The sequence below is a fragment of the Rutidosis leptorrhynchoides genome, unplaced genomic scaffold (assembly GCF_046630445.1).
Source record: "Rutidosis leptorrhynchoides isolate AG116_Rl617_1_P2 unplaced genomic scaffold, CSIRO_AGI_Rlap_v1 contig248, whole genome shotgun sequence".
Classification (NCBI taxonomy): Eukaryota; Viridiplantae; Streptophyta; class Magnoliopsida; order Asterales; family Asteraceae; genus Rutidosis; species Rutidosis leptorrhynchoides.
The window spans coordinates 17,403-83,254 of record NW_027266497.1 but is presented as its reverse complement, the minus strand read 5'-3'; the positions used below and the strand labels follow the sequence as shown (position 1 = coordinate 83,254).

Here is a 65,852-nt window from a genome sequence, read left to right as displayed (position 1 = left end):
TTTAAGATAGTTTTATCACTTACCAGGATAAAATTTTATAATATATGGATAATTCTTTGAGCTCAAAGTAAAAACTATTTTTTTTCCCATTTAAATAAAAAAAATTTAAATTATCATCCCTCTTAAATCAGTCTTTGGAAGCCACCATCATTGATGTATCTTAATTCTATTTGACAAATTTTTTTTATATAAGTGTATGTATAAAAACAAATATTAGCATTTCACAATGTGTTGGAAATAATTAATTTTAATCTTAAAATAATACATAAAAAATATTTTAAAGCACACATCGGTATTAGGTTGGAAAAACGGGCTTAAAGTTCGGGGTCGGCTCGAAAAATGAGCGATCCCAGATAAAAAAATAAAGATCGTTTAGAAAGCGGGCTTTTTTGGGCTAGGGATCGACGAACCCGAGCTTTTGGCGAGCTCGGCCGAGCCGGTCCCGAGCTGCTCGCGGGTTTTTGTATACAACAACAACAACCAGCCTCAATTCCACCGAGTGGAGTCGGCTATTTGAATCCTCACGTTTAAGTCCAAGGGCAATGTGTAGATCACATGCCATATCATAAATCAAATAATAGTATCATGTATAAAATACGATAATACAAATGCATATAATAAATCATGCTATATAATATAAAAGTATACTTCCTATTCGTATACATAGTTTTTCAATCCCTTATAGAGAAATGATATATCCTATAACTAACTTTTCTAACTATATGACACTATCTATAAGAAGTCATCTACGTGGATACTACGGCGCCACTCTCCTCTCTCGACTACTAAGTTTTCTGAAATATCTAAAATTTTTAAATCCTTTCTAACTACTCTCTCCCACATGAGTCTAGGTCTCCCTCTCCCACTCCTCTCTGTTCCTATATCTATGTTCTCACCTTTTCGAATGGGAGCTTCTCTAGGTCTACGCCTCACATGTCCAAACCACCTAAGTCTATCCTCTCTTATCAAAGTCTATAGGTGCAACGTTTAAATCGCTTTTTATAGTCTCATTTCGGACTTTATTCCTTAGAGTAAGTCCACTCGTCCACCTTAACATCTGCATCTCTGCCACTTTAATCTTGTGCTCTTGTTATTTCTTTATCGGCCAACATTTGCTCCCATATAGAATAGTTGGTCTCACTGATGTTCTATAGAACTTTCCTTTTAGCCGACTCGACATATGTCGATCCACAAGATACCTGTTGCACTTCTCCATTTTGCCCATTCTGCTTGTATACGGTGGGTGACATCCCTGTCAACCTCTCCATCTTCTTGTAGGATAAATCCTCGATATCAGAACCTATCACACCTCGGTACATCCACTCCTCCTAGCTGAATCATACTAGTCTGACTTCTCCCTTCTCCACCGAAGTTACAGTGCATATATTCCATCTTACTACGACTCGACCTGAAACCTTTCGACTCTAAGGTTTCCCTCCATAGCTCTAACTTCTCATTTACTCCCTCTCTGCTCTCATCTATCAAAATGACATCATCTGCAAATAACATACATCACGGTATGCCATCATGGATATGTCGAGTCAGGACATCCATCACTAAGGTGAAAAGATATGGACTTAGAGCCGAGCCTTGATGAACCAATGGTGATTGGGAAATCAGGCGTGTCTCCTCCATTCGTCGGGACACTAGTCCGTATCCCCTCATACATATCTTGGATAAGGTGGATATATTGACTAGATACCCCTTGCTCGACCAAAGCCCACCAAAGGATGTTTCTATGGACTCTATCATACGTCTTTTCTAGATCGATGAACACCATGTGATAGTCTTTTTTGCTGCTTCTATACATCTCCATTAAGTCCCTAACAAGAAAGATTGCCTCCATGGTTGACCGTCCAGACATGAAGCCAAACTGGTTTTCAAATATCGTAATAGTAGCTCTCACTCTATGTTCAATGACCCGCTGCTCGCGGGCTTTTGTATATAATATATATATATATATATGAGTACAGTTGTATGTAGATAACTATGTAATGTAAAGTGAGTATGTAATGTAAGGGTGAGTATGTAGAGAACAATTAAAGAATTTTTACGTTTTAGTTCATAAACATATAACACGCACAAATTTAAAAATACATTAAAAAAAAAACAATAAGAAAACTAAGTACATAAAAATCATACCAACTCTTGTTCTAAAAACCTAATTTTTAGAGATCTTAAAGCTTTAAAAGAACAAAACATGGTTTAAAAGGAAGCCATTATAAATGAAAGGACAATTTTGAAAATTAAATTATCATATAATAATACTAAATATTATAGTATAGATAAGTAACAGATGATTGTGGTGATTAAAATTATATTATGATATTATTAAATTTTATAATGATAATTAATTATATAAAATATAATTTATTTAATTATCGTATAAGTTAAGGTGTGTTTTGAGTCAAAATAGATGAGAGTATATTAAAATGAGACGAAGACCTAAAGTCGTTATTCCTCTCTCCTTCTTGACTTAATTCTATTAAGTCGATGAGTGTGTATTAAAATGAGACGAAGACCTAAAGTCGTTATTCCTCTCTCCTTCTTGACTTAATTATATTAAGTCGTTTGATTTCTTTCTTTGCATTTCCTCCCATTTCACTTATATAAACTCATTTTTTTCATCTTGTTGGGTGTGATTTCACCTGACAGATGAAGCCTGTAATCGTCGTGAATTAAGTTCATTTTCTTTCGTATGTACCTATAGATTTTTCGAAAAAATTAAAATCCTAACATATACATCTTGTTGGATTTGGATTGTTTGGTATTTATATTTGTTGAATTTTGTAATATTTTTTAAAAAAATTTTAAACGAACAGATCGAGATCGGCTCGGGATTGGAACCGAGCTGGACTCAGACCTAAATTTTGAAGATTGAAAAGTTTTGAGGCTCGATTCGGTTCGACTCGTAATCTTGACAAACTCGAACCGAACCGGACCGAACAGCCCGTTTTCCCAACCCTAATGATTACGTCTGAATTACACAATTATTGATCATACATCTTTGGCATGGTGGCTGTATTGCTTTGGTTTTTACAGAACTGACTATGAATTGCATGAAATTTACATCAATCTTTTTTTGCATAAAGTATTGTGTTATCTTATCGATCATATCCATTCTAATTAAGTAGTTTGTACCTCTTTCGCGGTGACGTTAATAAATTGATACGATAATTGCTTTTTGGTAAATAAACAACATACATAATAGAGATGGATTATTTGATTTTCAAAACAATATCCACGATGATCAGTGTTTGAATCTTCTGTCTGATAATAGAGAGATTTTTTCAATTTATTTCAGTTGTAATTTAATTATAAATTTTATTGTCAAATCAACATCCAGCACATGGCGTTTTATTAACGAATAATAATTTGACACATGTATATAAAAACTTTGAGTTTAATTAGGTTTCAAGTTACAATTTTAAGTCAATGATATTATTTTTTTTCCTTTTCTAATTAGAAAATCAAAATACAATAAAAACATAATGATTCCTAATAAAATTCTACCAACTATTTTTTTTTAATATAATAATTTTATTTCTAATCAATTTATTATCAATTATTTTAAAAAAATCCTAATAAAATTATAATACACTATATTTTTTATTTTTTTATTAAATAATTTTTCGTAATAAAATTTCAGTATATTCTTTTTTCCTATTCAAGCGGGCATATTGTTAAAAAAAATATTCCTAATCAAATAATAATATATATTATTTTTTCTAATTTTTTATTAAACTATATTTCTCATTTAGAACTTTGAGTTTAATTACGTTTCAAATTACAATTTTAAGTCTATGATTTTTCCTATTCTAATTAGGAAATCAAAACACAATAAAAACATATTCCTAACAAAATTATAATACACTATATTTTTTCTAATCTTCTTATTTTAAAATTTTTCCTAATTAAAATCCATTATATTCTTTTTTTCTATTCCTAAATAAAACGGGCACATATTCCTTTTTTTCTATTCAAACGGGCATATTGTTAAAAAAAATTATTCTTAATCAAATTAAAATATATATTAATTTTTTTCAAATTTTTTTATTAAATTATTATTCCTAATAAAAATTCGCTATATTTTTTTTCCTATTATTAATTAAAATGGACATATCTTATTTTTAATTTTTTTTTAATTCTAATAGGATTGTAGATTTTGAAATAAAATCAAAATAATTCTAATTGATTTAAAGTTAAAATAATTTTCTTTTGATATAATATTTGACATAAATTTAATAATATTTAATGCAAATAATTATTATATAATTTTTTTAATATATATTTAAACTATTTATTTTTAAAGTACGGACTTTTCGTCCAACGGACGGACTCGCTGACTAGTTTATTACAATTTGACATAAGCTAATTAATAAATCTAACATAGACTCTTATGTCTTATTGATTAAATCTGTTAAATAATAATAATAATAATAATAATAATAATAATAATAATAATAATTTCAATAAAATAAAATAAATAATAATAATAATACTATAATAGCTAAAGATTTGGATCAACAATTGTAAGCACAAACGCAAGAGTAATCTGTCATAGTCGGATTTACGACACATTCGTGATTGGTGTTTTTCAAAACACTTCTTTTCACAATCTTGAAGTGTACATTCACTCTTAGATAATACTATTTCCGTCTTAAAATAGATACAAATTTTTTAATATAATGAGACGGAGGTAGTATTTCAATACATCTTTTCACTTGAGAAGTCTCCTCTCCAACAACTATATTGTAATATATAACAGTAGATTAATGTATATAACTAGGTTATATATCATTCATTCATATACAAAATGTTATATTTGATCGATGTGTTATATATTTGAAGCTACTCAAATTGACTAAATCAAACTAAATTAAAGTATTTTGATCAATTATGTTAATCTAGACCCCTAAACAAATAAAACTAAAAAACAAAAGCCAATTTGTTACAGAGAAATGACTAAATCAAGTGAACCAATCTAGATTGACAACTTTCATGCAATTAATTTCATTTGCAAACTTTTTTTAAGCCATCTTGATCAAGTTTGTCTAGAAGTTGATTCTGAAACTTTTTAACCGATCATAATCAATTCAATTAAGAATAAGTCGACTTTGAATGAAATGATTAAGTATCCACCTCGAGACATTTATGGTCAAAAGAAAAAAAAAAAAAATCACTCATTCGTTCTACACTGATCATACATTTGAAAGAAAACCGCGTGTATTAACCTATACTTTTAGATAAAAGACATAAACAATAAACAAACCTGATGAGAGAAATAAATAAAAGATTAGAATGGCATAAATGAAAGAAGATTTCATTATTTTTATTTTCTTAATTTCTTTCGTAAGTGGAGCTCTAGCTATTAGGGCTGTGTTTCATAGTACAATATTGAATGGCTTATATATATAGCCTTCTGCATGGATAGGTTAATGGAAATATTGTTATGCATTCAAGTTTTTTTTGAAGATGATCATATGCATTCAAGTTACAAATATAATACGCATATAGCTATGGTGAAGTAAATCAAATGTTTTCTTGAACAATTTTCTTATTTTTGAATGAATTATATGTTTCTTTGTTTATTCTTGTTGTATTAGAAATTTAACATCAATGTAACCTATGTATAAGGATATATTTGTGTAATTATTAGTCAAACTCTGAGACATCATTCTTTTCTCATCAACATCAGAAATATATTGCTAATGATATCTTCTAAGTAGTTAACATATGTTATCATAAAAAAAAGTAGTTAAGATATGTATTTTTTTTCTACAATTGTTTTTCCCTTTTCATTTATCATCACGGATTGGAGATCATTGCATCTCAATGGTTCCTAATTTTCAATGAGCATAATAATATAGAGTCTTTCTCATTTTTACAAAATTTCTCGAAGTGTTTTTCCCTATTAAATCAGATTTTGGAAGCCCATGTGGTTAAGGTATCCCCATTAATGAGAACACCCAACTTTTTGTCCCTCACGTTTTATTCATAATACTTTTTTAATCTTTTTCGTTTTTTTGTTAATCTAAGAAACCTTCACGTTTTTGGATAGCGACCGCCGACCAAACAAGTTCCTCACCGTCAATTTTTCATAGGTGGCACATACGTCGCACCGTGTGGCGCCAACTCATGCATGTCAACTAACGAACCCATAAAATTTTGACACGTGGCACATCAACCACACTTAATCCAAATCATCAATATCGAAAACTAGTTTTTTCTCGGATCCGTACATTGCATTGCACGAAATATTTAGTAATGTTTAATAAGTTAATTCATGTAATTTTATTTGTTTTTATGTTAATAATTTTATGTTTCAATATTGTTGATTAATTTTATTTCCTAAATGATATTTCTTTTTATTAAAATTAATTATAAGGATTCATATAAATAATTTATGTATTTTGAAGGACATGTTAATAAATGAATTTTGTATTTTAAGATAATGCTGCATGTGATGTGATGAAAGTAGTCATTCTTAATTGTATATTCAGTATCAATATATTAGTATTAGTATTGATTGAACAATTAAATTTCCACCCGTACTCATTTAATATTAAAAAAATCTATTACACAGCTCTTTCCCTCTCTCGTTAACTTCTCAAGTCAGAAAAGTAAAGTAAGAGCTTCGATTGAGAGGAAAAGAAATCCATTTTCAAAGGCAACAAAATTACAACTCGAGAAACATTTTAACAAGATCACAAGTCGGGATGCTCTACACAATGCTACAAATCGGGATCTTTTAACAAGGTTACAAGTCGAGATAACCTAAACAAGGCTACACCCGAGATAATCTAAACAAGGCTATACCCGGGATCTTTTAGCAAGGCTACAAGTCGAAATATCCTAACTAAGGCTACAACTCAGGATCGTTTAATAAGGCTATAACCTGGCCACAACTCGGAGTTTTTAACAAGGCTAAAACTAGGGATAATATAAACAAGGCTACAACTGGTGATTTTTAACAAGTAGCGATAATTTAATTCAAGGGTACAACTCAGGATTTTTTGACAAGGCTACAAGTAGGGATAATAATTCAAGGCTACAGCCCGGGATCCTTTAACAAGGCTACAAGTCAAAATATTCTAAATAAGACTACAATCGGGATCTTTCAATAAGTGTACAACTCGGGAAACACGACTAAACTTGGGAATTTTAGCAAGGTTACAACTAGGGATAATATAAACAAGTTTACAACTCGGGATTTTCTAAACAAGACTACAAGTCGGGATAGTTAATTCGAGGCCACAACTTAGAATTTTTAACAAGGCTACAAGTCGGAGTAATCTAAACAAGGCTACGACCCGGGATATTTTAACAATAGTACAAGTTGGAATAATCTAAACAAGGCTACTATTGGGGATCTTTTAACAAGGCTACAACTCGGGATAATTTAAACAAGGCTACAACCTCGGTTTTTTACAAGGCTACAATTCGGGATAATCAAAACAAGGCTACAAGTCGGGATAATCTAATTGAAGGCTACAAGGCGAAATTTTTTAACAAGGTTACAAGTCGGTGTAATTTAAACAAGGCTACAACTCGAGATCCTTTAACGATTCTAAAAGTCTACTATTTGGGTTCTTTTTGCAAGTTTACAAGACGGAATATTCAAAACAAGGCTTCAACTTGGGATCTTTTAACAAGTTTACAAGTCGGAATATCCTAAACAAGGTTAGAACTTGGGACCTTTTAACAAGGTTTCAAGTCGGAATATTTTAAACAAGGCTACAGCTCGGGATCTTTTAGAAAAGTTACAAGTCAGAGTATTCTAAACAAGGATACAACTCGGGATCTTTTAACTATACTGCAGCTCCGGATGTTCTAAACAAAATTACAACTCGGAAACTTAACAAGCCTACAACAGTACAACTCGGGTAAGTTACTACTCGGCCCAAGGATTTGCTCAAAGTTATTTTTTGGTTCTTATTGTTTTATTAATTCGAAAAGTTGGTCCCGCTTTTACTGATAATCGGTGACACGGGCACGACCACGACCAACGCGCACTCGCTCTCTCTTTCTTAGACCCAAAATCCATTAGGCTCCACGAAAACCCAAAATCCATAGGGACCATCGTCCCCTGTTCGTCCTTTGTCTCTCTCAGTAGAATCATTCACGAGTCCATGGCAGAAGAGGGGTGAGTGAATGATGTAGCTCACAAGTTCTTCGTAATTGACCGGTATGGTTCAACTCATTTTATTCCTTTATCTGAATGCATTGCTGTTTAGTATAAGTTGATAAAACCTTTGATTGATTTTATTTGTCGGGGAGGACCTACCCACTTTTCTGTTTTTCTTTTAACTTGGGAAGAAGAGATTACTGGTCTTTGAATGTTCATTACCCAATTTGCACGTTTTTCATAGGATTTATTTGATTTCAGAGTTGGGATAAAAGAGGGAATATGATGAACTGCTTGATGCACGTGTCTACGTATGGTGCCGTAATATGTAGAAGAAGTAGCAGCCATTTACTAGTAGCGAATGGTAGTTTGCATACATATTTTTCTTCTGCTTGGAGTAACAGTTACAATCATGAAGCCATTAGAATTAGAAACTTCAACTTAGAGCTTCTGCTGACTCGATTTAGAGCTCAGCGCTTCTCGTCTCAAACCGCTACAACTGATAAGAAAACACGGTCTCGGAAATCAAAAGTCAAGGCAGTGTTAGACCAAGGGAAGGATGCATTTTTTGTCGTGAGGAAAGAGGATGTCATTGGCGTTTACAAGAATTTCAGTGATTGCCAAGCGCAAGTTGGAACTTCAGTAATTCTTTTCGCACTCTTTAATATGCTCTGATTACTTAGCTTTTTGCTAATAAGTAGCTAATGAAGTTATATCCTAAAGATAGCAGACCATGACAATCTCATTCATCACTTTGTATTTGGTAATTGTGACTGTTTGTTTCATATAAATCTGCTGAAACGTGGATGCATACTGAATTTGTTAGAAATTTAGGCATTTGTTTAAATTTTTATGTGTGAGGGCCTTGTTTCCTATCCTAAAGACATTTGATGAGGGATAGAGTAAACTGATCATTCCTTTCACTGGCAGATATGTGATCCTCCTGTCAGTGTGTTCAAAGGTTACTCTTTACCTAAAGACGCTGAGGAATACCTTATCTCTCATGGGCTTAAGGGTGCTCTTTACACAATCGATGCTTCTGATCTGACGAAAAACATTTTCGGTTCACTTTCATCTTGCGCTATACAAGTGAGCATGATCTGAGCAAAATTACTCTGCATTTTTCTGTCTGTGAGAGAGGAAGAAAATAATTTATGTTATAAGTAGTTGGTTTATTAGTAAATGTTCGGTCTTTAAGGTTGGCAATATTTGATTATTATTTTAGCTCTTTTGTTTACTGTTATCTTTCCTATGTGATGATACTTTCCCCGCTTTCTATCAGGTATCGTCAGCCTCTGTTCCGAAATTAAGTACGGACACAACCGAAAAGTGGTCACAATATGTGCTTGAAGTAGAATCTTCAGTAAGTTTGTAGTCTCAATATTCTGAAATGTAGACTAGAATGTCAGTGAAATTAAGATAAAATTGTATGGGTGGTCCATGTCAACCGGTCTCGAACTATTTGTCAAAGGTCATCATTGTCATTGGTGCTCAATGCTAGTGTATGAACTTTTTGTGTCCAGAGATTCTTGATGTTCATGATGAAAAGCAATAACAATTTTTGATCCTAGCAGGGCTCTTGTTGTATTGAGTTTGACGGTGCATCGAAGGGAAATCCCGGTCCAGGTGGCGCCGGAGCAGTTGTCAAATCGCCTGATGGAACTGTGGTATAGACTGCTTGCTCTCTCTTACGTTCAAGCTCAGTGCATTTTGCATGAAAATCACGTTTTTTGGGAATTATGTTTGTTTTTGCTTGATCTGTCGTTTATTCCAACCGATTTTTCTGACAGATCTGTAGATTACGTGAAGGTTTGGGAACGGTCACCAATAATGCTGCTGAATATCGTGCTGTTATCTTGGGATTGAGATACGCTCTTTCGAGAGGCTATGCTAATGTACATGTTCAAGGAGATTCGAAGCTCGTTTGCAAGCAGGTAATTTAATTTAGTCACCAAGTGTAATATGTTCATTGGCTCTGAGTTTGTAGATTATTTTGCTCGAGACCATATTATTGATTATTTTTGTTATGGAGAATACTTTTAGATTGATGGTTCATGGAGGGCCAGAAGTGAAAACTTATCTAATTTGTACAAGGAGGCAAAAGAACTCAAGGAAAAGTTCCCTTCTTTTCATATTAGTCATGTTCTAAGGGTATGCATGTTTCTATTTCGTTATGCTTTTGTTTTTACGTTCTATGCCATTTCCATAAGTTATGTACAATAAGATGCTCTTATTCCTCATTTTTTTTGACATCCTTGTGCATACTTTGTCAAGGAACTGAACTCTGACGCAGATGCTAAAGCAAACTTGGGTATCAAGCTAGCTGGTGCGTTTTTCTTTTTTGAAACATGACTGAATTTCGAGGAACTTCTGGAGTTGTAATCTTATGAGAACTCGATACTTTTTGCAGATGGTGAAATCGAACCCGTCTAAAGATGGCCGGACGATCAAATGCAAACTAAAACCGTGTTTTCTCTTTATTGGCAAAGAATGATAAACATTGACATTGTAGAGGAATGAAACACTGTCTGCACATTGAACTATTAACATTGGTTCTCCTGTAGTTATTTAGCTGCATCTTCATCCTCTGTGTGGAAGTAAAAAAAGCTCGAGTAGAGGAAGGAAAGATGGTTTGTTCGTATGGGTTCTTGAAGTAATTCGCAAATTGAATTGGAGCTTCTATCACAAAACCCACAAATTGACATAAATCGATAATGTTCAAATTGTGGTCGAACGCTATCCAATCGATTCAGTCGTCATCTTCCATGGAATAATGGTGAAAGTGATAATTATAAAAAAAATCAGGGACCAAAGTGGGCGAGTGTTGTAGTTTAGGGAGAAAATTAAGTTTTCGTCGAAACCGCCGATGGGCTAACGTGCGCTGGTTGTTGTAAATCACCCGGATCTGTCGTCAGCGTAATGGGCCAAAGTAAATCGTACGGTCCACAAACAGTAAACAAATACTGAGTGCTGTGTCCTACACAAATATTTTAGTACAATTGTATTGCGAAATTTTAAACTGTGCCGGTGTAAGATTACCAAAGGCGAAAACCGGGACTCTCTCTTTCTCTCCCCCCAGTCTCCTGTTCTTCTCTCCAGGTCCGAAGGCCAACAATTCAATTCTCCTATCAGGTTTTGATTGCTGTTTCTTCAGTTTTGTTTTATGATTTTCTTGTACTATTTTAGCTCTATGAAGTTGACTTTCATCAGGGCAATTGATAAAACACAATCTTCAATTTGAGCAGATTAGGGACTAGGGTTTCTGTGGCTGGACTAAATAAGAGCTTCATGATATGTAATTCGTGGATGTTGCATTGATTATTTGGGAGTTTTCTTTTGATGGGTAATGCTGAGATACCCAATTGGCTTAAAGGGTTACCTCTGGCACCCGAGTTTAGGCCAACAGATACTGAATTCGCTGACCCAATTGCCTATATATCAAAAATAGAGAAGGAAGCTAGTGCATTTGGTATATGTAAAATAATCCCTCCTTTGCCAAAGCCATCAAAGAAGTTTGTGTTTAGTAACTTGAATAAGTCACTCCTGAAGTGCCCTGATTTGGGCAGTGATGTGAATTCGTCGAACCGATGTTCTTCTTCAAAAACAGGCTGTGGCGATAATGGCAGTGATGGAGAGGCCAGGGCTGTCTTTACCACTAGGCAACAGGAGTTAGGACAGAGTGTAAAGAAAGTCAAAGGAGTGTCTAATAATCCAAAATTGGTTGTTCAGAAGCAGGTTTGGCAAAGTGGAGAGGTTTATACATTGGAACAGTTTGAGTCTAAGTCGAAGGCTTTTGCTCGAAGTTTACTGGCCACGGTTAAGGAGGTTTCGCCATTGGTTATAGAGTCATTGTTTTGGAAGGCAGCTTCTGAGAAGCCTATCTATATTGAATATGCAAATGATGTGCCAGGATCTGCTTTTGGAGAACCAGTTGGTCAATTTCGGCGTTTTCATAGACAGAGGAGGAAGAGGATGTCTTATCGTAGGACTGGAGAAGATTCCGATCCCAAGAAAGATGAATTGGAAAGTGTAAGCAACAACCATGACCACAAGAGCACAGGTGTTTATGTTAATAATGATGAAATTAGATGTTCAGAGATTCCTAACTCATCTACTTCTTCCCGAGTTTGTCATCAGATGGAGCTTCTCAACTTTCAAGGCATAAGAGTGTAAATGCAAATAATGATATGGAAGGTACTGCTGGTTGGAAGATTTCAAACAGTCCATGGAACCTGCAATTGATTGCACGTTCTCCAGGATCGCTTACCCGTTTCATGCCAGATGATATCCCAGGTGTTACATCGCCCATGGTGTATATTGGCATGTTGTTTAGTTGGTTTGCTTGGCATGTTGAAGATCACGAGCTTCACAGTATGAATTTTCTTCACTATGGCTCTCCAAAAACCTGGTATTCCGTCCCAGGAGACAGTGCATTTGCTTTTGAGGAACTTATTCGCACTAATATATACGGCGGCAGTATTGACCGTTTAGGTATGTCTTGTATTTTGACTCAATTATTTGACAGTTAATCTTTGTTCTAGGCTAGCTAAGTTTAAACTATAAAGTAGAGTCCATGATGGCTTCTCATAAAAAAGAAAAAGCTTCAGGGTGGATTATTTGGTTTATTTGTTCCACCCCTTAACTTTCTTGCGCTAGGAATTGTGAAATCATCATTATATTTTCCTTATTTGTTCTCCTCTAAGTTCTCTTCCTACTCATCTTCAGAGCTATAGCTAGTAGCTTCTCCCAATAGAAAATTCTGCTCCAGACATGCATCTTTTTCAACATTTCTCATTATGTCCTTGATGGTTGACTGAGTTCCAAATTAGTTGGTGTATGCTTGTATATCTTATCTTCTAAGTTCTAATATAACTATGCATTTTTATTTCAGATTCTCTCAGTCGTCTGGGCGAGAAAACAACTCTTCTATCACCAGATACCATTGTTGCTTCAGGGATCCCTTGTTGTAGGTTGGTTTCTAGTTTTCGTTATCACCTCTTGTGTACTAGTGGATCATTGAGGCTCAGTATTTTCTGACTTTTTATTATCTAAGTCCTACCCATGTACATTGTTATTTGATTTTTAGGTTGGTTCAAAATCCTGGTGAATTTGTTGTGACATTTCCGAGGGCATACCATGTTGGATTCAGCCACGGTAACTTTTTGATTGTCTACTATTTCTGCAATGTTTACGGAATTTCTGTTTTTAAAAAGAGTTGTGTTATGTTAAAGTAACATTAAATGACATCTGTACATGAGGCAATCATATTTTTTGGAGATATTCCTGATCTGTCCTTTGATACAATGCAACGCTACTCCCTGATCTCATATTTTTACTGACTGCTAAAGCATTTTCTTTCCTGTTAGGCTTCAATTGCGGAGAGGCTGCTAACTTTGGAACTCCACAATGGCTGAAAGTAGCAAAGGAAGCTGCCGTTCGTAGAGCTGCTATGAATTATCTTCCTATGCTTTCGCATCAGCAGCTATTGTACCTTTTGACCATGTCTTTTGTTTTGAGGTCAGCTCTCGTGTATTGTTGAAACTCTAGACTTCCAAGTTTGAGCTAGATTCTCAGTGACGTAGTTGCTTCTGAAACTTGTAAAAATGTGGGTTTCAATTGGCAAGTTATGAGTCAAAACTCAAAAGGTTGTAGAAGTTTTTGATTTAATTCCTCGCATGTTTAATGTTTATGGCAGTCTCGATATTCCTTCTAGACTCTTGCAGAGTAGATGTGAGCAAACTTGGGATGGATATTAGTTGTTCAACAATGCCATAACTATTGATTATGAAGTTTTGGTTGTGTCTTAATTACATAAAGGTTGAAACTCTTTTTATTTCATGGCAGGGTGCCAAGGTCTTTACTACCAGGTGCTCGGTGTTCTCGTTTGAGAGATCGTCAAAGGGAAGAAAGAGAAATTTTAGTAAAGAAAGCTTTTATAGAAGATATGGTAACTGAAAATAAGAAACTGTCTGTTCTTCTGGGAAGAGAATCAAATTACTATGCAGTATTGTGGCACCCTGATTTACTGCCACATCGAAATAAGGAGTCTCAATCAACCATCACTGCTATTAAAACGCTGAATGAAGACTCATCCTGCTGTCATCATGAAAATAGCAAGAGTCAGAATAATTTGTATGACGAGATGAGATTGTCCATGGAAACTCTAAATGAACTATGTGTAGATGAGGATGATATATCTAGTGATTTCCAAATTGACTCAGGGACGCTGGCATGTGTGGCCTGTGGGATTCTTGGGTTCCCGTTTATGTCTATTATACAGCCATCTGAGAAAGCATCAAAGAAGCTTGTCGCTACAAGCCAAGTTTCAGTTCAGGCAGGACTGGAAGTCTCAGGAACTGAAAGTACTTATCCCTCTTCAGCACTTACCAGTATTCCATCGCCTCCATATCATCCGCCACCTTTATCAAAAGTTGAATTGGATAAAGCTTGGAGTAGCTGTACTAAAATTTTCAGACCTCGCATTTTCTGTTTGGAGCATGCTTTGCAAATTGACGAGCTATTGCGACCTAAAGGTGGAGCAAACATACTTGTCATTTGTCACTCAGGTGAGACAATCTTGTTATTTTACGATGCTATCTGTAAAACGATTTTTTCAAATTTCTTCTCGACGTTTACCACTCTTTCCCCCCTCGTCGTGTTTTTTTCCCCCCTTCTAAAGAGTAAAGAGCATGCCTAGTTTTACAGATCATTTACAAAAATTATCATCAGAATTCATAATTTTTCCCATTCTCAAGGTTTCTTTTGTATTCAAAATGTTCATATAGTTATTTGTTAATCTCTTTAGTAATATCTCCCTTTTTTTTGTTAGATTATCAGAAAATGAAGGCTCAGTCAATGGCTGTGGCAGATGAAATTGGTTGTCCTTATGATTCCCACGAGGTTACATTGTGTAATGCATCCCCACAAGATCTAAATCTGATAGATTTTGCGATTGATGGAGAAGATCTTAATTGTAAAGGAGATTGGACGTCAGAACTGGGTATTAATTTACGCCATTGCGTGAAGTTCAGAAAGAACTCTTCATCTGTGCGAGTTCAGCAAGCATTAACGTTGGATGGTTTGTTTTCTGACAAAAGTCCCCATTCTAATATTTTGGACGTCGAGTGGAAGTTCAGACGGTCTCGCTCTAAAATGGTGTTAAAAAGTCCTACCCTCAGTAAACCACATAAGAAGGTTGAATTGAAGAACAATAAGGTGTTGGCAAAAAAGTTAAACCAAAACATTGATACTAACATTGCGAAAAGGGAAAATAAAGTAATTCAGTATTCAAGGAAGAGATACAAGTCAAGTTCAGGTCAGAACCTCACCCAACAAGAAGCTCACACGACACCTTCTACTGAGCATAACACAGGGTCATCTGCTGCTAAAAGTATTGGCGGTTCTGAAGTCGACTCTTTATCTGTATCTGTCGGAATTACTAAAAAGTTGTATGAAACGCAGGTGGTTGATTCCAGTGAGGGTATGAGCCTTAATTCTTCACATTCAGAAAATGAAATTGAACTTGCTGCAACTGCTTCAGTGGTTATTAGAGGCAACGAGAGGAAACCTAGCGAAGTGCTAGAAGTTATTGAGTCGTCATGCGCTACTGAAGAATTACCGGTAGAACAGGCTCAGGGAAAGCACATTTTGAATGGAGGTAAGAAGGAAACCGTATCAAGTTCCGGTACACGCCCTGAAGTGGACCAGCCTGTTCTAGTAGCTGTTGAGAAAAGCTCCGAAGCTTCTAGAGGAGCCGACTCTATGACTAACACTGAAATGCAAGAGAATTCCGATGAAACTGGCAGTAATGTGAAAGAACCCGTCCCCAGTTTTGTTACACAACCAGAAGAGGAGCTGCCTATGGCTTTATCAGTGAAAGTATGTCTTGAAGCTCTGGAAGAAACCTCTAGCAGGAAAAATTTGAGTCATGATGTAGCTGGAGATACTCTCGTTCTAGATGAAAAACCCATGGGAAATGCGATTGAGTTTAATACGATAAGCTCCAAGTCAAACAGTGGAAAGAAAAGAAAAAGAAAGACTGAACTTGACCAGATAAGAGCTTCGGAGGATGTCGGTGTAGCAGCTGATTTCATCCGGAGTCCTTGTGAAGGGCTGAGGCCAAGGTCGGGGAAAGATCCAAGAACTTCAGAGGAGGTCAGCGAAGCAGCTGAAGAGAGGTCGGTGATGAAAAAGGTAAAGAAACCTTCAGCTTCTCGCCTGGACAAGGAGCGGAAAAAAACCAAGGAGACTTACAAGTGTGACCTAGAAGGCTGTCGCATGGGTTTCTCAACAAAGGAAGCTTTACGCGTGCACAAAAACAACCGTTGCCCCTATGAAGGCTGTGGGAAGAAATTTAGCAAACACAAGTATGCAATAGTTCATCAACGGGTTCACGACGATGACAGGCCCCTTAAATGCCCGTGGAAAGGCTGCTCAATGTCATTCAAGTGGGCATGGGCGAGGACTGAACATATCAGGCTCCACACAGGAGAACGTCCATACAAATGCATGGTGGAGGGTTGTGGCTTGTCGTTCAGGTTTGTATCAGACTTTAGCAGGCATAGAAGGAAGACGAATCACTTTGTGGATTCTACTGCGTGAAAAATTGTTTTTATTGGTTGTAGCTAGTCATGATGTAACAATACATTGAATTGTTGGGTAATTGGAAAATTCTGCTGCTGAAATTGGCTAGCAGAATAATGTATGATGTAGGGTGTTGGGTGGATTTAAATTTAGGGTAGAATGATGATTTCTGCAGGATAGTTTGCATGTAAACAATTAGTTTGAACATCGAATTTCTTATCCTTCTGCTGTCTGTCTGGACAGCTCCTTCAAAAATTCAAAGTCCTTGTCATCTTTTGGTTTGAATGCCTTGCGTGATGCGTCAATGCTTCTGTATAATTGGAAATGCTTGTCCCTTTTCGTCTTGTAGTTTAGTCTTTAATTTGATCATTGAAGGAGAAAAAGTCATAATCTTTAATGTATCATATCCTGCCTAGCTAGTCGTCAGACTGCTGAAAGGTTGACTTCTGGAGTGATGAAGGAAATCATGATTTCATAGACTCCGGTAAAATGCCGATAAAGTTCATGAGTCTGTAAAACATGAGTCCAAAAGTCAGGCTAGTTTGACTTGGGTTCGTTACGTATTTTGACTAACAAAGCAAGATAAGCTGGCCTAAGTACAGAAACCTTTTCCTATAGTATGAAACTATGAATTTTAGCTGAAATATACAGTTTCCGAACCAAGCGAGTTCCACAATGAGACTCCATTACAAAACTCAATACATCAATAAAGGATCTTTAGAAGAGTATAGCTGTATGCATCTCTAACCCAGCCGCAGAAGAAGTCAGAAATTTGATACATAACATGGGACTTGATCATCTAACAGTAACAAAATCAGAATAATTAAAGAAACACAAACACTGATGATAACAACAAACAGGTGTACATATATTAGTATTTCCCCACCATCTAGAGAACAGTAGAATATATGACTTTAACATCAATTAGCCAAGCCTTTTTTTAAATTTGTAACATAAAACTCAAAACAGAGTCCAACAACAAAAAGTAAACTAGATTTTATCAATATCCTCATCCTCGAACTCAATGTAGTCATCACCAGCCCCATCATCCTCCTCGTCAAGGCCACCGGCAATACCCTCATTGAGACGAGTATTTTCTGGAAGTTCACCATATGCCTTGAGAAGCCTGGCTTCATCTGGCATGTACTTGAGGATGACATCAGCTTTGTCATCCTGGTAGTCTCTCAAACCAACGAGAATAATATCCCCAGCAGCAATCCAAACTTTCTTGTGCATCTTTCCACGGATGTGACAGAGACGTTTAGTGCCATCAATGCACATAGCTTCACACCGACCATTACCTAACATGCGAAGAACTTGAGCATATTCTTGTCCATCTTCCTTGAAGATCAGCTCACGTTTCTCGTCATCAGCTTCGTTCTTTCCTCTCTTCCTGTTCTTTCCTCCCTTTCCCTTGTTCTTCGGCATGATTAATTCCCCTTAAGCTCTGCATTGACCAATTTTAAAAGATATAATAAGAACAAACTAAAACAACAAGGAAACCTTTAATTTATCAAAACCATCTTCAACAGAGTTTCCAAATCATCAGAGCATATATATACCAAATTCCAAACTGAGAAGTGGTGAAAGTTTCATATCCACATAATTACTAACAATTGGACTGTTCTTTGATTGAAAGATTGTGTTATATTACAGTTCTGGTTCGTTATTCAGCTCCAAATCAATATTTACAGCCCAATTAAGCATATCCACAAATAAATTATGATCCATATTCCATAAAATCATCGACAAACTGTAACCTTTGACACCACTCGGAATTAATCATCACAAATTGAAACAATAAAAGCACCAATTCAGGAAAACCAATAACAGATATCACAAATTTAAGATCTTTTTCAACATAGTGAATAATTCGGAAGAAAACATAACAACCAACAACGGATAAAATTATTAAAATCCGACGATCTCACCGAAAACGGGATGATCGAATCAAAAATTTGCAATCAAAATCTGATCATCAGAAAAACGCGAGACCAAAAAAAAAAAAAAAATACCTGAGAGGAGAAGAAAGAAAGGGCACGCAAATAGGTAATAAAATTGATCGTGATTCCACTCACAGCTGGGATAGAGTGAACCCTAGCTTTTTATTGAATTCAAAGAATCTAATCCAGTGGACTTCTTTGTTTTTATTCGGATTTCTTCACAAACAGTTCTGGGCTTTCAAGCCCATTTTCAAATTTTTATTTTTTTTTTGACATGGAAAAATAAGCAGTAAAGCACTAGAGTAGCAATTTAGGTTTAATTAAAATTACTACAATGGCCGTGGTATTAGCATGCTTGCTTAGAAAGGAGTGTTAAATAAAAAGGAAAAGTATAGAATATTCGAATAACTTACTTGTTAAGATCTAGAAGAAGAAGAAGAAAAAAAAAGTTGATAAAAACACAAAACTCAAATTCTTCAGAAAATAACTTGAAAGTCTTTGTACGATTATGAGAAACCTTCGAGCTCTTATTTATATACTTGTAGTCCACAAGTGTTCAACTAGAAAAAAAACTAGCGCCAAAGATTTTGTATATTGTGACTTGGAGCGGAAGATAACGCGTGATAGTCTTGTATTTGAATACAAATAGGAGAGAATGGTTTCAAACTTCAGACACAATATGACGTTATATATATATATAATTAAAGATGTGTTTTAGTTTATTGATTTTTCTTTTTTTATTTTTTCATCAAAAATTTACTAATCCATCTCAAAATATAAAATAATATAATATAAAATAAAAATATATTATATTTTTTATCATACAATATTATATTAAAATTATTATTAAATATATTATAAAATAAAATTAAACACTATCATCAAACAAAAAAAATCAAATCAAATACGTCTTTAACAAAAAATATTAAATAAATAACAATTGCTATATATCGAAATTTGAATGGTGATTGGTTGTGGAGTGACCTCTAATACAAGAGATAAATTTTATCATTTTATGTCTTTATATATATATATATTTATATTTAAGGTGATAGAAAGATTATGTCTTTATATATAAATATATATATATATATATATTTAACTTATCCAATCTTATACTACTACTATAATGCAAAGGAAATAAGGAATACTAAAATTCCATTTCATTTCATAACTTCTTATTTTTTTCTCGAGGACGACCGAATAAAAGGGCCGGGTTCTGTTACTGGAACGAATCAGACCCATTACTCGAAAGAACCCGACCCATTCTTCTCCATCAACAGAAAGGAGTAATTTTAACTTTCTCGCTCGCTCTGCAGCTCCATTCTCTCCTAAGACACAGAGAAATTGTGTGCACCACCATTGATTTACCTGATAGAAAGCTTATTCTTCTTCTAAAAAGTGAAAATGAGCATAGTACCAAAGGAGACGATAGAGTTAATCGCACAGAGCATTGGAATTAGCGACTTGTCTCCAGAAGTCGCTCTTGCTTTAGCACCCGATGTTGAATACCGAATGCGCGAGATTATGCAGGTACTCTACTCTACTCCACTCTCCCTCTTCATAATTTCCATTATATATCTCTATCTGCATCTGGGTGTCTAATGGAAGAAAAGTTCGTATCACCAGGAAGCAATCAAGTGCATGCGTCACTCCAGGAGAACTACATTGACCACCGATGACGTCGATGCTGCTCTTAATTTGACAAATCTCGAGGTAATTTTGGATTATCTGTGCTTTAGGTAAGTGAATATTAGTTTAATTGAGCTGAGCTAAAAGTAAAGTTGGGTTTTTTATTTCTTCACTTGACACAATGCATTCAAATTTATGGGGCAGTGATGATTGATGATGGACAATGTCTATTGTGTTATCTTTCGTTTCATCTAAATTTGCTTTACCATATTCCTCCAGCCGATTTATGGATATGCTTCCAGAGGCCCTTTGCAGTTCAAGAAAGCTATTGGGTACAAGGATTTGTTTTACCTTGACAACAAGGATGTTGATTTTAAAGACGTAAGGGCTACTCACTGTTGTACGGTAGAAACAATTTTTTTTCAGCCAAGTGGCAGCATATTTTGTAATTCCCTTAATTTTTGTTTGTTATTCAGGTGATTGAAGCCCCTTTGCCCAAAGCTCCACTTGACACTGCAGTAGTTTGCCATTGGCTAGCTATTGAGGGCGTACAACCTGCTATTCCAGAAAATGCTCCAGTGAAAGGTCTGCTTACATTTCTAGTCTTTGTCGGTATAAAAGTCATACAACATTTTGGTTGCAGATATGATGATCAATGTGAACTTGTTTTTCCAACTAGAAAGTTAAATGATAGAGAAGAGCTTTTTGATGGTTTTCATATTTATTGTATTTGCTCAGATTTAAGTCAGCAGTGTTAAAATTTTGTTTTCCCTGTTCACATCACCTTAAGTTCCTGCTAACATTTTTCCTCATACTTTCTGGAACTGTATTTACATTATCGAAAAGATATTGAAATGTCCCTTTAGAATTGCTTTTGATGGAAATACCCTTGATAATAAATCTTCTCTTAAATTGATGAGGATGTTGCATTTTATCCTTAATTGATTCCTATCAGTATTAGCTGTTGTTTGGGAACTAATCCAACATCTGGTTATATTATGCTTCTAGTAATTGCTCCTCCCCCTGATAGCAAAATTTATGAACAAAAAGATGGTCCTCCAGTTGATCTCAAATTACCGGTTAAGCATGTTCTTTCAAGGGAACTCCAGGTATGTTATCTGTCTTAATGTTTGAGTTTTTTTTGCATTTTCTATTTAGTTATTTGACTTCTTCGATATTTCTTTACCATTCTCTGCTTGTTTTCGTTGCAGCTGTACTTTGATAAAATTACAGAGCTGATTTCAAGCAGTTCCGACACCGTTCTTTTTAAACAAGCATTAGCTAGTTTGGCTACTGATTCGGGGCTTCATCCTCTAGTTCCTTATTTCACATTCTTTATAGCTGATGAGGTAAAACAATGTAGGTTTTATCGAAACCTTTTTACTGGTGTTCTTAAATCCATGCATCCTTGCTGCTCAAGTTATCTTGCTTTAATGATACAGGTTGTTCGCAACTTGAATGATTACACCAGACTGTTTGCGTTGATGCGAGTTGTTTGGAGTCTACTCCAAAATCCCCATATACACATAGAACCTTATGTAAGTTTCCTTCCTCTTATCAGCCTTCCTGTGGTTTTGAACTTGTGATAAGCTAAATTTATCCCTTTTGAAGAAAATCTAATGGGTTGGGCATAGCAAGAAATTAGTTAGATTAAATGCTTATATTATCGTTAACTTAGTTATTCATGAAATATTTTACTGACAATGGGTAGTTGCAGTATTCAAAAACCATAATGATAGTATTGCATGTTTTTCAGTGTAAAAAAGGGGGTTTGGAAAACCAATGCACACACATTAACCAGTCCATAAAAGGGGGCAAAACAGTTCGGTCATTTGATTTGGCCGCGTCCATCTTTCTTGTGTGATGGTTACTAAAATCAATCTGTGTACTTGGGAGTCTTGAAGTTTCTTTGCTTTCATTTCATTGTGACCAATGGTTGGTCATTTTACGGCCTTCAGTTTGAATTAGACACTTTTATGAGCCCTCGCAGTCTCATATATTACACTTGGTAAAAGATGCAGGTGTTTTCTAATCATTAGATATATGGATATGATCTGCAGTTTATGTGAAGCATGAGTTTGAGAGGACATTGTTTTTCTTGTCAGCTTCACCAATTGATGCCATCTGTGGTTACCTGCCTTGTTGCAAAGAGGTTAGGAAACAAACTTGCAGACAATCACTGGGAACTAAGAGACTTCACTGCGAAGCTAGTTTCTGCAATATGCAAGAGGTCTGACTTCCTTATGTTCATAAGTAGTGTAAAAATACATGATCAAGAAGTTAATACTTAATATCCAACTTCTATTTATGTGGTTCCTTTCTGTTATATCGAGTATGCCTCTCTCTAAAGCAGATTGACTTCAATTTTCTGGATATTTTATACATTACTGCTTTATTTGGCATGTTCAACAATCATACAATTTCGTAAATCCTCTGAAATAGGTCAGTCCAAGTACGTTCTACCTTCCAGCAAAAGTATTCTCCTCTGTTACAGATTTGGGCATGTATACAACAGTCTTCAGTCACGAGTGACAAAGACTTTGGTCAATGCCTTTTGGACCCTAGAAGGTCACTTAGACAGCAGTATGGTGCAATTCAAGGGTTAGCAGCTCTAGGACCAAATGTGGTATGCTAATAATATACCGAGCAGCATTTGATAGATTAATTGGACTATCATATTTTGGACTAATACTATTGGAGCTGTTTCTGTCTGCTCTTCTTTATTAGGTACGCCTCCTTATATTGCCAAATCTTCAGCCATATCTGCAACTTCTTGAACCAGAATTGCGTTTTGAAAAGCAAAAGAATGAGATGAAGAGGCGCGAAGCATGGCAGGTGTACGGGGCCTTGGTGGTAAGCTTACTGCCTCTTAAAACAAACTGCCTACCTGGTTTATTATTATTCAGTCGAAATCTTAAGACTGTGATTAACAAGTCCATAAAAACTGTCCAGTGTGCAGCAGGTCAATGTTGTATATGATCGCCTCAAAATCTTCCCTCCTATAGCATCCCCGCCTCCACATGCTCTCTGGAAGACAGTGTAAAAGTCGTTACTGCTAGACCAAGTAAGAACTTTGATCGATTTTTTCTTTGGGTAAATTTCAAAAAGCCTCTTGAGGTTTACCGTATTATTGATTTTACCTCGTAATGTTCAAAACTTACCATAACCCCCTCTGAGGTTTTGATCAACCTACAATGTATTCTTGTCTTTTCATCTTAAACTTTAGTTACATTATTTTTTCTCTTATGGATTCCTTAAGATAAGCGCAAAACAAGCTTTGAAGACTTGGAACAACAACCGTCCCTGAAGAAGAGGGCAATTGATGGCCCAGACGGAGCAACACTGTCAGATATGTCACCAACACGCACGCAAGACAAAACTGCAGTTTCAGGTGATGCGGGCGCTTCTTCTTCTGAACAGTCAGCTAAGGTAATAAGCGGGTCTGGCTACAAAGCTGGAAGGACCAATCCGAAGATGACGGCTGTCCTGAATCAGGTCTGGAAGGAGGATTTGAATTCTGGGCGTCTCTTAGTAACATTGTTCGAACAATTTGGCGAAGACATTCTTCCATTTTTTCCATCTCCTGAGATGTCTTTGTTCCTGTAACGGGGCCGTACGGCATAGGATTTTGGCAGTTATATTCTCCACTGTAGCTAAAAATTGTAAATTTGTAGACATCTTTCTAACTTTTCATCAGGTGTGAATTTAATACTTGGTCACTAAATTTTAACGTTTGTGCATTTAAGTGCCTGTGCTTATTTTTCACATTAATATTACCTCAATCAGAATACATTATGTTACTGGAGTACCTTTTTGACAATAGTATAAATCAATGAAAGCTTAATTTTTTTCCTTTTATTAGGCACTAAAATAAATGTGTCATTCAAAATATCAAACATCGCTGATGATAATTTGGACTGAGAAAGAAAAACCTCACTAGAACCCCATCTCTCTTCTCTCTCTCTCTAAAATGCAAACATCTCTGCCATTTTCACTCTCCAAGCTTCCTTCAATCTTCCCTCACGTTCACGATTACTACCCAAAACCCTCCCCTAGACTGACCCTCCTCCACCAATCAACTCCGAATCACAATCCGACGGCAGCAGCAGCCTCCTTCAGACCGAATTCCGCTTCTCCGTTTCTCTCCTCCATTAGCCGTGCAATCGACGAAGAAGAAGAGTTCCGCAAGGCCCGAGCTGCTGTTCAAAGGAAAGGAATCGACTTGGAAGGATATGCCATTGAAGGACTATCCATTGGTGGCCATGAGACTTGTGTCATAATACCTGAGCTCAAATGTGCTTTCGATATTGGCCGATGTCCGCCAAGAGCTATTCAGCAGAACTTTTTGTTCATCACCCATGGCCATCTTGACAACATTGTAAGCTTTTTTCGGTTGTTGGATTTGCCCTCTTCGTAAAATTCTGATATTTTGACTTGCTCTGATTAGTTTATCATAGTCTGTGCTTCTGCCAGTGTCAACTTTGTAATTTGTTTAGGCCAAAGGTTTTAAATTTTTGGTATGCTACTTAAAATAAGAAGTGGGTTAATTAGTTCAAGTTGTTTTAAACTTCTCTATGGATTTTTTTATTTTTTATTTTTAGATAATTTCTCTATGGAATTTGAAGTTCCCTTATGCTCGAGTTAATCTAGCCGCAAATGTAATACTGCGCTTTTGTCATATTAATTTCTCAGGGTGGATTGCCTATGTATGTCGCCAGTCGTGCTCTTTACAGTCTGAAGCCTCCAACGGTATTTGTTCCTCCCATTATTAAAGATGATGTGGAGAACCTGTTGGAGATTCACAGAAAAATGGGAAATGTAGAGCTGAATGTTGATGTGGTTCCACTGGAGATAGGTAGCTACTTTACAGTTGCATATTTTTTCTTACCCAATTTTCGTATCTGTAAGTTTTATGTTAAGACTTTGCCCTTTAATTTTCAGGTGATACATATGAACTGCGAAATGACATTGTAGTTCGGCCCTTTAAAACCAGCCACGTCATACCAAGCCAGGTGTGTTTCTTCTCTTTAGATTATGTGAGACTTACTGAAATGGTGATCCTATGTTTACTGAAATGTCTGTTGTTTTTTAAGGGTTATGTTGTCTACTCAGTTAGGAAAAAACTAAAGAAGCAATACATCCATTTGAAAGGGAAGCAAATTGAGAAATTGAAGAAGGCTGGAGCTCAGGTTTGTGATATGTTCTCTTTTTATTCTTAAGAATAAAATCAAATAACTATTCAACACTGCTGACGTGTAGCTTGGATTAAGGACTTCTCGCGATTGTCTTCCGTTGTTGTAACTTTGTAAATAACTTCTTGGCTTAATTACTGTCTGTTTTCAGATCACAGATACAGTATTGTCACCAGAGGTGGCCTTCACAGGAGATACAACATCAGATTATATGCTTGAACCCCGTAATGCAGACGCATTAAGAGCAAAAATTCTTATAACTGAGGTGCATTAATTATAAGAGAGCCAAGTATCTCCGAATCTATGGGAAAAATATTTACTTGTATACCTGAATGAAATTTTTAAGCATCAACATGGTTGCTTAAATTGCAATTAATATGTGTATGTGAGGATTCTCATGGTGAAACTTGTTAACAGGCAACTTTTCTAAATGATGACTTTAGTGTTGAGCATGCACGACAGCGGGGCCACACACATATATCTGAGGTAATCAGAATAATTGCTCTTCAATTCTCATTGTACTGTATAATGTCTAAAACTTAGATATAACAATACCTTGCGAGACATTTATTTTATCGCTGACCTGAGTCTGATCTTGACTAAATTACAGATAATCGAACATGCTCAGTGGATAAGGAATAAAGCAGTATTATTGACACATTTCTCTTCCCGCTACAATATAGAGGTGATAATCCTGTTGTCTGGTTTCTTGAAAACTCTATATTTGAGAGATTCCTAATGCATGCGAATAGCATATATCTGTGCGAAATCAACTTGGCAGAATGTTAAACTGAAAACACTTTCATTTGTCATTGGCAGGACATTCGTCAAGCAGTGGCGAAATTGCAATCCAAGGTATCAGCAAAAGTGGTTCCTTTGACAGAAGGTTTCAAATCAATGTATACTTAAAAGAGGACTGCTCAGTTTTTGTTTGCAAATGTAATTTTTAGTTAGGCATCTTGAAACTACTGAGTATTGATCCCCACAAGAAAAGAAAAGAAGCAGGTGGCGTATTTACTTATTGTAATATACTACTCCTTCCATATCAAAATACATGATGTTTTGGATTTTTTAGATTCATCTCACTAATCTTCATTAGATGTATGTTTATATAAATGAATTTAAAAATCTAAAAACATCATGTATTTTTTATACGGATTTAATAAAAATTAATTTATTGAAATGGGCCTCGAGCTTTGCATTTAAATGGGCCGAATTTTTTGACATGCGTGTTTCACCGAAAAAATTTGAAATGGCCCTCGAGCTTTGCATTCAAATGGGCCGAATTTTGTAGCTAATATTTGCTCTATGTCAAGACTACACTATTTATCGTTATGTTGTGTTCGGTGTACAATTTTTTCCTTTAAAGATAATTTTAATATAATATCCTATATTTTAAGATTGATGGATGAGTCTTTAAGGAAAAAAAATTGTACACCACACACAAACTTTAATTATAAAAGTTATCGTATTTAAAAATTGTGACATGTCAATATTGAGTTAGATGTTGTAGAGCTCCTCTTAATGTTGGAGGCAAATATTTTGGTTATTATATTGTAGTATATACCACATAAGCGGTCTCCTCCCTATATAATAAGACATCTCCAATTTTGGAACTTGTAAGAAAATAAAAGGCAAGTAAAGCAAAGAAATTGAAATGAAGGGTCAGGTTTCAAATGACATAACCGTTGGAGTTCCGGCCACCTTTGGGAGGTTTACCGTAGCCGACGGATAAGCAGTCTCATAAATGAGTTACTCGGTGATACTCTTGGCAACCTTCAGGTTTTAGAGGGTGATGGAGCTCTAGGTACTGTTGTTAAGCTTACATTTCCACCAGGTATATTAATTCATGTATAATGTACACTTTTGAATGAATTTATTCTAGTCTAGCTAGCTGGCTCTATGTATAAAAAATTAAAGCCAGTATTCACCTAGTATATCGCATACATGTACGTGAATCCTGATATTATTATATGTTTTGTGTTCCATTAATTCTAAGACAAGTAATAGCTTTTTTTCTTTCTTTTTTCATGTTCAGGAAAAGTAATACCTGGTGTAGGTTACATGATATAAAAGGTTACGAGGATTGACGACGAGAAGCGTATAAAGGAAAAAGAAACGATAGAAGGAGGATTTAAAGCTCTTGGCTTCGATTCATACAAAATAACAGAGAGAAGGCATTACGATTGACCTCTCTTAACGATTTGGCTTTCTTATTTCTATATATTCTATATATGTCGTAATTTGCCTTTGCACATGTTACATGTACTTCTAAGTTGTTCTCTGACCAAATTGCCGTTACGTAATTTGTCTTTTTTTTTAATTATGGATAGAAAAAAATATAACGGATTTTGATGAATAAATTAGAAAAAAATAATATATATTATAATTTAAATAGGAATATTTTTTTAATAATATGTCCGTTTGAATAGGAAAAAATAAGATGTGTCCGTTTTAATTAGAATAGAAAAAAAGAATATATTAAATTTATTAGGAATAAATTTTTAAATAATAGATAAAAAATTATTTAGGAATAAAATTATTATATTAAAAAAAATAATTGGTAGAATTTTATTAGAAATCATTATGTTATTATATGAAAGAAAATAATATTAGTAACTTAAAATTGTACCTTGAAACCTAATTAATTCAAAGTTTTAAAATACACGTGTCAAATTACTATTCGTTAATAAAACAACATGTGTCGGATTTTAATTTGACAATAAAATTTAGAGATTTCTACATTTGCGAGACAACGTACCCTCCGCTCCATAAATCAAACAAGCGCCTTGAATTTTAGTAAACTATTGATTCGATTTAGAGATTTCTACATTTTCGAAACAACGTACCCTCCGCTCCATAAATCAAACAAGTACCTTGAATATTTTGTGGTGGAAATTTTTTTTGGTGTTCTAGTTAAAACGAGAGAAAAATGTTGAAATGAATCACAAAAGAGAACGATTTATTAGATGTCAAATAGATAAAAGAGTTGATGAAGGAATGGAAGAGGCGGCTAATGAGAATCGAAAAGAAAATTTGGCATTTTCTCTCGAATGAATTAGGGTTTAAAAACGTGATTATCTTATTGAAAAACGTTTTTGACACGTGTTAATTATCAAAGGACTATATATGTAGGCGGAGGAAGATGGGTCCATCGTTTTGCGGTTTACGGATGCTCGAGTTTGGTTAAACTTGCTTCAAACTGTCTCGAAAAACGTGTTTTTTGCCATTTTTAGTAAAAAACATGTTTTTCAAGACAGTTTAAAGCAAACTTAAGCAATATCAAGCATCCGTAAACCGCAAAACTAACAAACCCTAAAGTAACGAAAGAGATGGAGATGGAGAGAGAGTGAGAGAGGAGGGCATAGTTACAAAATTTAAATTAATCTTAACCGGCTGATTTGTATTAAATCAAAGGTCAAAGATAGAGGCACTTACATATGGTGTAGGTAGATCCTCCTCATATATATATATACATATAAAGAAAAAATTGTCATCATTTATCCAGCAATTCTATTGTGATGATAATTACATCACGTTCTATGATAATTTGACGGAAAATTATACTTTATACCCTTCTTGTATCGCACTTGAGAATATACCATCCTCGTTGAATGATATGAGGCAAAATGGACTACTTCGAGCTTTGGCGCATCAATTTTAGGATTCTTCTAAGTCCCCGTCATTTCCGAAACTCAACGTGCAAGAAATTTTTGGCAGTCGGCACCGTAATGTCGATTTCTGTGAACTCCGAACAACCCCACACTTTAATGATTAATTTTCTTTAGATTAGGAAGTCTTCGAAGCTTTAAGTTGCTAAAGTCATGTTGAAATCCTTTAAAAATAATTTCTTCAATGGGTAAACATTTTAGGAAGTCTTCGAAGCTTTAAGCAGCTAAAGCCATGATGAAATCCATTAAGAACAATTTCTTCAATGGATAAACATTTGGCCACCAAATTGGTTGTCACAATTTCCCACTCAATAATTTAACACCATGCAAAATGCAAAGCCATCCTCTCAAAACTCGATGAGTCGACTTCAATTTTCAAATTACTGCAATATTGCAACTCAAGGCTTCCAATAATTTATGTAGATTAAGCAACTCCAAATCATCGTCAATGGATTTCAATATTATATGCATCCCACGGATAACTTACGTACTGGAATTGGTTTTTATCTGAGGACTGCTAGCCGCAAACTATATGGATAGTGTTTGCTATAATAACCCTCAATCAGCAATTCAATTCAAGATCTAACTCCCAAACGTTACCCTCAACTGCAATATTAAGTAACTCGTCAACTAAAAGGAACAATACATATTATCATTCCAATCCATGATCAGCCATATTCTAAACACGAAATTAACTCTCAATACTTTGATTTTGATATTGAATACAGTTTTGCAGTCTCTCTTTTACAATACTACACTCTGAAACAAAAACCCTCATAATATTCACATTCAAAATAAAATTCAAAGGTATAGGAAGACCAGAAGTGGTTCCATACCTCGGACAAGACACATGTTCAAGGCGCCTCGTCAGAGGGGAAGATCAGATCTGTATTGTTGATCATATTCGTGTTGTTTTATTCTATGAGATTGGCTGATTAGCTAGGCTAGGGCTTCTAGCTAGAGTCTTTTACATTGTACGTGTATAACTCTATATTACCTCCTAGAGATGTCAATTTCTGTTGACTTCAGGAATTAAGGATGATGGACACAACACACCAAATTGATTTCTTCACGTTGAGGTCTATAAATTTATTTGAATTTGTAAGGGGGTTTCAACATCAAATTCTTAAACACGAAGGACCAATTAATGAGAAGTTATTTTGTGAATTGACATGCAAAAACTATGCTTGAGAAGACCAAATACTATTTCTAAAATCCAAAATTTCTCTCTCTTATTACAAGAAAACAGATTATTAAACACATTACAGTGCAACTGAAATTATATAAGTACTAAAGAAGATGTGAGGATTTTGAAGTTCCCATCAATAATCAATTGTTTTACGGGGCACAAGAGAATAGTAATGATGCGTTTGTGCCACCAAAGCCAAAGGAGTTCGACAATGCTGCTCTTATTGGCATCTCCTTTGATGCAATCAAGGCATGAAAGAGTCACTAAACACAGGATCTGGTTTAGTCAGATTTAGTGTCAATGGTGCCACTCCCTAAAATGATGAGAACAATACCGATCGAGACTTAACGATTTAGTTACTTCTTAATGATGAGCTAATAGCCAGATAATAATTCTAATACTTCAAATTCCTCACCTTGTGTATTGTTAAAACTGAAAATATGGCTTCTACTGCTCCAGCAGCTCCAAGAAGATGTCCAACGGCGCCCTGAGTTAATTTGGTTGCCGAAAACAAATTTATATTCTATAATTTAGGAAGTGTTAGTGAAGGGAATGTAGATGGATGTATAGCTAATATTACCTTTGTGGAAGAGAATGCCAAATGACCAGAAGTGGCATGGTCTGCAAATATTGTCTTGATAGCCGCAGCTTCTATTGCATCGCCTGAGAACAAATTTAAATAAGTAATTTTAGAAAGAACTTTTATTTAAAAGTTTCTAAAGAAACGTCCTTTTGAAAAGCTATACCCCTAATTTGGGAAACTTAACAACTTTGTACCCAAGCTGAACAGGATTTCCATGGCTTACCAAGAGGAGTAGATGTAGCATGGGCATTTACATAGTCCACTTGGTTAGGAAGAATTCCAGACTGCCAAGAGAAAAACCTTAGCTCATTAGATTCAATGATAGAAAAATTGCACAGAAGGAAAAAAAAAATGCTTTAATTTAATGGTAAGCTGTCGTTGGGTTTTACCTGTTCTAAGGCACGAGTCATGGCCAGAATAGCACCTCGTCCATCAGCGTGTGGCTGAGTAATGTGATATGCATCACCTGTAAATATTCCATGGCTTCAGAAGTCAATAATTTTTACACAATAAGATGAGATGATTGTTTTTAGTACTTATCAAACAACCTGACATGCCATAGCCGCGAACTTCTGCATAAATCTTCGCTCCCCTGTTTTTAGCATGCTCAAGTTCCTTCATTGGAAGTGAGAAGAAAATGTGAACCACCAGGAAAAAGGTTAAAATTAAGATAACATTCAATAAAGTACACATGAATTGGCTCACCTCTAATACCAGGACACCGGCACCTTCACCGATCCTGAGATCAAGCATAAATAAAATAGTTAGATATAACATAAATAAAGCAGAAAGGAGCTAGAAATACAAAGAGGGGACAAATAGAAATACCACTTACACAAATCCATCACGGCCGCTATCAAAGGGTCTTGAAGCTTCCGAAGGAGATGAATTATACTTGGTGCTTAAAGCCCTTGACCTGGAATTGAACAAGAAACTCCACGTTTAAATTGTATTCCCAAATTTCTTCTGTTTCACCCACCCCATAACAGATGGAGATGAAAATCAATTATATCAAACTATCTGGTTTCAAGCATTTTCTTGCAATAATGTTTTCAGCACTATCTACAGAGTAACTTCCACATGAAAAAGAAGCCTACTAGAGTAGACAACAACTTGCAATCATATGAATTTTATTATTTGGTACCTACAAAATCCTGCTATTGATAAAGCGTCAATGCTGGACTCAGTACCTCCAGCTACCATAACATCTGCATCTCCGAATTGGATCATCCTTGTAGCATCACCAATAGAATGTGCGCCGGTAGCACAAGCTGTCACTGCAGCATGGTTTGGTCCCTATATTCAAAAAACACTATAAACTATGGAAATATATCTTTTACGTTGTTCGCCAATTTCATGTTTGGAAGAAAAAGGGTTACAGAAGCATGTTCATAGTTTTGTTGGTTATCGTGATGACAGAAAGACCACAGTCACAATGAGAAAAAAAAAAAAAAAAAATCTAACGCATCTAGTTATCACTTCAATGGATTATGGGCCGCTGGAAGGGTTTGGCATTATGACTAGTTCAAATGAAATCAATTCATAAATAACAGAATTATCAACATAGCTCTATGATACACAAATTTAATAAGTGCATTATATGTAACAGAAAGCATACACACACCTGGAATCCATATTTCATGCTGACATGACCAGATGGCATGTTAATCAAGATTCGTGGGATGAAATATGGGCTAAGCCGACGAAGCCGCTGTATTGGGATAAGCAAATAGATCACAATTTTTTTCAAATTACATTTACAATTGAAAATTCAGAGACAAGAAAGAGTCGATAGCATTCGAGAATAGCAAAGATAAACTAACCTTTTCACAAATCATTTGAGCTGCATCCAGTATATCACTTATACTTCCAATCCCCCCACCGATAGACACTCCCTGAAGTTCCAAATAACCAAAATCACATGAGAAAATCCCCAAAAGAGAAACGCCCATGGCAATCAGATATCATCAAGGAATGTCAATAAGTACCGTTCTTTCCTTCTCCTCTTGCTCAGTCGGAAGCCATTTTGCATCGTGCAAAGCTTCATCAGCAGCACACAGTGCATAACTTATAAACCTTGCAATTGATCGGTGCTCCTAATAAAATATAATAAAAAACAGATAAAAAAATGAAGTTTTTTCATCGCGAAAAAGTAGCTGAATTCAAACCAACAGCAAAAGGCTACCTCTTATGCAGCTAAATTCAAACCAATGTATTTTTTCTAGAGTACCTTAGTATTTAGCCATAGACCTTCATTGAATTCCCCAGGATTGCTTCCACATGGCACGATGGCAGCCACTTTGGAACTCAACTGATCAAATGTATGTAGCTGGCTGTCCTTATCAAAAGAACCCATTTTAAGATCGTCAATATTAACCTCTCTTACACCACAATTGCCCTCTATCAACCTCTTCCAAGTTGTTTCCACTCCACAACCAAGTGGAGTCACCATTCCCAAACCTGGGAAGCAACACATAAACAAATGAAAATGAGCTCAAATCATCATCAACTGAGACAATTCTAACATTCTGGAGATGAAACAAAATAACAAACACCAGTCTTTTTTAAAATAAGCTGTTAAAGAAAGTTTAAAGCTGAAAACTTTACCTGTGACAGCTACCCTGCGAAGTTTGTTACTAGTTGTAGGAGGAGGGTTGAAGTGAGAAGAAGAAGAATAGAAGCAACGACTGATTTTGTGCCAATTGTGCGAAGGATTTTTCGCCATGGTTTTCTGCTATGGAGAGTTCAAAGTGTTCGATCAATGGCGTGAGTGAGACTAAAAAGATCGAAATACGAGGATCTGCTTTATGAATGGCAAACTCGTAATTATCTTAAGAATAACAATAAAAATGAAATTATCCAGTTTCTCTTTGTCATCATGTTAAATTTCTGTTTAGTTACTTTGGGCAGAGATTAAACGTTGCTTGATGTCTTCAGAAAAAAAATATATAAATTTTACACAAAAGCTTCTTTAGAGCTTGTTATATTAAGAAAGGGCCGTTCCCTAATATTGTTTTTTTCTTTTCAACAAGGAAATGGTCCCTGGCTAATAATAGCTCATAAACCATTCCGGTGGAAGTAACAAAGAGAATCATAAACTTAAATTGCAAATCCTCCCAAAGTAGCAGTGGACAAACAACTTTAGAGGTTCATACATTTCCAGGGTCCATGAAACGTGAAATGATTTTGAAGTTGAGACTCTAATAAATGTATTACTAGTTTTTTACACAAACAACAGCCCAGCAAAGTTTGGTTTTAAACAAACACGAAACAAAACCTCGTTTAGACATTTTAGTGAACAGCTGGTGAGCGAACCGCGGAATAGCTCAATTTTGATTAAACAAGACATATAACCAGCAATGACTGTACAGACTAAAAAATTGCAGATGCGCATAAAGCTGAGAAAAACAAATGCTAATTACCTTTGACTTATTTTTGAACCTGGGCGATAGGTAAAAACTCGAATTACAAGTCCTTTATACGGTTCATGAAATTAAAAGTGGATTCCGAACTAAAAGATGGCGTCGGCGGGACGGAGGAGGCGGAGGCGGATTGAGAAGAGCAGGACGTGAGAGGAGAGAGTTGGGAGGCGGTCTGTCAGTAGTTTTTTTTTTTTTTTAAATCAATCGAGAGAGTCGACATATTTGATTAGGTCTTTTGTAAATAAAGGTGTTATAGAAGGGTACGGTAGTCATAATAAAATTTATAAACTTTATTTCCCACTTTGCTCGCCATTTAGGTTAGATAATAAACAGAGAAATTTCTATTCTATACCTCATATTGTAATCTGTCAATTTTTTTTATAATAAATATATGTACAGTCGAATTATCACTTTATGGATGGAAGAGAAAATGCTCATTGATTGATCACGGTTATGCGTAAATTGTCATTTTCTATTTTTATATCAAGAGTCTAAAAAATAGTCTAACTCATTTTTCAAAAATGCTATTTATTTTTTTTATAAATATTATGTTTGGTTGTACAGTTGGTATTGTAATATAAGTTGGTGGGCCTGTCTGTTAGACGAAAATTCTGTATTTTTAAAAATTAATAATTTAAATATATATCATAAAAATATTATATAATAATTATTTGTATTAAATATTATTAAATTTATATAAAATATCATATCAAAAAAATATTTTAACTTTATATCAATCATAACTATTTTGATTTGATTTCAAAATCTACAATTCTATTAGAATTAAAAAAAATTATTTTTTTTAAAAAATAATAAACATAACAAAAAATAAAAGCCACATATCGAGATTTGATTTCATAATAAAATTTATAATTGCATCTAATCAATTCAGTCGTTCTTATTGTTTGAAAATAATATATGCATGTTTTAGTTTAATTAAGAATAATTTTTCAAATAATATGAATAGAAAAAAGAAAATGTGTCCATTTTAATTAGGAATAGGGAAAATAAATATATTGAATTTTAATTAGGAGAATTTATTAAATAAAAAAAATATAGTGTATTATAATTTTAATAGGAATGTATTTTTATCGTATTTTGATTTCTTAATTAGAATAGGAAAAATAATATTATTGACTTAAAATTTATAATTTGAAACCTAATTAAACTCAAAATTTCAATACATATGTCAAATTACTATTTATCAATAAAACATCATGTATCGAATATTGATTTGATAATAAAATTTATAATTATTATCAATTTAAAAAAAATTAAAAATCTCGCTATTGTATATATAAAATAAATACATTAATAAATTCATTAATAATGTCTGGATCAGCTTAGAATTGACAGAGTGGTCCACTATACTTACAGTTAAAATTCCACCAGCATCATTGTCTAATTGTCGCCATTAATTTCCCTTTTTTATAATATATGGTGAAAAGTAAATGCAAACTTCAAGTAAATTTTCTACTTCTAAGAATCGGGGTAATAATCGAATTGGGCCGACACTAGACCAAACTGAACCGACAGATTTAAGCTATATACTCTTTAGGGGCTGTTTGTTTGCACTTAATAAGCCTCTGAATCTTAATGATTCAGATTTTAACACATTAAGAGTGTTTGTTTATTTTCTTAATTCATCTCTTAATAACACTTAATATATCTGAATCGGTCAGACTTATAAATCTGACTTAATACTATTCAGATGTCAAGACGCGGGTGTTGGTGCACTATGCTGACGTGTTCAAGCATGTCCGCAGGTGTCCCTTGGTTCGATTCCTGTATGATGCAAATGTTTTTTTAATTGTTTTTCCTTTTTATATCAATATTTTTTATATCAATACTTTCTTTAATTACATTTCTTTTATATATTAATATTTTCTTCGTTTCTATTTATTTCAGTAACTCAGATCCTTTTCCTCTTTTGTTTTCTTTATTTTCTCTTTTAATTTATAATACATTAATAAAAAGATTGTTCAAACAAATAATAAAGTTAAACAAATTAAATAAGTAGTAAGTGTTAAATTTACAACTTGTATGTAAGGTTTTCCTTTTTTATGATTAAAAAGTAACAAGTCTGGAAAATATAATCATTTTTTATGTTATTATTTAATATAATTATTTTTTAAAGAAAAAAATATAATTAAGATACATTCAGATTTTTAAAAAACAAACAGTCTTAATAAATCTCTATTCAAATTCAGATATCACATCTTAATATTCAGACGTGTATTCAGATTCAGACATCTTAATCTTAAAAAAAACAAATGCACCCTTAGTCTTTACAGGCCAAGACATCCTAAATCAATGGGCTGAGATAAGATCCTATATGGGCTTATGGACCGTACCATGCATGATTATGTGGGCCCTAGTCTTATGCCGGGTCGAGGCCCATTTGGATGGTCCAAAGTCCAAGTGTTTCTCAACATTTTTTCTTTCTCCCGATATCTTCATGGCCACGAGACTAATCTTTCGTTTTAATTTTCGTAGCACGAAGCAGTAGAAAATTGACTATCGAGTTTTTTTCTATATGCAAAGCTTTTCAAAACTTTTGTTATTTGGTACAAGTCGGTGGGCCCATCCGTTGGACGGAAAGTCTGTACATTTAAAAACTACTAATTTAAATTATTTGTAAAATATTATATTAAAATAAAATTATTTTAACTTTATATTAATTATAATTATTTTGATTTGATTTCAAAATCTACATTCTTATTAAATTTAAACTTTATTTTGTTTTTAAAAATAATAAAAATAGCAAAAGGTAAAAGTTATACATCAAGATTTGATTTCATAATAAAATTTATTATTGCATCTAATCAATTTAGTCGTTCTTATTATTTGAAAATAATATATGCCCGTTTTAATGAAGAATAGAAAAAAAATATAACCAATTTTTATGAGGAATAATAGTTTAATGAAAAAATTAGAAAAAATTAATATATATTATAATTTAATTACAAATAATTTTTGAAATAATATGCCCGTTTGAATAGGAAAAAAGAAGATATGCCCGTTTTAATTAGGAATATGAGAAACAAATATGTGAATTTTTTTAGGAATAATTTTTTAAATAATTGATAGGTTATTGATTAGGAATAAAATTATTCTATTAGGAAAAAGTAATTGGTAGAATTTTATTAGGAATCATTATGTTATTATTGTGTTTTGATTTACTAATTAGAATAGGAAAAAAATAATATCATTGACTTAAAATTGTAACTTGAAACCTAATTAAACTCAAAGTTATAAAATACATGTGTCAAATTACTATTCGTTAATAAAACGCCATGTGTCGGATCTTGATTTGACAATAAAATTTACGATTGAATTCGCAATTGAAACAGATTTAAAAATAGAAAAATCTTGCTATTATATATAAGATTAGATTATAAAATATAAATAATGTAATAAGAAAAAAATTAAACTGTATAATTACATCATATAATTACACCAATTCCTATTGGGAGAGGTCGGAATTGAAACTGTGTAATTACAACCTCTAATTACACACAATTACATAATTTCGTGTAATTACACGGTTGTCCAAACGCGTCAAACCGTATAATTACTGTATAACTATTACACGCAATTATACGATTTTTCAATTACGAGATGACTTTCGAAATATTCCTTTACTAAAATTGAAAAATGAGCCCAGACAGTACTCAATGCCCTCTTAGTATTCATCATTGTCGTTTCAGCTTGAGTACTACTTTCATTGAATTTAAGGACTCGTTTGTCTTTCTTCTTTTTATTCTCCGAGCGTTGGGCATGGGTCCTCAAGGTGACCACCTACCTAACCTGGGGAGTTTTGAAATTTTTCCTACAGCAAGCTATACTCCTCCTCTTTCTCTTTACCCATTCTACATCAATGACGTCAATTTAGTCCCGACGGTGGTACGTACAAGCTCCATCGTGAAGTAGAGGCGGTCGACCTACTCAAATATAGAGAATCCCCTTCGGGCACACTACTTTTGTGGACTGTAGCCTTAAGAGGTGAACATGAAAAGGCCTTCCCAGAATTTTCGTTTCCAGAACAAGTAATCCCGAATTACTTTTGAGATTAGTTAATTCTGTAATTAGAGTTTGCGGGCTTTGAATTTTTTTTTTAAGAAATAATGATTTGTTAATAATTACACCATTATGTGGGAAATTAATTTAAAAATTGTGAAACCGGAACTAGAGTTTCCGGGGTCAAATCAAACCGGGAATAGAGTTTCCAGATTTGAGTCAAATCGGGAATAGAGTTGCCGAATTCGAGTCAAATTCAAGTCAAACCGGGAATACAGTTTCCAGATTCGAGTCAAATTCAAGTCAAACCGGGAATAGAGTTTCCGAGTTCAAGTCAAATCGGGAATACAGTTTCCGGACTCGAGTCAAATTCAAGTTAAACCGAGAATAGAGTTTTCGGGTTCAAGTCAAACCGGAAAGTCCGTTTCCGGATTCTAAGTAAAACCGGAATTTCCAATCCCGGAATGACGATGCCTGGAAATTCCATTTACGGAAAGGATTTTGCTATAAAACCTCCCGACCCGTTCTCACTTTCATATCATTTCTTCATATCATTTCTTCGTCTTTCATCCGAATAGTTTAAAATTTTTGAATTTTTCCTTCTAATTTATTTACAATATTTTTTGAATTTGAATTTTTTTTGATAAATATGTCTTCTGATTTAAATTTATACTGGAGGAGTTCTATACAATTCGTGGAAGGCAAGGTCGTGGTGGGTAGCGTTCCCGACTCAACGTATTTCATCAATGGTATTTTGAGTTATGATGATTTTTCTCAACTAATGTGCGATTATGCCGGAATTCAAAGAGAACAGGTACAATTGAATCTTATCTATGTATACGCTGTTGATAACGGTGAAAATCAATGTATCGTAATAAATGATGATGCTACATTATCATTGATGTATCAACATCATTCTTGGAGTCGTGACTTGTTCATCAGCTACAATCCGATTCATAATTAGGAGCGGACATCAAGATTCAATGCCGGGGGAGTGGGCAGTAGTAGACCTCGCAGAAGACGGGGATACGCCTCATCCGACGAGGATTACATCGTTCCACCTACGAGAGATTATCATGTGTTTAGCAACATGGATGGACCTAATGAGGTAACAAACCGCCGCATTCCTAGTGGTCCAGAATTATACAATAGTGACCCTAGTAATATAACGCTGGGAATGCATTTTTCTAACAAGGAAGAGCTTCAAGGTGCGATAGCGATCTGGTCAACTAGGCGGGGAGCAGAAAATCGGGTGACGAAGTCAAACCGGACAACATGGGTTGCAGAGTGCGTTAATCCTCCAAACAAACGTACTAACCAGCCGTATCAGGGTATTGTATGCAACTGGAAGATCCGAGCTTCATTCAAGAGCGAATATCGCACGTGGAAAATTACTGTCTGGTGTGACGGACACAATTGTGACGGAGCGGACAACGAACGTGAAGACAGGAATATTTCGCAAGATCACGTTGCTCACGTCATACTGGAAAAGATTCGCGACCGTCCAAATTACCCAATCAAGGCTATAGTTGCCGACTGCGAAGTAACATTCGGCTGTAAAATTGGGAAGAAAAAAGCTTGAGATGGTAAACGAGTGGCGTTGAACCAGGTATATGGAGATTGGAAGACAAATTTTCGCCAACTGCCCAGCTACATGCGAGCTCTTGAACAGTGTCATGATGGGAGTAAAGTCCAGTGGAAGTTCAAGAAGGAGGACGGGAATGTGCATGGCAGGGGGAAGATTTTCAGGTACCAACACATGTTTACCGATAACAGTAATAAGAATTTTACTCTGTATAATGATTATTGTTATTTATTTAGGTACGTATTTTGGCATTTTGGTGGCACGAAACTCACTTTTCAACACAGCCACTCGGTAGTTACTGTCGACGCAACGCATCTTCGTGGGGCATATAAGGGTGGGGCGTACAAGGGTAAGGCGGTTGTAGCGGTCGTAAAGACTGCCAACGATAGAGTCGTGCCAGTCGCATATGCGATCATAGACGAGGAGTCGAACTAAAGTTGGTATTGGTTTTTAAAATACCTGAAAATTTACATTCTATAAGATACATTCACCTGCATCATCTCTGATCGTAATTCGGGCATCCTGTCTGCTATTCGAAAACTCGATATCAAATTTTAAAATTGGGGAGTTCACAGGTGATGTTTACAACACTTTAATTATAATTTCAAAGCTCAAATTAATCCATGAATTAATTATTGTTTATGAACATGTACTGTATGGAGCACATTCGTGCTAATATGATGTCGAACGTCCCGAAGAAGAAAGGATTATATGCCTTATCTTGGACAGTTGGTACCGAGTTGGATGAGGCTAAGTATATGAAGGCATGGGCAGATCTAATAGAATCGAGTCAGGCTGCATCAACGTATCTGCAACGTATTCTCCTAGAGAAGTGGACATTGTTCCTAGATGGATTTTGCCGATGGGGAACAATCACGTCGAACGACGTGGAGAGTTACAATAACGTTCTCTGAGGCAACTGCTTCTTGCTGATCAGGGCGTTCGTTCAGGCCACACATGCAAAAGTCATGGTGATATTTGCAGATGAACTGACGAAAATAAATTAATACAGATTTGTGCTTGCACAAAACCGATGGAAACGTTCGACGCAGACAAAATGCATTCCATATGGTACGATGTCTCGTTATATCCAAATGCTCCTGGCCGTACGTTCAGCGTCAGATCTCCGCCATTGCGTCTCGAAATTGCGGGCAATGAACATATGGTTCAATTTGATATGGGTTCATGCACATGTTTATGTTGGAACACGTACAGGATATCCTATTCTCATGCAATGGCCGTTGCGAAGGAACTCCACGTCCGTCGTCTAGACCCGATTCATCGTTGCTACACAAGGATTGGTTGGAGACAACAGTTTAGTGGTGTTTTGGCCCTCTGCCAAATCATTGGCCCGAGTCCGATTTTTCGCTCCTAGCAGACAATAGTTGCATGGTTCATCATACCGGTCGTGGCCGCAGAAGACTAAACAGACGACAGCGTGGTGTGAGGATTACCTGAACATGACCGGTCGAAGACCACGAGGGTGTAATAATTGCAACGGCAGAGACCACGACAGAAAAAAATGTTCGTTCACTCATCCACCGGCTGATAGACTGCCGTTGAACATGTTGTACGACCCATACAGACTTCATGGAAATGCGCCTCTTGATGATGACAAATACGATGATGACAGTGAAGATGTTGACTACGACGATGACGACGACGATGATGACGACGAGGATGAGGATGATGATGAGGTCGAAGATGATGATGAGGAGTATGATACGGACAATAATTAATTTTATTGTTATTAAAAAAAATATTGTGGAGATTAATGTCAATATTATAAATAAATAGTACATTTAATCTACTCTAATACTAGCTCATCCAGCGCCGTAGTATAACCAACTGCTCATTTTCTTGTTCTGACCGCGATCGATACGATCTTGTCGCTGCAACTCTATCTCTCCCGCAGATGGTTCGCCACTATGAGAATGAGTATCTAGTAATTACGATAATATCAAACAATTAGATTTATCAATAACTATATATTAATAACACTACGTGCAAACGTTAAATATATTACGAAAATATACTAACCATGAACCTCTTGACCTCCGTGTTGTCTTGCGAACTCGGCAAAACCTACTATCCGGTTGGTGGACGTGTCGGGTAAGCCCTAGGAACTCGACCCCATGCCTAAACCCTATTTCTACATCTCCAGCATATGTGTCGGCCGTCTGCTGCTCCGGCTGCACCGAATCGAAAAGACTCTCGACGAAATTGTACTGCGTACGTTGTGCAGGAGCGAGAGGATCTGTACCGATTGAGGCTACTAGGAGCTGCTGATAGGGAGAGGTGGTATCCGTTAGATTATCGGTAGTAAATACCCCCCTGTTCAGAAGTTTCGTTAAGTTTATCTGCGATGTGAAGAACTCATCGTTGTGCAATGGTCGTGACTCTGGCACTTACACATTACCACCTGCATAGTGAGATGATGTAGAATGCCTGGATGAACCACTATGAAGAGAGGATCCAGCGGGACGAGAGGGTCCAGCCCTAAAATCCGATACGGAATGACGAGAAGCTCCAGCTGGAGGAGAAGGTACAGCAAGCGGAGGTACCTCAAGTGCAGGCAGTCTGGCTCGTCTACCGCTACCCAATACCCGACTTCTGAGCCTTCGCAACAGTGATCTCCGCTGGGGCACCACGTAACCCTGTATCGGCAAACCGGTCGCCTCCATCAAATCCCGGATCCCTGACGAAAACTCCCCGTAATGTTGTACATGGTCGTGATGATATGGATTGTCCCTGTACAGATCCTGAAGGCGGATTGCCCGATGCATAAGTCGGCTCAACTCATGGCTCTGCAAATAAATACTACAACACATAAACAATGAATAAATATAGTACAATACATAAACAGATCGCTCAACGAATGACAGTACATAAATAGTGAATTAATAAATACCACATCACATAAACAAACAGTAAATCGTACGTACCAGGGCATTCACCGAATCCGTGTGGCCATGGTAACCTCCTATGGTTGGCTCACGACCGGGCTGTTGCATGAAGCGAACGGTCCTGCCAAGGTACCATTCCCGATATAGTGCCACAACAGTCGGGTGAGCTGTCTGGGGACCCTCCATGACATGGTTGGCCCGATTGTGCCAATGATGAACGCGGACTTCATGTACACGTTTCCAGTTCCTAACGTGGGACGACCTCTTTATCGGGTGCGGTCTGATTTAGAGGAGCCTCCGGCACAGGTTGCAGGCCCCCAAACTGCTGCATGACTCTGTCGGGATAGTGCCCCTCCACAATATAGAAATAGTGGAGGTATGTCCTCGACATCCATATGTGCTCGCCCTGACGGCATCCATCCGGTAGACCGAGCATGTGCTCGACGTAGGGTGTCCATAGGAACTGAACGAAATGACGAAAGTAATTGTTAAAAATAAATTTATATTTTAAAAAATAATATTCGAAAAGATTTAAAATACCTGTGACGAAGTCATCATGGACAACTGATCTCTATAAGCCAAGAGGGCGTGGCTTGTAATATTAGTTCTGGACAAAGGTCTTGTCCACCTGCGTCAATTAAAAGTTGAATAATACGTAAGCCATAAACGTATGGTCGCAGAAATAAATAAATCAATGAATTTAGTTATAAATTTAAATGTACGCAAACTTACTGTGCAGCAAGTGGGGAGTCGACTGGCGCCTCATGTCCTCGAAGAAACCTGGGCCTGACCTTAAGAATTCTCGTCCATGCCCATAACTGCACGAGTAACTTACACATGTTTGTATGCTGCTCTCCGAAGAGGGCAGAATCGCACAATGCGTGGTATGTGTAGGAAAGCACGGCGCTGCCCCAGCTCAAACAACCTCAAGCCTCTGGGTCTTCTAGGCGGCGCAGTACGAAGAGATCGATCTTGTTCTGGCTCTTATCAGGGAAGAAGCAACCAGCAAGCAAGAATGCAAGGTGGCATCGCGCCCTCTGCAGCGCCTCCTCGTATGTAATATCAACACGGTCCCAATGGCACTCCAAGTGGGCCTTAAGGCTAGACAGTCGAATGCCGGTCTTCGAAGTCCTTTCCGACACACAGCCCAACAACGTCCGCAGATACCCGTCGATGGCGGCGGGATACGACTCGGTACCAGTAACGGGAAAACTGTGGACACGCAGTCCCAACAACACCTCAACGTCCTGCAGCGTGATGGTTGCCTCGCCTACGGATAGATGGAAGCTGTGGATCTCGGACCTCCATCGTTCGGCAAGTGCCGTCAGCAGATGATGGTCGTACTCCATAAATCCTATCTTGGAGACCAATCCGAAACATATCATCTCTATATACCTCATGACTTGTGGTATGCGAAAGACGTCATCCCGCATACAATCCCAGAAGAAAGAGTCCGCTCTCCTCACAAGCATTGGCCTGTCATGCTCCTCCTGGGACGAATAAATGTCACGCGATCTGTGTTGCATCTGAAACCACAGTAGATCCGGCTCGCTAGGTCCCTGCGCAATCCAGGAAGATCTCGCCGCCATAATCTGTAAAAAAAAAATTAATAAATGAGTCCTCTAAATTAAATCCACATATTTTACAAATCAATAAATTCAGTGCAAGCATTATAAAATAGATACACAATTAATACCTAAAACTTGCAATACATTTACTCTGAAACCCCATATTTCTTCAGTCTTGCATTCTAGTCACCCGAACTAAAAAAACCCAACCGCAGAATCGAGCCGAAACGAAAAACTGAACCGAAAAATCAAACCGAAAAATCGAACAACACAAAAATTCGGTACGGTCCGGTTCTTACCGAAACGGACTGACGGAATTGAACCGACTCGCGCCGGACCTAACCGGACCGGACCGAACCAGATCGAGCCAGACCAGACCGAACCGAACCGGGCCAAACCACACAATATCGAACCGCAATAACCTTAAACGAAACAATCATGCAAAAACCTACCTAAACGTAACAATTGGACCAAACAAACTACCCTAAACGATCGAGATTGCCTAAAGTAAATATTTGGAGAAATTTCGGCGAAATACATGATTAAATTGCTTAAATACGCTAAATTTCAACCAAATTTAGAAAAAAAAAGGGGAAAAATACCTTAATCATAGGAATATACGTCCGTAGAATAAATTCGCCTGAAAACTCGTCTGACTTTGGCTTTTTCCGAGTTGAAATCAGTGAGAAGAGAGAGAGAGAGAGACCAAGTTTTTGGATGAGGAAGAAGAAGATTTGAAATGATACTGTGAGAGAGGCGTGGAAATCAAATGGGTTTTAATTCCGAAAACTAAAATTACGAATCAAACAAAATTGGAAATGGTATACATGGTTTTGCAATTTTTTTCTTCCCGTCGTGACACGTGTCCTACATGGTAGGGGTAGGATTGTCGACAGCTTTGACCGGGTTTGAACTTTCCGAATCAAACAAAACCGAAAATGGTATACACGATTTTGCAATTTTTGCTTTGACCGGGTTTGAACTTTCTGAAACCATGTTAATCCGGATTTGAACTTTTCGAAACCAAGCTAATCCGAGTTTGAACTTTCCGAAACCAAATTAATTACCATTAACCACTGTCATTAAGAAGGATCGTTCCGGAAATTAAAAGACCATAAATATTTACCAATGCCAAAATTTCTAATAAAATATTTATGTTTTATTTTTTTCATTCACAACTATAATTTCCTGCAGGCTGTTAGTAAATTATCATGAGGAGATAGATATACTGTAGGTGGCAAGTACACCCTCCGTCAAAACTAATTTACACAAATTAGAGTTTTGTTAGGATTATAAATATAATCATTATATATATTAATGACAAAAAACTAATGTTTTAGTTTTGACTATGAAGATATAAATGAAAAAAAAAATTATAAAAATTGTTATTGAAATTTGAAATGTGACAAAATATTAGTGGGCAATATATAAAGAAAATTGTGTAGATTATTTGAGGACGGAAAAAATATTATTAAAATTATATAACTTAAAAATAGTCGTTTTATCTATATTTAAAGAATCGGTCATATGGATACTACACCGTCACCTTCCTCTATTTTCATATATATATATATATATTTAAGGGATATGATAAGACAAATTGGTATTGGAGTAACATGACTGGACATAATAAATTATTATTATGTGAATATTGTACTGAACAAATAAAATTCATGCTTGAAAAAGAAAGAATTTCAATTATAAAGACTTATTTATACAGCTAAATAAAGTATAAGGTCAACTCCGAAGGCTATTTTGGGTTGACGACAATCGATGACGATCATCTGCGATGGTCAATAGTGGTCAACGTGGCGGTCAACAACGATACTCAGAGGTGGTCGGTGGCAACACATCGATGACATTTTGGTGACTATGGCATTAATCTAATTTAATCTAGTTGATTTTTTTAAAAAAACAAAAAAATGGTTAAGAGTTTAAATGTTGTTCCATGATGTCGCACCCTTTCATATGGGTCAAGAAAACGAGATATCCAGATAATATTGTTCTAATAAATATGTCCCTTTCTGTCCTTAAATGTTTGTAATTAGTAAAAAAATAGTCATGTTATGTTCTTTCCTGCATAATAAACACATCTTAATTTTTTTCTAACTAGTCTAGGTCCTCACTCTCATCCTCTCTGTTTATATATCACATTTATTAACTTTTTAGGTCAAAGTCTCACATATCAAAACTATCTAAACTTACGTTTTCGTATCTTCTTATTCAAAGATAATATAACTTTCGATTTTAAAAAATACATCAATTTATTTATCTAAATTATAAGACTTTAAAAGCATGCTAATGATTTATAAAATAATTTAGTTTTCACCTTAAATAAAACATTAATAATTAGTTTTGAAGAGATGACACTTATAAAATTCGATAAATTTTCAATTCGATTTGGAAATGCCATATTTGCAAGCAACAACATCCCTTCCACTCTCTTCATAAACCAAACAAAGCGATGATATTTTGTGAGGTGGATAAAATTTACTGCTCTGCTTATTTTTGGTGTTTTTGTTAAAACGAGAATAAAGATGAAATTAACAATAAAAGAGAACAATTTATAAGATGATAATGACAAAAGAGTTGATGAAGGAACCGAAGCAGAAGGCGGCGGCTAATGAGAATCGTGAAGAAAATTTGGCTTTTTTCTTATATGATTTAAGGTTTAAAAGCATAATTATCTTATTAGAAAAAGTCTTAGACACGTGTTAAGTAGCAACGAACTCGAACATACATATACATAAGAAAGGACAGATTCATTTAGATCATGGGTAAATATGAATAACTAACACCACATTTTAAGGTTGCGCTATTTTTATGTACAATAATAAAGGAGGTGAACATCATGTAGTCGGATTGGTAATGAGATTGTCGGTCTTACTAATCATGTTTTAGGGAAATTAATTATATTGCTATGACCGGCAATGTCATTGTCGATCAAAACTTTTTTTTTTATGCTCCACAATACATTAATAGAAAGAGGAAAAGAGAAGGAAAAAAAGCTTTGACCGACAATGCCATTGCCGGTTCAAGGTTTTTTTTAATCACCGTCATTAAGGAATCCGACCGACATTTTCATTATCGGTCGAACTACAAATGTTCACCTCCTCCTCATTTCGTTTCAAAATGTTGACGTTTATTTTTTAAAATTTACATTTTATAATTTCCTACACATTTTAAACGGTATATATATGAGCTAATCTACGTTATAATTAATTTAAAAATATTCTTACTTTTGTCTTCTAATTTTTGGCAAGTGCTTCATCTTCCCATGCTTTTTCTTCTTCTCCATAGATCTCAGTCAATCTCCATTATTATTTTTTTCTATTTTTTCATGGTTGCGCTACTTTTGTGAACAGTAGGACGGAGAGATGAACATCAATGAGGCGGATCGGATTTTCCATTGCCGGTCTTGACTCAAAATAAAAAAATAAAATAAAATTTACTTCATGACCGGCAATACCATTGCCGGTCTTGACTGAAAAATAAAATTGCAATACAAATCCGGTTAAAAGAAAAAGAAAACAAAAAAAGACAATGGATTCTTATATATTCAGTGCACATATCCTATACTACTTGTAACTATTACTAGTATTACTAGTACTATGTGATTAATTTTTGGGAAAAAATGCAAAAGAAGACAAAAGAAGAAAAAAAAATACAAAACCGACAAAAATGATTAATTAACATCATTTTTGCATTACAAAATTTTATTTTGCACCAATGTTGACAGGGATCGTGAGTGCCGGTCATAGGGAAAAAAAGCAAAAAATAAAATAAAATAAAATAAACCGGCAATGGTATTGTCGGTTCAAGCTTATGACCGGCAATCCCATCGCCGGTCCAAGAATTAATGTTAATTAAGGTCATTAAGGCGTTTGACCGGCAATGGGAAAATCGGTCGGACTACAAATGTTCACCCCTCTCTTCTTGGTAGCAAAATGTTGACGTTTATTTTTAAAAATTTGACATTTATAATTTCCTCTTTTTCCATATGCTATCCCTATTAAATTTCACGATGGATAATATAAAAATAACATCCAACATCAAAAGGAACTTAAAATTTTGTTTTCACATGAGTAACATTACCGTATACAAAATAATCGTGAGTTTTGTTCTAGCAGTTGATCAATTTAAAGCATAAATAACTATAAAATGGTCTAATAGCTGTATTGGAGAAAAAGATACTGTCCTACAGCTCCATTTTCAATTATTTCTTTTATCGATATTAGATTTTAATTTGTTTGGGAGTTTTTGTTGTTCTATCTTTTGATAAATTTTGCTTACTTTTCTTTAATTTTGAAAGATAAGTCTGCGTGTATGTATCTAGAATATTGAAGCTTCAAGTATGGACAATTTAATTTTTGATACTAAAAATATTTTATTATTATCAGGCCAGCTCTTCCCTCATTTTGAGTTTTTGATAGAGGAGAAGTGAGATAGAGGGAGAATGATGTGAATTGTAGGGTACATTAGTTAGAGAGAATGTTTATAAGTTAAAGTAATTTTAACTATTTATATCACACATAATCAATCGTGTAAGATATGTTGTAAATAAAAATATTTATACATGAGTATATTCTTAAAATGTATATGTTGCAAATACAATGCTATTTCGATGATTATATCATATTCTATTATAATTTGTCAAACATTTAAAAAGAAAATCATGTTCTTTATAATTTGTCAATATTTTTACATCAAACAAATCAAACAATAGTGAACACGAGTCTTTTTCTAAAAATTTAAGTGAGAAAAAAACTTATTTCTTTTCAAAAAATCTTAGATCTGTCATTCTTGTTCTTCCTCTTCTCTTTCTTTTACATAAAAATTCTCAAAAACTTTACTGCCATCAGTCCTACCGACGTCCGCCTCCTATCGCGACAACGGTGGGGCTCCCTTTTTATTTTTTGTTGTTTTTTTGGATGACTTCTTCTCAACATCTCTTATTTTGTGTGGATTTCACTCTCTTTTTGGTGTCCATGTCTTTTTCATTCTTTTCAGGTAGTTTTTGGCGGATGGGCGACGTTGGACGGCATCAGTTGGTGTTGGGTTCTCTTCTCTATGTAATCTAGAGATAGAAGTGGATCTGACACCTTGTTGCTTCCGGCTTCTCCCTGTGGTATGGGAGATCGAAGGTGGTTGGGTGGTTGTCAAAATCTGACGGCTCTTCTGATTCAATCCAACTTTCTAGGGGTGTGAATGGATTGGATTGGATTGGATTTGACGAAATTTAATCCAATCCAAACAAATCTGTGTGGATTTGGATTGGATTTTAAATATTTTTCCTCGAATCCAATCCGAGAAAAAAAATGGATTGAAATAGATTGGATCGCTTGGATTTAACGATAAATATATTCTATAACATTTGCTCAACAAATTCCATCCTATCCATAATGAAATTCCAAAATACATATACATACCTACAAAAATATTAAAAGTATCTAACATTATAATTGATTAATAAATTCGCATCTTCACATATAAAAAAATGCCGACATCATCAACATTAAGAAAGTAGATAAATATTATAGTAATGATAATATTATCATCCAAAATAATAAAGCTAAGCAAGCTAGTAATAACTTGGCCTTTTATGTCTCTTTCGTGCATAATGAAAATCATGCACCATCATCCTCACCAGTCGAGACAAACTTGAAGACTTAAGTTATATATTATTATTATATTATACTACCTCCGTCTGAAAATACATGCCTATATGACCATGTAAATTATATAGGCATAGCGGCATGCATTATAGATGGAGGATTATATATTTCATATTTAATATATAGGTGGACTATTTTCGATCCGTGGATTGGATTTTCATTTTGCAATCCATGATCCAATCCAAATATTTTTGGGTTGGATTGAATTGAATTTTTTTTCCTAAATCCAAAAAAATCTACGGATTTTGATTGGATTTTGGATTGGATCAAATCCATTCACACCCTACTTTCTATGTGATTCAGAACTCTGTTCAAGTCAAATCCGTAGATTTCGTGGCGTGTGGTAGGTGTATTCCCTCAAGATCTGGTTGTTTTTTGTTGGCAGGTGTTTGCCGTAGATTTTTGTTGTTTATTTTGCTATACCAGATTCATTTATTCTCTCTGTATTGGCAGAGTTTACTCTCTTTACAAATAATGATAATTGGATCTTGATGTAGGAATTATGTGCTTTTTATCTTTATTTTAATTAGATATTATTGGTTGTTTAACGTTTGTCTTTAATTTTTGGATCTGTGTTTGTCCATTTGATGGGTGTCTTTTTTTTGATATGGAGTTTTTTGCATCTTATTGGAGTCACTTCATTGGACGTATTTTCCATTTCAAAAATCATGTTTAGATGAAAATGCGATTTAGTATCGATCTTATCTAATCATGACATTTACTGTCTAAAATATTTTTTTTCGTATAGACTATTTTATCACAAATCGATTTATAACCTCTTGTATTATAAATCAAAATGATCTATCGTTTTATTTTTCAAAAACATATACATCAAAATCAGTTGATCACCATTCCGACATCCTGGGTTGGGTGAAAATGAGTTGGGATAAGTAGAACAAGTTAGTGACCGAGCGGCCCAAGCCTGAGCGGCTGAAAAATAAGAGACCCAGACCCCCATAATGAATTATAAATTACGAAACGTACCACTGATTGCATAAAGGACCGTCTCTGCCTGCTATAGAAGTGTACAGATCATTCTTTCATTTCCAACATTCACTCGCCTAAAGCACCAATACCAAATCAAGGAAAAATGGCCGCCGCCGCTCCGCCGCCTCCACCCACGCCAGCTCCGGAGCTCGACAATGACTCTCCCGGAATCAGGTCCCGTTGGCTACCCTGTCTTCTCTCGCATCCGCCTCGCTACTCATCCGACGTCCCTCACATCCACAAGCTCATCCACCAAATGGCCGTCTTCGAGAAGCTCACCCACCTCTACTCCGCCACCGAAGCCTCACTCTCTGGCCACCCTCTTCAACTCCCAGCCTTTCGCCTCGTCACCGTCTTCCTCCTTGAGCTCTCTCGCACTCCCCTCCCGCCGCTCCTTACTTCCCCCGCCGGGTTCACTCCGATCGACTCCACCGTCAATCTAGATCTTCATTGATCGATCTGGAGGAAGAGACTTTCAAAAGCACCGCTTATGGAAGTGTTTCTGATGTCGTCGTCGCTGGGTTTGTGTTGTTCTTCCCTAATTACTCGACTTTCTTGGCGAAACCGGGTTTTTACATAGAGGATCTGTTTGTGAGGGAGTGTTACAGGAGGAAGGGATTCGGCCGGAAGCTCCTCTCTGCAGTGGCGAAGCAGGCGGTGAAGATGGGTTATGGGAGAGTGGAGTGGGTTGTGCTTGATTGGAATGTGAATGCCATCAATTTCTATGAACAGATGGGAGCTCAGGTCTGAATGAATGGAGGATTTGTAGATTAACTGGTGATTCCCTTCAAGCTTATGGTAATACTAACATATGAATGAAGTTATGGAAGGTTTCCTGTTTCGATTTCAGTTCTAGAAATTAAAAAAAAAAAAAATCCAGGTCCTTTTTTAGGGATTTTGTGATGTTTGTAGCTATGGTTTTAAATTGTATCAGCACGAGATTTCAATGCTAATATGTGTTTCTTTCGGAGTTTTAAATTTCAATGCAGATGACAGTTTCCTTTCTGATGTTGTTATTGCTTGCTTTTTGTATGTTGCTAATAGATCGGTTCACCAACTGTTTGTCAATGGTTTTCTATTTGATATACAAGCATCAGAAAGTATAATCTGGGATGACTATCAATTGTTCGTGTTTGTGAGTCTGACGTTGGTGAAACATGGAGGTTTAGGGTTTAAGTGTCATTTATCTTAGGTAAGGAAGATGTGAGGATGTCTGATGAGATGCATAAATCATATTGTAAAATATGATTGCTCATGTCGTGTATGAACCAGAAAGCCCAGATGTTGATTCAACTGGGATGATTTAAGTTTTCATCTATGCAACTTTGAGCCAAGTATACATAGATGTTAAGATGATTTGTGATTTCGAAACTCACTTTTATGATCTCTCTTCATATCTTTCAGTTTCCTCTATACACAAGAAAAGAATATGGTGACTAGTTGCTTTTGAACAAGACAGGTGCAATAAACATAATGCTTTGTTAAGGAGGAATTAACGCATTCGCTTATAAAATTAATCAAAGTTTACATGTTTTTGGTCAGTGAAATTCATCAAATAGAGTAAATGGGAATAGGATAATGTTATTGCTATAAGCAAGTGTTAATAGACCCACCTACACTGTTAAGATAACATTTCTCAAAGTATTTTGATCTAAGTAAGTGTTAATAGACCTACCTACACTGTTAAGATAACGTTCTCAAAGTATTCTGATCTAGTGGATCAACCCTAAACATTTGAATTATTATTATGAGGGGCTGTTTGGTTCGATGGATTAGTTTTATGGGATCCGAGACGGATCTAGGATTAGCACCGGATTAGGATTTGAGTTTTGGATTAAGAAAAACGTGATTCCATTTGGATGGCAGTGTTGAATTCGTAGGATTAACGTCTCGAATTCTGTTGATTGTTTGGATAGCAAGATTCATTCATGTGATTTGTAACCAATTACTCATTTGCCCTTGAAACTTACCGTTTGGATCTACTTCTTACTTTCACGATTACATTACACATATTCTGAACATTCCAAGCTCTGTCTGCAAACACAAACCATACTATTTTACAAGAAACCCAGTCTTTCATCTATAATTTTAACAGAACTGAATAAAGAAATAAAGTCTAAAATATTGTACAAAACATTCCAAAATCTATTGTTTTTCAATTACAAGGGCATTTCGATCAACAAGAAATTGAACGTATGCTTCCCTTTTCTCCGGTTCGACTGACCAATACATGTCCACACCATCCTTCATTACCATTATCAAGTTCAAGGCTGTCATCCATTTTTCCAAGGTCTTGAAGCTTTCCATCTTTACCAACTCGGCCTGCAAAAAAACAAACAAACATTCTTGAAATTAGAACATTACTTAGCAAGTTGCAAAAACAAAACCTAGTAAACCAAAAAAGAAGTATACATTATCGTGATATCTGTTTCGCGCTTCAGCATCTTCTCGTCGAAGCTCAAATGAGAACCCGAATACCAATAAAGTTCCCCAAATGTTAGTTCTGCTCAGTAAAATATTGCTTCATCTTGTTGCTGAATTCCTTCACCTCGCTTGGATGATCAACCTGCTTCTTCTTCCTCTTCTGAAATAATTTCCCAGCTCATTATCCACCAACTTCCTCTTAGCTTTTGCAGTATCAATTGGACCACCATCCAACCACTTCCTCTTACCTTTATTTCCAGCACCATCATCCACCATTGTTGGAGTAGAGGACATAGGAAGAGTTTGAACATCTTCTTAAGGTGGTTGTTCAGTGTTAGTGGATGGTGTGGAGGGCTTGGTAGATGGTGTACAGGGCTAGGTTGATGGTGTGGAGGGCTTGGTGGATGGTGTACAAGGCTAGGTGGATGGTGTATAGGGCTTGGTGGATCTTGTGAAGGGCGTGGTGGCAGTTCTTCACAAGTTGATGGCATCTTCTGAGGTGTAAAAAGCACAATAGCTCTCTCGTTTTTGCATTTGTTTTTCTTGCCCTTGGAGGCCATTACGTTTTTGGTTTCATAAGTGGTTGTCTTGCCATTGTTGTCCTTGTTCTTCTTGCTGGTCTAGTTAGCAGGTTTTCTTCAGGACTCACCGACCTTGTTCTTGATGCGGCCCTTGTTCTTGTCGCTGGTCCCGTTGTTGTTGTTGTTGCTGGTCCACTCGTAGGCTGTTGTAGATGGATGGAAGGCCTTGTTGGTCTTGCTTTATTGGATGTTGGCAGTGATTTGTCACAATCAGATGCAATAATCGTTGTAGTAGTAGCTTTCCTCATTTCAATTACACCAACCATATCAGTAACATCACTTTCACGACGTACATGGTAGAAGTAGTTATCATTCGGCAACTTGTAATGCAACTTCTTACACGACGGTATCCACCAAACCTTTTAACCCCACCTTCCAGGAATTCCAGAGTAATACTTGATACCGAATGAGTGATTTCAAACATTTCACCAGCATTATAAGCCACTATTTTGTCCTTGTCATTGAATAAAAAATAACCACCATGAAGAAATGTGAAATGGATGAACTTACAACCACCGCTAGTCCTATAATAGAAACAAACAATAAATAATCCAATAAATAATCACAATGTGAATGTAAAAAAGGCAAAAAATATTTGTAGGACTGACCTGACCATCTTCTAAACATGAAAAAGTCACTTAACTTGGTTTTCTATCTGCATAACAAGATCGGTTCAGTAATCAATAGAAAGTTCAATTAATTATCAATACCAATCAACATGCATCCATTACATCAATCTGAATTAACATGCAATTATTGATTATTTGAACAAGACCATTTAAACATCTACTACAATCGAAATTAAACGAGATAGTTGGTAAAATCGATTACAGTTGAGTTCGAGTTTTAATTTCAAGCAACCTGAATTAACATAAAATCATTGATTATTTAAACAATACCATTCAACATCCAGTACAATCGAAATTAAACAAGATCAATTTGGTAAAATCGACTATAATGGAGATTGAGTTTTAATTTTAAGCAACCTGAAAATTTGAAGTGTAGGAAACAAAACCGTACCAAATTCCTTCGAAATGGATTGTCGTCGTCAGCCTCGTTATCCAAGAAGAAGAGTTTCAGTCATCGTCAGTCACTTCTCACTTCATCGCCGTCGATTGAGGTTTCACTAGGAGCTTAGAAGTAGTTGAAGAAGAAAGATGGAGGAGTTATGATGGATGAGTTATTATAACTGGAGGAAAGAATTCGAAACATTTCGAAGTGATCGATGGGAGTATTTTATGTCATTAATAAAAATATGTGAGGGCAGAGCTATAACTTCTTTTTTTAAATTGAAAGCAAGCGAAACCCACGTCTAAAGGTTTCGTCAATAATACACCCCCCTCCCATTATTAACGAAGCCTCTTATCATGGTATTTGAGCAACTTAGGTTTCGCGAATCTAGTCATCCAAACGTCAGTATTAGCTAATTTCGGCTTCGCAAAACCCAATCCGCTCCTGAAACTCGCGAACCAAACGGCCCCTAAGGGTTTGTTCTTTTTTCATCTCGCTTGAACTCGAGTCGACTCGATTGTATTTGGATGTGATTTTGGATGATTGAATGTGATTTTAGTTGATTAGATGAGTTAGGTAGATGGTTGTGGTGGAATTTTAAGTACGTGATATGACATAAGAAAGATAAAGTGTAATTCATTTAATACTATAATTAAGTGATATGAGTTAAGATATGTTTAGTCAAAAAGAATTAAAATGAATCAAAGTGAGAGAAGACGATACAAATCAAAGAGAAACAATATAGCGGAGCCTAGATGCCCTCGTAGTGAACAGGAGAGCGTAGTTTAACTCTATTTGTTGTTCTCGTCGTTACTGAATTACAACTGTTAGTTCACTGACTTCATTTCAAATACGGTGCTTTATTAGGATAACTTCGTCAAAATAATCGTCAAAAAGGTTGGGCTAATGGTCCATTGGGCCAACCTAAACATTTTAACCACTATAAATACCCTCATAATGAAGAAGAGAGCATACTTAATTGAATCATATTCGTCGCTGTCATTATTGCTTAACTGCAACCATTTGTTTTTCCAATTTTATTTCTTTGCGACTTTGTGATTTTGGTTTTATCAAACATCTAGCCGCAAGCAACTTGTTCATTAACGAGATAGAAGAGAAGTTTCATCTTTATTCGTATCGAATCAACAATTTACCAGAAATTCGTAAGTTTTTTTTCACTATCCACTTATTTTATGTTAGATTAAATTTTATGTTCATAATATACATGCATTTTGTATAAATAATTTTAGTTGAATATGCTATTAATTCTAAAATTTCAAGATTCACTACAACATTTGTTGTTTCTTATATGAATTTCATAAAATTGCCATTTTGTTCCCAATAATTAACCATACAATTAATTGGCATTACAATAATTTAGGAAATGGAAAATTCGATTGAGGCGAATGCCTTGTTGAGAATGTTTTATGTCTTTCAATTGTCCCTTTATTTACAAGCAATTATACTAACAGTGGTATTTTGCTTTTATATTTTTATTTTGCAGTGATAATGGCAACTTTGATATTATAGTTGAATTTTTTTATATGATATATAAATGATAACCCATTAAAATAATTGTCTGCATTCTTTTTTTATTTTAGGATTTAAAGAATATTGAAAAGACGACTAAGATGTTACCAATGTCTTAAAATCGACAGAAAAAAATCTCGTAGAGGGTTATAGGGTTTAATGTCATTAAGTGAAAAAAAAAATCCTCTTGTAGTCTCTTGACCCTTTACTTTTTGTTTCAAACTTCATTTCAAATTTCTGTCCACCCCCTCTCTAGATCTATAACAAAATTCACTCTTTTTTAATCAAAATCAATATTTGACTTGAGTCTTGATGTCTAAGTTGGGAAGATATGCTTTTATTAATAACATGTTCAATCGATTTGACAATCTACCAGAAGGTATGCATTCTAGATCTCTTTTCCTTTTTTTATTTTTTTGACTAATTTGAATAACTTATGCTTAGAATTTCTTTTTTTAGTTTCTCCGGGTATCTTCACAACCGACAGCGTGAGACTAATCCCTCGTTTCAACTGTCGGCGCACGAAACGGTAGGAAAACTGACCACATGATTTTTTCCATTTGCAGAGACTAAAGATCGAACCCCCGACCTATTGGTTAACGGACGAAACTTAGACTGTGAATACAAAAATATATGATCAAATTTATTGATTTAAACTCCGTTTTAACAACTTTGAGCCAAGTATGCATAGATGTTAAGATTGATTAGTAATTTCGAAACTCACTTTTATGATCTTCTCTTCATACCTTTCAGTTTCCTCTATACACAAGAAAAGAATATGGTTACTAGTTGCTTTTGAACAAGACAGGTGTAATCAAACATAATACTTTGTTAAGGAGGAATTAACGCATTCACTCATAAAATTAATCAAAGTTTACATGTGGTTGGTCACTGAAATTCATCAAATAGAGTAAATGGGAATACGATAGTGTTATTCTGTAAGCAAGTGTTAATAGACCCACCTACACTGTTAAAATAACATTCTCAAAGTACTTTGATCTAGTAGATCAACCCTAGACATTTGAACTATTATAATGGTTCGTTATTTTTTCATCTCGCCTGGACTCGAGTCGACTCGATTGAATGCGATTTTGGATGATTGAATGCGATTTTAGTTGATTGGATGAGTTAGGTAGATGGTTGAGGTGAATTTTAAAACATTATAAAGTATGTGATATGACATAAGAAACATAAAGTATAATTTATTTAATACTAATAAACAAGTGATATGAGTTAAGATATGTTTAGTCAAAAAGAATTAAAATGAATCAAAGTGAGAAAAGACGATACAAATCAAAGCGGAAAAAAAATTAACGGAGCCTTAAATGCCCTCGCAGTGAACAAAGAGAGCGTAGTTAACCTCTATGTGTTATTCTCGTTGTTACTCAAATACAACTGTTAGTTCACCGACTTCATTTCAAAATTACGGTACATCATTAGGATAAAATCGTCAAAAAGATCACTCAAAAAGGTTGGGTTAATGGTCCATTGGGCCAACCCTAAACGTTTTAACCACTATAAATACCCTCATAGTGAACGAGAGAGCGTACTTAATTTAACCCTATTCGTCCCTGTCATTGTTGCTTAAGCGCAACCATTTGTTCTCGGTTCGCGAGTCTGTGATTTTGGTTTCATCAAACATAACAGCCGCAAGCAACTTGTTCAATCAACGAGATAGAAGAGAAGTTTCATCTTTATTCATATCGAATCAAAAATTTACCAGAAATTCGTAAGTTTTTTTTTCACTGTCCACTTATTTTAATGTTAGATTATGTTTTATGTCCAGAATATACATGCATTTTGTATAAATAATTTCAGTTGATAGGCTATTAATTCTAAATTTTCCGGATTTGCTACTACATTTGTTGTTTCTACATGATCGACATTTTATATGATACACATTCATAAAACTGGCCTTTTCTTCTCATTAATTAACCATACAATTAATTGGCAGTACAATATTTTTCAGGAAATGAAAAAATCCAATTGAGGCGAATGCCTTGGTGAGGAATGTTTTATGTCTTTAAATGTCCCTTTATTTACAAACTATTATACTAACAGTGGTATTTTGCTTTTATATTTTGTTTTGCAGTGAAAATGGCAACTTTGGTAACTGAATTAGCTTAGAAGAGGAAACACAGAAATAAAGCCTGAGATGTTATCTATGCCTTAAAATGGATAGAAGAAACCTTATTCATTGCAACAAATGCTCGGAGAGGGTTATAGGGGTTTAATTTTCATCAAGTCAAAAAAAATTTCCTCTTGACTCTCTACTATTTGTTTCAACTTCTATCCACCCCCTCTCTAGATCTACAACAAAATTCAGTTTTTTTTATTCAAAAATCGATATTCGACTTGAGTCTTGATGTCTAAGTGGAAACGATGGTTGGGAATATCAAAGAATACAAAAGAATGTTTTTATTAATACCATATTCAATCGATTTGACAATTTACCAGAAGTTATGCATCTCGATCTCCTTTCCTTATTTTTGTATTTTTTGCTTTTTTTTTTAAAAAATAATTTGAAAAACTTATGCTTAGAATTCTGAATACAAAAATATATGATCAAATGTCGTATTGATTTAAACTTCCTTTAATAATTTTGAGTCAAATTTATTTGTATATTTTTTTCAATCGGGAATAAAAAAGTGACATAGACATGTATCATGATTTAAGGTACTTGACTAGTTGACCTACCTATAATTAATTTGAATATGAACCCTTAAAACGACTAGGTCAAAATCAGGATTTGTGTATCAATTTTACTATTACATTTCAATAATACATATCAGTAATAGATATTTCTTTTGAAAATCCAATTAAAAATTGGATAATTAAGATTGTATTCCATTGTTCCTACTAAACCAAATATTAATTATTCACTTAGGTGTTCCGTCTTTACTATCTTTTCTTTTGAGGGTACATAAAGATGAATTTCACTTGTTGATAGAAAGAAGAGTCTGAAGGACAAGAGAGTAAAAATAATTGAAGGTAACATATAAATACAGAAATACCATTATAAGTGATTGTATGTTTTCAAATGAGCGATCCATAAATAAGCATAAAGCCTTAATCTCGAACAAGACAAAAATTCCTTAGCCCATTATTTTATAAATAATCTTCCAAAGTATCATCAGAGGATCTTCGACTTGTATCAGAAAAAAGTCACACCCAATTCATTGACGGATAAAATATGATTCACCTTATACCCAATGGAAACAGCCTGCTCATTGAGACCCATTCTGGCAGATCCTTCATTCTTTGCCTTGAACTCGGATATCTGCATTCGTTTTGATCAAATGACCACCACATCCTATTTGAGATTTTTTTTTGGGCCTTTTCTACACCCAGGAGCTCCTAGATTAAGTTTGTGCATGTGTATAATAATTCTTTATGTGTATAATAGTTCTCTATGATAACCTTGTTAAGAAGTAAGACTCAATAATTATGTCAACTTCCATACTATGTTTCATCTAACAATGGCTTGTTTACTTGTACTTTTAAAACCACAATCATCCCTCAATCTTTGAACCGCAAAGGAAAATCTTCACATATTGTATTTTTCTTTTGTCCTCTTGAAAGTTCCATAAGAAACAATTATTCACTCATCATTGTTTATGCCATAAATCAGTTATGTATATGCAAATAATCATCTTTTAATTGTAATGATTCTGTTCCATTTATTTGTAGGATGCCGATTGTACGAGAGTTCGGCTGAAGCTTCAAATGAATGCTTCTTGGAGAGCGCATCTTCATTCGGTAAATTAATGGAGGTATTATCATGACCAATGCCTACCCATGACATGGTGGAGTAATTCTGCAGAGGACACTCTTGATGGCAATGAAAAATTGATAGATAATTGTGCTGTGGTGGTTGCTCCTCAAACTCCTATGCCCTTGCATTGTGATAAATCTTTGAGCAATCAAAAGGCGACTGATTCCCTTGCTTTGATCTCTTCCAAAGATGACGATATACTCGATGAAGATGTAGTTCCTATTTCGGTGATGGATCTCGGTACATCTTTTATATAAAATTTCAACATGGATACTGAATATGTGGAGATGTTATAGACATCATACCAGCGAGATCTCTCGCATTAATTAAACTTGGATGATGTGGATCTTTTCCTTGAGGATGCTCACAATCTCGTCTTTTTCATCCACCATGCCAATTTCCTGGAAGGTAATATGTTGATTATAATGATAATCATTCAGGGTGCAAAATTTAAGGATTGGAGCTCTAGGTTGTATAAATAATGCTTCTATTTTAAGGTCAATTATAGTTCCTTCTTTGACCGTGGGTACATTGACAATGTTGAATCCATTGTAGAGCTCCAAGCCAGCTACAAATTTCTACTGTTGTCCCGTCACATGCTCGATCTTCCGTTTAAGTCCTCAGACTGGCTCGTTGCAGCAAATTTCTATCAGAAATGATTGGGACTTTCTATCGATTGTGATAAACATTTTGATTCTTTACGATGACGTGTAATAAAGAGTCAAATATTGTTTAAGTACAATGAACCTCAAGCATATATATATTATATAATTTGTGAAATTTGTTCTAAAATTAAATAATCAAGTATATAATGAACGATTTTAAACTCTCAAAATTAATACAGTGCCGCTCACTGAGATATAAATTTACTATTATAAACTATATTATCCCAATCTTCGACCAACGCTTCAATACACGAAAACAATTCTCTGGTAGCGAAACAGCACATTAAAATGAATAAGAGTAAACATAGTAAGTAATTATGTAATTTACTTCTGCGCAGACAATCAAGTTGGTTTCGTGGTGTAGTTGGTTTATCACGTCAGTCTAACACACTGAATGTCTCCGGTTCGAGTCCGGGCGAAGCCAATCTCTTTTTGATTTTGGTTTCAATCCGTAATGATCTGTTCATTTTAGCAAATGACAGCAACATGGATGTTCCTTGTGTTTGGATTTCAGCCTTTGTAATTCATATTTGTGTCTATGAATACCTAATAACTTAAGTTTATTTTCCATGTCGACCAAACTAACTAACTAACTAGATATTCACATTATTAACCTTTGAAATATTTTTAATTTTTAAAATTAACATTCAGTACTTTACTAAACAAAAAAATCGATGAATAAAGCTAGTATCAAATGTTTTTATGCCTTAATTACCCCCCTCTTGTATATATCTAAAAAAAGAAAATGGGAGAATATAAACTACACGGTTGGCTATTTTGTTTGGTTCGCTCACATTAGTAACGCTCACAAGCTGATCAGAACTTCTAATTAGCATGGCCTTCGCTGTATTATGAATCCTGATCTTCTCCAAATATTTTTAACTCTTACATCTACCCTCCTAATCCTACTAATTTGCATATACTTGTTTCTCCGAAAAGCTTCCTCAACTAAGTGTAACGTCCCACAAGCTGGTGGCGTGTGGCCTATAATCGGCCATTTGCACCTCCTCCTTGGCAGTCATCAACTGACTCACAAGACCTTAGCTGCCATGGCCGACAAACACGGACCAGCTTTCACAATTAGACTCGGTTCGCATAAAGTCTTGGTTATTAGCAGTTGGGAAATGGCTAAAGAATGTTTGACATTATACCATAGAGCCCTTTCGGGGAGGCCAAGTATGGCTGCTGCAAAGCTACTCGCTTATAATTACGCCATGTTTGGATTCGCTCCTTATAACTCCTACTGGCGTGAGATGCGAAAAATCGCCACATCTCATCTTCTATCAAATCATAGCATCGAGATGCTCTAGCACATACGCGTTTCGGAGCTGAATTCTGCGACTGCCAGTTTGCATAATCGTTGGATTAGGGAAGGTAGTTGTAAAGTTTTGGTGGATATGAAGCAATGGTTTTGGGATTTGACAAGCGACGTCGTTTTTTAAGGAAGATGGGAGAAAAATTACCACCAGATGAAATGGAAGCGCGGAGGTTGAAGAAAGTTATGAAAGAGTTAGCTTATTTCTTAGGACTGTTTGTTATTTCTGATGCCTTTCCATTTTTAAAGTGGCTGGATTTCCAAGGACATGAAAAAGCCATGAAAACAACTGCTTGAGAATTGGACATTCTTGTTCAAGGATGGCTAGACGAAAGAGATCATCATTGTCGGTTGATCAAGAACAAGATTTTATGGATGTTTTGCAAACATCATGGAGAATGATGGTGATGGCATATTGAAGTTATCTGGTTTTGATGCTGACACCATTATTAAAGCTACTTGCCTGGTTAGTATTGTAAAGCTGCTTAATCTAATCTAGCAGAAATTATCTGTAGCATGACAATATATATCTCTTATCATGATAATAACGGCTTGAATGTCATTATTTTTGTCCATTTGCTTTTATTCTCTGTTTTCATTGTTATTCTCACCGCTGACTTCATTTTCTTGATATTTGATCTTTTTTTTAAGGTCTCTCTGGATATCCTGATCGCCGATAGCAGTAAGACTAATCTCCCATTCCAATTATCAGCGCACGAAACGGTAGGAAACTAGTCACAAAGTCTTTTCCATTCGCAGAGTTGATATTTGATCTTTAAAACAAGAGTTTTTAATCTGATCTGATCTAGATAAGCAACAAAATAAATTAAATTAATCTTATTTAACTTATGTGGGATTCTATTTGTGGAAAAGGCCAAAATTTTAAAAATTTCAAAAAATGTACTTATATATCGCCCCTTCAAATCTTAACCAAGTGGTTAGAGCTTAAACTTGCATACTTGAATCAAATTCTTTTTGTAAATTCTCTTAATTTGATAACTTGATTGTTTTATTTTTGGTCTGGCAAAATCTAACTTTTGCAGGAAGTGACACTACCTTAGTGACAACTGATATGGGCGTTATCTTTGCTACTCAACAATCAAAATGCATTGCGAAGGTCCAACACGAGCTCGATTCCCACATCGGCAAGGACAGGAATGTCCAAGAATCAGATCTAAAAAACCTTGCGTACCTCCATGCCGTAGTCAAGGAAACATTACGCCTTTACCCTCCTCTCCTAATAATCGGGATCAAGTCGGCAATAGAAGATTTCACCTTATCCTCAAGGAGGAAATTATAAATGTATTTTATGTTAAAAAAAGGTGGACATTTTAATATAAAGTGGGTTGGAGGTGAACAGAGGTAGTATGACCGGATATTTGATTTCCGGTTTTACAAAGCTAATTGCGTAATTAAGGAAAACATAAAACCGGGACTTTGAAATCCAGTCAAAGGACTATAACCGGGATCTTCAAATCCGGTCAAAGACAAAAATCTGGACTCTCAATTCCGGTCAACGACTAAAACCGGGACTCTCAATGCCAAACCCGGTCAAAGCTTCGGAAAATGTAAAATATGAAACCTTACTATAGTCGTTTCAATTCGTTTTAAACGTAGAAACACTTATTACAACCCGTAGAACAACATGTTAAGAGTAATTGGTTTAATTCGAACGTTTTCAAAATTTTAACCGAAACTTTGAATCAAAAATTAAGACAAACGAAAGCGAGATAGAAAAATTAAATTATACCGTCGTGTTTGTGTTGAAGAGACGAATCTTTTGGTACCGAAACCAAGGCCGGAGATGGCCGGAATAGCCGGAAACAGTTGACGACAGAGAGAGAGAGTCTCGCCGGAGAAGAAGAAGAAGAAAAGAAAAGAAATGTTTAATTAATTAAAAAATATTAAATTACTATTCTGTCCCTATAACCGGTATCCTCAAACCCGGTTTTAAACAAAACCAGTATTCCCAAATCCGGTTTTAAACAAAACCGGTATCCCCATTCCCGGTTTTAACAATAATTAGCAACGCTAATCCTTAATTAGTAGTCCCGGAAACATCGTTTCCGGTTGGACTCTTTAATGTTCACATTTCCTCGCTACTGTCACCAAAGTACTGCATCCCATCATCAGGCTATAAAATTCCTACGAGATGCCGATTGATGGTCAACGCCTGGAAAATCCATAGAGATGGCCGCGTTTGGTAGAATCCTGACGAGTCCCGACCAGAGAGATTCTTGACAAGCCATAAGGATGTGGATGTGAGGGGTCAGAATTTCGAGCTAATCCCTTTCGGATCAGGGAGGAGAACGTGTCATGGGGCTCTAGCACTTCAAGTCGTGCATTTCACTCTTGCTAGGTTTTTGCAAGCATTTCAAGTTTCTAGGATTTCCGATGAAATGGTGGACATGACTGAAAGCCCTGGCTTGACAAACTTGAAAGAGACACCACTTCAAGTTCTCGTTAGTCCTCGTCTAGATTCTCAGCTTTATGGACTATAAGCTTTATGTATGTCAGAATTAATTTTGTAATTTAAAGGGTTTTCCAGTACTACTAGTATGTATTATAAAAAAGAATAATGTTTATAACAAGTGTCTTTCTAATCTGCACCCTAGCTAATTAACTCCATGCAAAATTCTCATACCACTGTAAAACACATACTCCATATTGTCATCTTAAGATTTCCTACATTTTTATCCATACCGGAAAAGCTAATTAAGGGTTAATTGCTTCAGTTAAGAATGATAACTGATTATAGATTGAAGGGTGGGTTTCTCTAGATACATAAACAAACTAGCTTCTCAGGAATTAAAACCAACGACGGGATGGGAAAAACATATAGGAATTAAAGGAGTTCAAGCAAGGAGTAATTCTTAGGTGGAAAGTTCACACTCAAGAATTTTTATCAAGGAAATTAGGAAATCCAACTCAAACCATTGGATATATAGAATGGGCTTTGGGATACAATATGAACTATAATACTACCTCCACCATAATACTACCTCTACCGTTTGAATGTTGTATGTATATCAATATAATTTAGAGGTATAATTTTTATTTTATTTTTTTCTGTTAAATTAATGATTGAGGGAACATTCTCAAGCCATTTCCCAACAACTACAATTTTAAAATAAAAACCGACTAATAATATAATATAAGGACAAGAGGGGGTAATAGGCTTCGTGGCTTTCCAAACTTTTAAACAAAGTGAAAGAATATTTCGGATAGTTAATTCATAATTGCGAGTTGACCATGTGTTTAAAAGGCACCCTCGATTAATTTTTTTTAAAAGCCATTTCGGATAGTTAATTCACATTCCAGAACTTCAAATTAACAGCATGCCTGCTACTATGAATCCTGATCTTCTCCAAATATTTTTTATTCTCACATCTACCTTTCTTGTTAGCTTGATATACTTGTTTCACCGAAAAGCTTCTAGAAAGACGACAACCGTCCCACAACAAATA

The 65,852-nt window shown here is 35.4% G+C and overlaps 10 protein-coding genes, 1 non-coding gene and 1 pseudogene across 11 annotated transcripts; 7 read left to right on the top strand and 5 right to left on the bottom strand.

The window, feature by feature from the left end:
• Positions 1–1,199: 1,199 nt before the first annotated feature.
• LOC139882253 (uncharacterized) lies at positions 1,200–1,846 on the bottom strand (the record flags this gene model as incomplete). The annotated part of the gene is made up of 3 exons (XM_071866611.1): positions 1,600–1,846; positions 1,416–1,496; positions 1,200–1,300 (listed from the first exon to the last, which is right to left on the bottom strand). Coding segments are annotated over exons 1-3 (429 nt in total), but the record flags the coding sequence as incomplete, so codon positions are not given.
• Positions 1,847–8,410: 6,564 nt separating this feature from the next.
• LOC139882252 (uncharacterized) lies at positions 8,411–10,480 on the top strand. The gene is made up of 7 exons (XM_071866610.1): positions 8,411–8,770; positions 9,059–9,217; positions 9,411–9,491; positions 9,703–9,795; positions 9,919–10,062; positions 10,172–10,279; positions 10,403–10,480. Exons 1-7 carry the CDS (start codon positions 8,411–8,413, stop codon positions 10,478–10,480), a joined length of 1,023 nt encoding a protein of 340 aa, XP_071722711.1.
• Positions 10,481–11,467: 987 nt separating this feature from the next.
• LOC139882250 (lysine-specific demethylase ELF6-like) lies at positions 11,468–16,729 on the top strand. Its single transcript, XM_071866609.1, is given in 7 exon segments — positions 11,468–12,248; positions 12,251–12,619; positions 13,020–13,098; positions 13,215–13,282; positions 13,495–13,645; positions 13,973–14,694; positions 14,958–16,729. Coding segments are annotated over 7 exon segments (3,942 nt in total).
• A 972-nt stretch (positions 16,730–17,701) lies between these two features.
• Positions 17,702–18,139, bottom strand: LOC139882255 (eukaryotic translation initiation factor 1A). Its single transcript, XM_071866614.1, has one exon. It carries the CDS (start codon positions 18,137–18,139, stop codon positions 17,702–17,704), a length of 438 nt encoding a protein of 145 aa, XP_071722715.1.
• A 1,922-nt stretch (positions 18,140–20,061) lies between these two features.
• LOC139882246 (transcription initiation factor TFIID subunit 6-like) lies at positions 20,062–23,892 on the top strand. The gene is given in 15 exon segments (XM_071866606.1): positions 20,062–20,187; positions 20,284–20,370; positions 20,566–20,667; positions 20,763–20,871; positions 21,295–21,395; positions 21,498–21,635; positions 21,729–21,824; positions 22,392–22,516; positions 22,781–22,833; positions 22,836–22,912; positions 23,014–23,139; positions 23,239–23,256; positions 23,258–23,321; positions 23,324–23,350; positions 23,546–23,892. Coding segments are annotated over 15 exon segments (1,596 nt in total).
• A 364-nt stretch (positions 23,893–24,256) lies between these two features.
• Positions 24,257–26,387, top strand: LOC139882254 (tRNase Z TRZ2, chloroplastic). Its single transcript, XM_071866612.1, has 8 exons — positions 24,257–24,664; positions 24,979–25,141; positions 25,228–25,298; positions 25,380–25,475; positions 25,630–25,743; positions 25,896–25,964; positions 26,089–26,163; positions 26,298–26,387. Exons 1-8 carry the CDS (start codon positions 24,257–24,259, stop codon positions 26,385–26,387), a joined length of 1,086 nt encoding a protein of 361 aa, XP_071722713.1.
• Positions 26,388–30,582: 4,195 nt separating this feature from the next.
• LOC139882256 (3-oxoacyl-[acyl-carrier-protein] synthase, mitochondrial-like) lies at positions 30,583–33,373 on the bottom strand. Its single transcript, XM_071866615.1, has 13 exons — positions 33,152–33,373; positions 32,910–33,014; positions 32,745–32,816; positions 32,546–32,632; positions 32,066–32,217; positions 31,757–31,837; positions 31,627–31,660; positions 31,470–31,536; positions 31,311–31,387; positions 31,145–31,205; positions 30,919–31,001; positions 30,754–30,825; positions 30,583–30,651 (listed from the first exon to the last, which is right to left on the bottom strand). The coding sequence occupies exons 1-13, from the start codon at positions 33,371–33,373 to the stop codon at positions 30,583–30,585; spliced, it is 1,182 nt and encodes a 393-aa protein (XP_071722716.1).
• A 9,728-nt stretch (positions 33,374–43,101) lies between these two features.
• Positions 43,102–43,693, bottom strand: LOC139882249 (serine/threonine-protein phosphatase 7 long form homolog). Its single transcript, XM_071866608.1, has 3 exons — positions 43,587–43,693; positions 43,395–43,482; positions 43,102–43,317 (listed from the first exon to the last, which is right to left on the bottom strand). The coding sequence occupies exons 1-3, from the start codon at positions 43,691–43,693 to the stop codon at positions 43,102–43,104; spliced, it is 411 nt and encodes a 136-aa protein (XP_071722709.1).
• Positions 43,694–43,780: 87 nt separating this feature from the next.
• LOC139882248 (protein MAIN-LIKE 2-like) lies at positions 43,781–44,443 on the bottom strand. The gene has a single exon (XM_071866607.1). It carries the CDS (start codon positions 44,441–44,443, stop codon positions 43,781–43,783), a length of 663 nt encoding a protein of 220 aa, XP_071722708.1.
• Positions 44,444–51,187: 6,744 nt separating this feature from the next.
• LOC139882257 (GCN5-related N-acetyltransferase 8-like) lies at positions 51,188–51,899 on the top strand. Its single transcript, XM_071866616.1, is given in 5 exon segments — positions 51,188–51,232; positions 51,234–51,300; positions 51,303–51,530; positions 51,533–51,826; positions 51,829–51,899. Coding segments are annotated over 5 exon segments (705 nt in total).
• A 9,520-nt stretch (positions 51,900–61,419) lies between these two features.
• Positions 61,420–61,494, top strand: TRNAV-AAC (transfer RNA valine (anticodon AAC)). The gene has a single exon. It is a non-coding gene; the product is annotated as a tRNA-Val (tRNA).
• Positions 61,495–61,921: 427 nt separating this feature from the next.
• LOC139882247 (xanthotoxin 5-hydroxylase CYP82C2-like) lies at positions 61,922–64,886 on the top strand (annotated as a pseudogene).
• The last annotated feature ends 966 nt before the right edge of the window (positions 64,887–65,852 follow it).

Coding starts and splice junctions, on each gene's coding strand:
- LOC139882252 (XM_071866610.1), top strand. CDS start 8,411: ATGATGAACTGCTTGATGCACGTGTCTACGTATGGTGCCGTAATATGT. Junction 9,492..9,702: donor TGCTTGAAGTAGAATCTTCA/GTAAGTTTGTAG, acceptor TGATCCTAGCAG/GGCTCTTGTTGTATTGAGTT. Junction 9,796..9,918: donor AATCGCCTGATGGAACTGTG/GTATAGACTGCT, acceptor TTTTTCTGACAG/ATCTGTAGATTACGTGAAGG.
- LOC139882255 (XM_071866614.1), bottom strand. CDS start 18,139: ATGCCGAAGAACAAGGGAAAGGGAGGAAAGAACAGGAAGAGAGGAAAG.
- LOC139882254 (XM_071866612.1), top strand. CDS start 24,257: ATGCAAACATCTCTGCCATTTTCACTCTCCAAGCTTCCTTCAATCTTC. Junction 24,665..24,978: donor ATGGCCATCTTGACAACATT/GTAAGCTTTTTT, acceptor TTAATTTCTCAG/GGTGGATTGCCTATGTATGT. Junction 25,965..26,088: donor GCCACACACATATATCTGAG/GTAATCAGAATA, acceptor ACTAAATTACAG/ATAATCGAACATGCTCAGTG.
- LOC139882256 (XM_071866615.1), bottom strand. CDS start 33,373: ATGGTGACTCCACTTGGTTGTGGAGTGGAAACAACTTGGAAGAGGTTG. Junction 33,015..33,151: donor GTCTATGGCTAAATACTAAG/GTACTCTAGAAA, acceptor TTTTATTAGGAG/CACCGATCAATTGCAAGGTT. Junction 31,206..31,310: donor TGACTCGTGCCTTAGAACAG/GTAAAACCCAAC, acceptor TTCTCTTGGCAG/TCTGGAATTCTTCCTAACCA.
- LOC139882249 (XM_071866608.1), bottom strand. CDS start 43,693: ATGTGTAAGTTACTCGTGCAGTTATGGGCATGGACGAGAATTCTTAAG. Junction 43,483..43,586: donor GACTCCCCACTTGCTGCACA/GTAAGTTTGCGT, acceptor TAATTGACGCAG/GTGGACAAGACCTTTGTCCA. Junction 43,318..43,394: donor CCATGATGACTTCGTCACAG/GTATTTTAAATC, acceptor CATTTCGTTCAG/TTCCTATGGACACCCTACGT.
- LOC139882248 (XM_071866607.1), bottom strand. CDS start 44,443: ATGGCGGCGAGATCTTCCTGGATTGCGCAGGGACCTAGCGAGCCGGAT.